Source organism: Sorghum bicolor, chromosome 8 (assembly GCF_000003195.3).
Source record: "Sorghum bicolor cultivar BTx623 chromosome 8, Sorghum_bicolor_NCBIv3, whole genome shotgun sequence".
NCBI lineage: Eukaryota > Viridiplantae > Streptophyta > Magnoliopsida > Poales > Poaceae > Sorghum > Sorghum bicolor.
In genome coordinates, this window is record NC_012877.2 from 4290227 (window position 1) to 4351174 (window position 60948).

Here is a 60948-nt window from a genome sequence, read left to right on the forward strand (position 1 = left end):
CCTCGGTGTCCGAGACAAATGGTAGACTGACCCTATATATAGCTCGGCCCAGAAGTATGACGACGATGGCATGCACTGCCATGGCTGCTCCTGGATGTTGTGACCCTACCTGCAGGAAACACGTGGAGTCCATGGCCTGAGTGGAGCCTGGAGTGATGGTGCGAGCACAGTGGCGACAACGTTTTCGACAACTTGAGCTACCACATGGGGGCATGGTGCCTTCGGGTCTTTTCCCGACACCGCCAAGAAGGATAAAGAGAGAGAGCAGGGACTTGGGAGTGAGAAATAGAACATGGCAGGGTTTTTTAGAAGATAGCATGGCCACAACATGTTGCGACCAGTGTAGCATGTCCATGTCAGATGTGGGTGCTGACGTGGTAGGTTTTTGGACTTTTAGTGCACAGCGGTAGCAGTTCACGGACCTTGATAGTTGCTTTTGTAGTTCAAGGACTTTGATGGGAAGACCCTAAAAGCTTAAGGACCCTCGGCGCGTTTTACTCTTAATCTTTCATGATTACACCTTTCAACCAATCAATTAAGCGACTTTTGTTGTCAAACACAAATTTGGCAAGCGCCTTTTGATAAAAAGCATTTATAAAATGTAGCAGCATTATACACTTTTGTGAAGCTACATGTGAGAGAATTACAATGTTATCATTTTCAAATATCTAAATTCAATACAGTCTTATTAATAGTCTGTTCGCTTGAGCTTATGTGCCGAATCTGCCAACCATTCAGTAGTGTTTTCCTCTCATAATAATTCAGCAAACAGTACCTTGGAGAGCTTGTGAAAGCCCAAGTTTGGTTTTGGTAACTAATGACACCAAGTTGCTAATGCCTTGTGTCCAAGTGATTTGAGATAGATATAGCAACCCATGTAATGAAGGTGCAAGGTGGCATGGAAAGGTGGACACATGATTACAAAGAGATGAAGCATGAAGTGGAGATCATGATGATAGACAAGGAGTAAATTAATCGAGGTAAAGTTATAAACATAGGGTTTTGCTTTTGCTGGTCAAAGATGAGTAGAGAAGTGATTGATCGAATTTAGGATAGATAGCCAACTATCAAGAGGGGAAATCACGGTCATCTCTCAAATCAGTGCTACTAGGTCCATATCTTGAGCATATGCATTAGGATCTAGTAAAGTGCTAACCTAACTCCTTTGATGAAAATGTTTGTGAAATGCTAACACACATGCACAAAGGTGGTGGTCACTTGGTGGTGTTAGCACATTTGCAAAGGAGGTGTTAGCGCTTTTGAGAAAATGAAATGCTTATTTTCTATTGTGCCGGTGGAATGTTTGGTTAAGTCGTGGGAGTGTTTCACCGAACGCTGGCCATGGAGGCACCAAAGCTGGCCTGAGCGTCCGGTGTACTGTCGGTGTGTGGCACAAGTAAGCAGAGCACACCGAACGCTCAGCATCGGACGCAGGGCATTTCCTGTTTGTGCATCCAGTGGTTGTTGGTGTCAGCAAGCATGTTTGCGAACGTTTTCGATGAGAGCATCGGACGCATCGGAGAGCGTCCGATGTCTGCGTCAGGTGACCTAGTGTGTTTTACACCCTCTCTGGGTATGGGTCCGGTGAGTACTGGACGCGTCTGGTGCTCACTTGACCACGTCTGATAGTTTGCAGGTGACCGTTAGAGATCGACGTGCGAAAGTCAAAAGGACGACATGTGGTCATCATCATTGCACCAGACGTAGGGTTCCAGCGTCTCGTGGCTCCCTACTGAGCATCCAGTAACCCCGACTCTTGCCCAGTGAAAGAGCCAATGACTCTATTTGTTGAGGGGGCTTATAAATAGAAGGTGACCGGCTTTGGGGGGCTCTCTCTTGCACTTTGGAATACTTGAGGCATACTTTGAGCTAGAGAACACTCCCTCCACTCATCTCCTTGCTTGATTGCTAATCCTAGTGAGATTGAGTGAGATTCAACTATATTGCTTAGTGCCACTTGATTGTTGAGTTTGCTGCGGATTTATTGTTACTCTTGGGTGTTTCTCGACGCCCTAGATGGCTTGGAGCAGCGGAGGTGTTGAGCTCATGATTGGAGATTGTTTCGAGCCTCACCAAGTGATTTGTGAGGGGTTCTTGAGCCTTCCCCGCGGGAGATTGCAATTGGCTACTCTAGTGGATTGCTCGTGGCTTGGAGGATCCCCATCATGGAGTGGATGTGTGGCACCCGCTGAGAGTTTGGCTTTGAATTGGCAATTAGCTCGTGATCCATCAAGTGGGTGTATGACCACAACGAGAACTAGCTTGTCGGGAAGCAAGTGAACCTCGGTAAAAAATTGTGTGTCATCTTGTGCCGAGGATTCTCTCTTGTGATTGTGTTTGTGATTGATTAGATGTATCTCTTCTCTACAGCATCGGTACAACAATCACTCTCCACTCTCTTACATACTTGCTTACCTTGCTAGTTATTTAGCTTATGTAGCTTAGTTCTTGTTTAGAGTAGAGTCGTTGTGTAGCCTTCTCTTGTTGTTGTGGTTTAGTGTTTAGCCTTGTACTAATTTGTATAGGTGGCTTGCATAGCTTAGTTGAGCTAGTGCTAGAATTGTTTCACCATTTATTTTATTAACTCACTTGCTTAGTGAAGTTTGTAGAAATTTTAAATAGGCTATTCACCCCCCTCTAGCCATTTGGACCTTTCAGCTTGACTCCTTGGAAGAAGATCACTTTCGGTATGAATAGAATTATGAGTTCTTCCGAGTTCATTCTCTCAATATTCAATTATAGTCATATTTATGAACTATAGTATGGTTGTAATGTTATAATCTTGATGTATGAACTAGTGTATAGTTTATGTGTCATGGGAGTATCATCATTAACATTGTGCTTAATAAAACATATAACATATATTATAAATATTAGAGCTAAGTTGGGTGTGGTGGTTCATCATACCGCAAGGTGTGCCCAGTTCATAACTTGTCGATCCGTAGGTTCAAGTCCTGGGATGAGTTGGGTAGTCTCTCTATATGTAGGCATGGTGCCTGGGTATGGAGAGACAAGTGTCTGCATGGCCCTTGCTTCAGTCGAGGGGACAATAGTAGGTGGTGACAACCCTATCCGTCCTTAGCATTTCCCCATGTTCGTTTGGGATGTAGGAGTCTAAATTGCCATGGTGGTTGCTGGTAGGCCAGTACAGAGCTACCGGCCGTGGTCTGGAGTCTGAGAACCTCCCGAAGCCGAGCCACAGGCTTCACCCCGTTCTTCATGGTCTATGGGTCGGAAGCCGTCCTCCCCACTGATCTGGAGTACGGGTCCCCGAGGGTACAATCTTACGACGAAAATAATGGCAAAACATTCCAAGAAGACGCGCTGGACCAGCTGGATGAAGCCAGGGATGTGGCCCTCCTACACTCTGCCAAATACCAGCAGGCCCTACGCCGATACCACGCACGACGAATCCGAGGCCAAGCCTTTCAAGTCGGCGACTTGGTGCTAAGGCTTAGACAGAGCAACAAGGGTCGTCACAAGTTCACACCCCTCTGGGAAGGACCCTTCGTCATCGCTGAGGTTCTCCGACCCGGCACCTACAAGCTCGCCAAAGAAGCAGGAGAGGTCTTCAAAAACGCGTGGAACATAGAACAGCTACGTCGCTTTTACCCTTAGAACTTTGTAAAAATTTCTTCGTTTGTTCATCACCTTGGAGGAATAAATAAAAGTTTAAGTTATATGGCCCTTTTTTATCAGGGAGCCTCGGACCTGCCCAGCAGAGTCCGAGCCTCCCTCGGGGGCTACATGGGGGGGAACCCCCCGTGTCAACTCCAAATATTTTTCCTTATTTCGTGCAAGTTAAAAGAACTCCGACCCAAGGTCTTCCCCCTTTCTCTTAAAAAGATTTAAGAAACCGGAAACTCGCCCCACAAATCTTAAGGCATGAGCTCTAGGAAAGGTCAGCGCTCACGAGCAAAGACCGCTCCTACTCACCTTAGATTCGGGGGACGGATTCAGACTTCTAAAAACTACTAAGGGAAAAAGGAAAAGGACTTAGGCTCGGGGTCTCTGGCTATCGCAAGTAGCTTACCCGACCTCGCGCTGCCGAGGTCGAATCGGCATGAGGAAAAAGAAAACAAGACATTTAGGAAAAAAGCTTAAAAAGAGCAATTACACAAATATCTACATTCAACATTAACATTGTATAATACAAGGCCTACTGGCCTCAACACCCACAAAAAAAAAGAAAACTAAGAGTCCTACTACTCTGTCCGCCCAGGTCCTTGAGCTCCGAGGGGAGGAAGCTCCACCTCATCATCGAAGAAGGCGGCCAAGGCGTCTCCAGGGACAGTCGCGGTGTCCTCAAGCCTCTGCACCTCCTCCTGGGCCTCAGTCTCATCATCCGGGAGAACGTAGCCCTCACAGACTGCCGGCAAGTCAATGTTGGCATAGTGAGAGCTCACCACCGCGAGGGCTTTCTTCACCTCGGCATGGAGCGCTTCCCTCATCCTCTCCCCGGCCTGGGAGTAAAGGGCCTCGACCCGGCTCCGCAGCGACGATCCCAACGCCGACACCCCAAGCCCCTCACACGCCGAGGTGTCCACGGCCTCAAGAGCCGAACGGTCCGAAGCCTCGGCGTCAAGGGTCTTTTGTAGGGCCTCGGTAGTAGAGGTTGCCTCGACAGCCTTCCTCTCTAACTCTGTCGAAAAACAGAGTAAGAAACAAAAAGTCAGGAAAGGCTAATTCAAAAGTATAAAGGAGTCCAAGGTAAAGGGCGCAAGTCTTATCCTCGGCACGCTTCTCGTGCTCCGCCGAGCTCTGATGCCAGCGGGCCACCTGGCTCAGAGCCCCGGCTAGGTCGGTCTAAGCTTGGTTCAAGGCAAGGTCTTTTTCGGCGAGCAAAGCTTCAAGCCGAGCAACCTCACCCTTGTACCCCTCAGCCGCCGCCTTCTGCACCTCGGATTCCTGGGCAAGGACCCCAATCCTCTCCTCCAGGGGGGCGACCCTGTCACGGGCCTCCCGAGCCTCGGTGGCCAGTGCCGAGCACTTCTGCCGAAGCTCGGCAGAAATCTCGCACTCCTTCGCGAGCTCCCCCTCAGCCGCCTCCCTGGCGGCCCTCTCGTTCTCAAAGGACGCCCAAGCATCCCTTTCCCGATGGAGAAATACTGACTTCTCCAGGGAGGTGGCCTTGAGCGCCTACAAGCTCGGAGGTCACACAGGGAGTTAGTATCGCAAAGTAAGGACAAAACTACTTCAAAACACGGGTAAAAATCTTACCTGAGCCAGATTGTACATGTCACGGGCCACGAGCTGAGAAGCTCGGTTGATGGCCTCGACACTGGCACACCCACACGCGTCCAGACCCTGCCAGAGGTAATTCTCTGACGGGTCATCCAGAACGAATCTGGCTCCCCCCTCGGCATCGCCGAGGTTGGGCCAGATTACGGCGCTATTGCCCCATCCGGCATCTTCCTCCCTTCCCACCGTGGGGGCCTCGGGCGCCGCGCTGGACGCCACGATGGCTCGGCCTTCCTCGGTATGCGCAGGTCGGACCGCGCCCCCAGATCAGCATCTCCTGAAGGAGGCGCAGCCCCGGGGGCAAGGGCCGTCTCCTCCGGTCCTTGGGGCTTCGGCGCCCCCGTGTCTTGCTCCTGGTGGCGCCCTCCCTCCTCGTAGCCCGGAGGCGGCGGCGACACGGGCCTAGCCGACCCGGCAGTCGACTGAGCCCCCCTCTTCACAGCCTTCAGGGAGGCCAGCGCCACCGAAGGCGCCTTTTGCTTACGGCTGGGGGAATAACACTAGGTTAGAAGAAAGAGAAAAACAAAAAATCAGCAGAAGGATCAGAAATCCTATATATACCTCGCTCGGGGAGCAGACTTCTTATGGGAGCTCGGAGCTCCTTAGGGGTCTCCCGCGGCGCTAGGGGCCGTCGGTCGGACCCCCGCCTCGCCTGCCGACGGCGCAGGGGGCACCATGGTGGTCTCGACCTGCGACGCCCCCAACAGGGCACTGGTACCCGCCCCGGACGATGGGGAGGGCTCGGCCAGACTCTCCGGCGCTACCGGATGAGGTGGCTCCTCGGGCTCGGCCCCGACGCCTTCTCCCCCCTCTTGAGGGCCCACGGGGGCTGAATCCTCACGAGGGGCGCTGTCCTCGTCATCCACAATGATGTGGGGGACGGACTGTCCGCCCCCCGGCGCCTGGGTCCCCTCGGGGGCCTCCGACCCACCTCGGGCCTTTGACCCCTCCGGGGCCTCGATCCCCCCGGCAGGAGGGACTGCGTCGTCCTCCTCCATCAGCTCGTCAAGCCAGTCGACGTCGCCGCCCCCGCCCTCTATCTCCGAGACCGAAGTCTCGGGAGAGGGGCGCGGGGCGACCCCCGCCTTCTCGGCTTCACGATGATTCTTGGCGGAGATCTCCCGCCGCTGCGCTTTCCGCGCTGCTTTGGCCTTCTTGTCCTCCTTGGCCTTCTTTTGCTCCTCGTTCCGAGCCCGATTCTTGGCCCGGATCTCCTTGTCCTCCGGGACAGGGGGCGGGGAATCCTTGACGACTCCCATCCTCTGCAAACAATCAGGGATCAAGAAAAACGCAGAAAGAAAAAGAGAAGAAAGCGCGAATATCCACACTTACCACAGAAATATAACCCTTCTCAGGGCGCATCGGAACCACCCAGGAATTCTTCATGTCCGAGTGAGTCGTCCTCTCCACCCGGGCGGTGATGTCCGAAGCCGATATCGGCTCGGCTAACATCCTCGTCCCTGCCCAGGGGACGCCCCGGGTCATCTCGAACATGGACACTCGCCGCTGCGCCAGCGGAAGCAAACTCCTCTTGTGGAAGGCGATTGCCACCGTGGCCGCGGTGACTTCGGCATCTCGCAACTTCTGAAGCCCCGCGAGAAGTGGGGCGAGCCTCTTCTGCTCCTCGGCCGGAGCGCCCCACGCCCACTTCATGGGAACCTCCGTCACCATCTTCCCGGTGTACTTCGGCAGCAAACTGCCGTCATTCCGGAGGTAGAACCACCCGCCCTGCCACCCTCGGTTTGACGAGGGCATCGAGCTCCAGATGTACAACCCGGCCCGCTGCTGACGAAGCTGCAGCGTGCAGCCGCCGGCTCGCAGGGGGAACTTCTCCTTCCCCACGTAGCGGGCCGACATCTCCGCCTTGAAGAGGTGAAGCCAGAGATTCCAATTGACTGGAACCCCCAGGAATCCCTCGCAAACCGTGACAAAGACGGCGGCCTGCATCACCGAGTTGGGATTCAGGTTGTGTAGCTCCACCTCGTAGTAGTGGAGGATCGCCCTGATCAAGCGACCGGCCGGAATCCCGAACCCCCGGTCTAGGAACGACAGGAAGCAAACAACATAGCCCGGTGGCGGGTTTGGCTCCCTGTCGTTCGCCGAGGGAACGATCCACTCCGGGAACTCAACATCCTTGAGAGGACGGAGAATCCCGGCCCTCACGCGCGCCTCCATCGCGGACTTGGTCACGTTGCAGGGCGGCCACGCCTCAACGCCGGCCATGGCTTTGGGAGGAAGAGGAGTGTCTGCGCGGCGGAAGTGGGGGAGATGGCGGCAGAAGAAAGGACAGGAGGCAAGGGCTTTGTAGCGCAGGAGCGAGAGGAAAGAAACCAAGCCCCCAGCGGCCGCTTTTATAGAAGGGGCGAGCCATGACCACGCCCCTGCGAGGAAGGCCAAAGCGGGAGAGAGAGCAACCGTCGCCCACTCAGGTGAAAAATTCGAAGCGCCAACTCCCTCCGATTCCCGCGCCCGCCGCATGCGTGCATTAATTTCGCAGGCGAAACGTCCCATCCAGCCGGGGCGAGACGGCACGGCCGTTTCGAGTCCCCACGCACCGCGCCTCAAAAGAAGTGCCCTGAAAAGTTATGTCAGGATGGTTTCTTCCAGGGGATGCGGCGCCCGACCCCCCGCTGACCAAGCGTCGCAGGAAGGTCTCCGTCGGGCGCAAGATTCCGTCTCGCCCGACCTCATCAAGACCCCGAGCTAAAGTTGCAAGGCGGTTTCCCGTCGGGCGCAGATTCCGTCTCGCCCAAACCCCGACACTACAGAACGAGTCTGAAGAAAGCCTTTCAAGGCCCAAAATCCCCAGGCCATGGCCACCTACGTTCCAGAGGTTGCGAGACTGACCTGCGACACAGGTTCAAACAGTCGCCTCAGGATGACTGAGCGAGGGATGACTGAAGATGAGCACAATAGAGGCCAAGGTCCGAACCCCACAGGGAGTCGGCGCATCTTTACAAGTCATATCCGAGACCCATGCGGGTGTCACGTGAGTGGGATCCCATCGAGGGAGGCATCGAGCCCTCGGAACCTAACGAACGGTTCCGACATCCACCGTGACTGCCCTCGGGTACTTTTTGAGATGTGCCCATAAGGCCACTAGCCGACCCCTATCGAATGGGACTCGGACATCCACTTGGATCTACCCGCCTGTAGCTCCCGGGAAGCGTCGTCACTCGCCCATCGAGGGTAGTACGGCACGACCCACCCCTCCTCCGAGTGAAAGGAAGAATGAGGGACGAAATTACAAGACGAGAAAGAACCTGATCGACCCTTGCGGGGAAAGGGCTCGGGGGCTTCCTCGCACCATGGGAACAGGCACTACGTGTAAAGAACACGCAACCTATCCCTTAGAACACTCTAGACTATAGCTGTCAAGGGGTAAAAGCCTTTGAAGGAATAACACCATTCCTCCAAAAGGCTCGGGGGCTACACCCGGCGGGTGCGCTCGCGCGCACTCTCCGAAGAATAGTAAAAAGCTCCCAATTAACAAAGCAGTCCCCGGGGAAAGAACCTCTAAAAGAGGTGAACCGACCCCTTCAGAGGCTCGGGGGCTACTGTTGGGTACCATAATAAGGGATACCCAAATCAGAGCAATAAAAAACGCAAAAACATACTAACCACAATCACCGGGGTACGGGCCCCAGCTCCTTCAACTCGCCTCGGGGCCTCGGACGCGAGTTCCGACTCGCCCGACCCCTCAGGGCCTCGGACGCGAGTTCCGACTCGCCCGACCCCTCAGGGCCTCGGACGCGAGTTCCGACTCGCCCGACCCCTCAGGGCCTCGGACGCGAGTTCCGACTCGCCCGACCCCTCAGGGCCTCGGACGCAAGTTCCGACTCGCCCGACCCCTCAGGGTCTCGGACACAAGCTCTGTCTCGCCCGACCCCTCAGGGTCTCGGACACAAGCTCCGTCTCGCCCGACCCCGTCCAGGCTCGGGCGCCGGACCTCACTCCACCTGGGCAGCAAGACTTCCACCGCACGGCGCCCGTACCCACGACATGACAGACGCGATGACTCCCATACCGCGGCAGGGCAGGGCAACGACTGTTCCAACCACTCTGGACACTGCAGCACCACCTTTTTCACTGTGTGCCCTTACCTCTTTCACTGTGGCGTACCACCTCACAGTAGAAAGGAAATGGGGGAGGTTAATCAGCACCACTATTTGACGTCTCTTCCCACTATAGACGCGATATGCAGCAGCACCGGCGATCCGACCCCCATGACTCCTACAGGGCTCGGTAAACCTCCACAGGAGCGACCATCCCTCAAGGACAAGACGGACAGGCTTCAACAGGGTCGGGGCTGTAACTCTTCTACTGAGGGAAATCTACCCATGTAAATCCCTGTCTCCCCTTGAGGCTATAAAAGGGGAGCCAGGGCTCACAACTAGGATCGGGTTCACACACACGCACACAACACTCTTTCACAGAGCAGCAACCCGCACTCTGTCCACCACCAAGTCGAGACCTGGGACTTAGCCCTCTCTCGCAACCTGCTTGTACCCCCTACCACAAGCACCTTTGGGTGCAAGGTTATACAGAGCCCCCAATCACACTGGACGTAGGACATTCTTGGCCCGAACCAGCATAAATCCTCTGTGTCTCACTTGCATCACCATCCAAGTTTGGTAGTCACGCAGACTTATACTCGTTAGTGCCTAGACCACGAGTCTAGACGCCGACACTACGGGACAACTAATTTTTTATATAAAAACAAACAGTTCACATGATAAAATAACAGTACTATAAAATTAAACACCAATGTTAAAATGATATTTAAACTAAAAGAAAAAGTTCATTAAATTTTCAGTCACATAGACCTTTCGGTGTAACTTCAATTTCATCATCAGCATGCCCCTAATACAGAGTTCTAAAATCAGCGCGTAAGAAAATTTTCTTGAGTGGGAAACTTTCAGTGCACAGAACATTCATTGCAATGCACACAACTGCAAGTGCAGATGCAGTAAAGGACATTAGTGTGCACATGTACGCATGATAATCTATTAATCTTTAGAAGGGAACGAAGTTAGCGGGCATAAATACATGTCTGACCATCGTCATATGGGCCGAAATCATGCTGCAAGGATGATACATTTATGTGATGTTATCAAAGAATCATCTTAACCATTCTCTACATTTATGTGTGTTGCCTGCTGGAAGAAGGGGATCATCATCGACACCACCAGCTATGACCAGCTCTGCTGAGTGTGGCCACTATACACTTTGTTCCCATCATTACTGCATCAAAGACACTTTTATCAGCAAACCAAGAGGTACGGTGGAACTAATATGCTTACTGTTAAGCTACCAAGGCAGCCAGGAAACATCAATATAGTTAGCGTCTTTGTTTGATACAACAATTTGCATAGCATTTTAGTTGGAGACAGGGTACAACTCATTATCTCATTCATATTATTCCAAACCAATCATTGAAGTGAGGCAACGGTTTGCATGTTGTGCTAATTGTAGACAGGGTACTGCTTACCTGCATTTGCAACACCATTGTACCTCCACTAATCACCCATCTTCAACAAGTTGGAATAATCAAAATGCATTAAAATGGAGCAGCTCAAACAAAAGAGCTAACAAATTTTTTAGGCATATCCAATTCCGAATAAAAGGTTCAGTTAACACATAAGAGACAAACATCACCACAAGCAAGATCTTAAATGTACGCAAGTAATTTATTCATATTACTACAGTAATAACTTAGTTTACATAACATCTTCAGCTATGAGTAAACTGAAAGTAATATCAAGAAAGGATAACTGAACTCATTTACGTCATCAAGGTACTATAAAGATCCAATTGCCCAATAAAAGCTTAGAATTATATAGAACTCGCAGGGTCCAAAGCTAGTTGATTTACCTGGATCTTTTGCCCAATAAAAGAATTTTCAAGATACTTATAATACTACATTACATAGAACTTGCAAGAACCCTCACATAAATGGTGTCCACATTTTAGCCTTTCTAGTTGAGAGAGTACATTACCTCTGAAACATATTAACTGAATCTTCCTCCAAAGAATAGATTTAGGCAGTAATTTCCAACCTGTTTCTAAAGTGTTGCTGTTGTAAGATTTTGAGAGGACCTGCAAGCCTACAATGCATACTCAAAATAATTCATTTGGTTTTCATAGAAAAATCTGTAGCCCAAACAAATAATGACCTATATAGGATGCTAATGCAACTTTTTAAGCTAATCTGATCAGCTAATACTCCCATATGCCTATAACGACAGAGGCAATTACTCATCTCCATAGTGGTTGAAGAGGTTCCGTGAGATTGAAATTGGCAGAAAGTGAACGGTTTTCCTGCATAAGAGCATGGTTAAATCAAACATATCAACAGGGAATAGTAATAACTATTTTTTCATCAAACGGGGAGGGCAAGCATGTGATCTGTGAACTGATAGTTACTGGCTTGCTGCTAGTGATTTTTAACCCAAATATGTTTATACACACCTCGCAGGCATCACAATCGCTCAGACTCATTGACTGTTGTAATCTTCCTCATGGTCATCGACAGAGAGGGGACCAGGAACAGGGAAAGATTTAGTATCTGACGCTGATAGTTGGCAAGTACTAATTGTTTGTAGTTATCAATTGCATTGTTCGTATATACGTACTTCTACTGCAATTCTTCGTTTTGTTCCTTTAGTTTCTGAACTTCAGCTTCCAACTCCATTGTATAAGCCTACAGATCATAACAGAAATAAGCAACAAGTCATGTGCTGAAGTTGCAAATGTGATAGGATAGGCTAGATGTGCCTCTACCTTACAACCTTATCAAATATCCGTCATTTTTGACAGGGCATACAAGTCAATGTGCTGATTTACCAGAATTGTGTACTACAGAATCTTAGAGCAGCAACTTGCAATAAGAAACTACTACTACTTATACCACACATGCAAGAATTGAGGACAAGGGTGTGACCTGCTTCCGGGCACGGGATCTGGCTGCAGACTCCCTGTTCTTGATCATCCTCCTCTGCCGCCGCTCCACAACCATCTCCACACCAGCACCGCTCCTCCTTCCCCTTATCACTCCCTCAAAGGGGTATGGCACTAGAGCCATGGGCGATGACAGATCCCCATTCCCCTTGCCCATAGAATCCAGCTGTGCCACCGACGTATCCACCGGACTCACAACAGTGACCGCACCACCTGCCATCCCAGGCACCCCAGGCATGAGCCCGTTGCCCATGGCCTGATCCCCGATCCCCACCGGCGCGAACCCCATCGCTCCAGCCCCGGCGTCATTGGCGCCCCCAAAGTTGCCTAAGAAGATGGAGGCGCCATTATTGACCGCCTGAATCGGCCGCGGAGCAACCGGCTGCGCGGAGACAGCAGCAGCTGCTGCTGCTGCCGCCGCGGCAGGGTTGTCACGGACGACCCCGGCCCTGACGAGGAACTCCTCCAGCGTCATCTCCCCGAGGGTCGGCTGTCGGTTGGGCTGCGGCTCCGCGCCGCCAGCCGTCGGCCCCGGCGGCCCCTCCCGCGCGAAGTCCCGCCAGACCTCGTCCACCGTCTTGACGCTGAGCGTGCGCGGCAGGGTGAGAGACCCCTGCCTCTGCAGCGCTGCCCCGCCGTCGCCGACCGGCCCCGCCCCCGCCGCGGACGCCGACGCCGATGCTATGGCCTGGCTCTCCTCGGCGGTCCAGATGCTCCGCAGCAGCTCATCCATGTTCATGGAGCCGAAGTCCTTGCCGAGCCCTCCCCCCCATCCCACCGAGCGTGTTCTGGAACTCGTCGAACGTGAGCGAGTAGATCGACCCCTGCCTCGACAGCGGCCCCGGCCCCGGCCTCGCCGCCCCCCTCCTCTCGCCGTCCTTGGGATCCATCACCCCCCTGACCTCCTCCTCCTCCTCCTCTCACAGCGGCGCGACGACGAGGAAGGCGGGCGGAATTCGCGGCAATCTTAGAGTTATCGCAGGTAGCTAGGGTTGAAAATTTTATATCAGGAATCCTTTATTTTTCCTTATTTCATTTCGCATCCTTTCACATCCTGATTATATATTATTCTCTATCGTAAATTTGCAACAGAAATTATTTCCTGTTTTTTATTTCAATTTTCACCCTTCCACCTCTTAGAGATATCGCAGGTACGGGAGGGGGAGCGACCCAAAAAAAAGTCGCACCATGTGGTGGTCTTACTTTTGTTCTTTTTAGTTGTAGGAGATAGTAGAAGTATCACGTACATTAGTTAGATATCATGCTACTCCTACAATGTTTTACTTATGTGTCAAAATAATTAGAAGAGGGAGTGAGGATAAAGTTGTATATCTATGAATATACAACAAATTGATACTATGAAACTAATTAATATTTTGATAATATTAGATTTCCCTATCCGCAGTATCATATTCTGATACAGTGATATCCAAAAGTTGACTTATCATATGGAAGCTATTAATATTTAAGAAAAAAACAACATCGAATGTAGAGTACTTGCTCTGCCTTGAAATATAAGATATCTAAGCATTTAAAGTTGTCCTAAGTTATAAATAATTCTAGATGAAGTAACTCCAACTCAATTTTAAAATTCAACATAGGAGTATTACTAACCTACAAAAGGAATCAATGTGTTGTTTATTTCGCCACATAATATATCTTAAAATTCTTAGATACCTTATATAAGAGGACGAATGGAGTAGTATCATATCACTGTGTCCAACCGTCAAAGCAATTAATAATTGTGGGTTTGATATATTGAATTTAATGCCAAAATACTGGATTTCCTTCTCTATCAATGTTTAGCTATATGTTGACACATGAAGAAAAACACCCTATATATCATCTAATAACTGCATGCAGTGCTTTCCATTACATAACCATTCATACATTAGGTTCTTGTTCCCATATGTCTTTATAGTGTATATTAATATCTATCCCATTGTATACCTTTACACAAATATAAAAAAAATTGCTATCTCAACAAAAACATGGACAATATGTCTCTTCATGGACGCATACATGCGATGCTCTTTGACTCGGCAATTTGACGTGCTAATAGGTGGACCCGTTGTACCACACCCACCTCCCTGGCTCGCAACTGTCAAGTGTTGGCTCTCCGGCTTTTTGCATGTTCGCACTTTCATGCCCCCTGCTACTCGCTCTGTTCGCTTGGATGATAAGATATGGCTGAAAGTACTGTTTGTTGATTTGTTGTGAGAGAAAAACACTGCTAAATGGGTAGCAGATTCAGCAAATAAGCTCAACTAGTGGCGGCAGCGCACAAGTCATCATGACTCTACTGGCGACGTGTACGTCCACAATGCCTATCGGCTCTACCTCTCCAGCCACCCACATGTCGGCGTTAGAGACGGCATCAAGTACTACAATTCTAAGGACATCCTCGTTATCCTCTCCATCGATGGACCACTGGTCGGTGGTGGCGACTCGCCACTATTACTTTCCCTTGCCGCTTACCTATGCGATGCCTTGAACTGGCAACCTAATGTCTCAATATGATAACTCGACTCCTAGATTTGGTAGATAAGCACCTTAATCCCATCTAGTGGTTGAGCCATGTCTTTAATTATTATTGAGAGACGCGAGTTGTTGGTCCATCTCTGATGTAGTGTATTCTTTGTATATTTCTAAAACAGTGTTTCATCCATCAGTCTCATTTATATGCAGACAAAGAACCATCCATTAATTTAAGCAGAGTTATTCCTTGATCATTTTTTCATGTTGAATCAGGCTTTGGGGCTTATTTTGAACAAGTCGAGCCAAGCTCAATTAAATCCAATAACGATATAGCTACGTCATTGTATTTGGTTGAGACATGGTAAGAAAACCATGCATCAAGTTGTACATTCTATTGCCATGCACTAGCATGTTTACCAATAAAATTTATATAAATATATTATCTTATAAATAAATAGTTATTATAAATTATATACAAAATTTTAGATGTGGATAGCTAATCCTAAACGAATTTCTTACCCGAGGAGGAAGTATCTAAGCCAAGGCATGGGAAGGTGGTGGAAAGCTGCTCAAGGATAAGTAAAAACTTGTCCCATTTTGCAATTTTGCAATGCAAATATAGCTGTCAAACCTGTGGTCCCCTAGTCACCAAACAGATTAAGGGGCATTCCTAACGTGGAACGACCCAAAATCATTCCAACGGTATATAAATTAATGAAAAAAGGGTGCTCCTTGTTCGTTTGAGGAAAAACAATGCTGAATGTTTGGCTGATTCGGCTGATAAGTTCAAGCGAACAAACTATTCAACATAAGCGAACAAAGCCTTAACAGAGGTCAAGATCGCCTGATGATTGGTGTGGATGCATTGCAGTTGCACGCAAATTCGCATATCCCTCAGTCCCGCTCACGCAAACACGAGCACGAATGCACGATGCACTCGCGACGGCCGCCTGTCTTGCAAGGTTGCAATTGCAGATCCGTGGTCCAGCAGGTTGGAGTTGGACGATTGGGCTTCAAGCGTGGCTGTGTTGTGCACTTGTGCTGCGTGAGAGCTTATGGGCTGAGAGTGGTTGAGACCGATGGCGTGTGCACATGTTTGGGCCCAACAGTGCACAAAGAGATGGACTATGACATGTTTTGGCCTATGTCTGCATACCACGACACAAGTTAGAAGCCTTATTGCTGGAAGGTCCATAACTTCGCAAGGGTCCATTAAAGGCCCTTTGGGCAAGCATGGTCACAACTTCACAAGGGTCCATTAAACTAAATTTATAATAATATAACGATATATAGTATGAAAAATTAATTTTTGCAGCGTGTGTTTTGTTTCAACAAAGGTAACTATTGTGAATATCTCAAATAAAACAATAATGCATCGGTGCTTTTGTAATAACCTGTCTTCAATCATCGTGATGCAAAATCTACAAGAATAGTATCCATCGAAAATAGGATGCCTGCGAAGCTCTCATGGAATGTTGTCGAATCTACCAATCATTTCAGCAGTGTTTTTCTCTCAGACAATAGTACTTTCTGTCATGGCTTATCAGCCAAACGATCTGCACACCCTACAGCCTTCCATCGGACACAACTGATGAACGACGCCTCAGCTAGCACGCGCGTGCCGTGCCAAATCATTTTGTTAAGATGTGTAACGAGTACCAAAAGGATTGGGGAACATGGAAATTAGAATGATTAAAATCAAACAAACAAAAAACTATTTGTAGAGGTTTTATTTTTTTTAAGTATGAAAGATTAATATTTGCAATAAAAGTTAGCTACTATGCTATTTGTGTGGTCCAGCTAGTAATATTACAATGTTATTTCGAGGTATCATATTACAATGTAAATATATCAACATGTAAAATTCACAAAATTTAAAGCTATACTTACGTTCGCTCCAATGAAATAATCAAAATTCACATTTATATATTACAATAGTTCTAACAAAGAAATTATAAACTGTGCAATAATCTTCGCAAAAGAAAACTGTGCAATAAAACAAACCATGCACATTTGATCTTCTCGGAATTTATTGGAGACTCGTTTCTGTTGAAGAGCGCACGCAGTGCATCCCGTTTTCTAACGATCACGCCCCTGGCCGTTCCCCGGGCAAGTGCAGCATGAGCGACGACGCACGGCCTCTAAATGCTGTAAGCCTCCAAATACATATAATACTTTATATAGATAAGCACATCATTAGCTACGGTCTTTGGCCCATTAGCAAGCCAAATTATACAGCATGCAGCACTACAGCCCTGCCGGCAGCTAGCGCTAGTTTGTCTCGACGGTGGGCACTAGCATCAATTTGTTTTGACGATCCAAATTCACAGCGCGTAGTTTGGTCTCGCCTCTCGTCTGTCGTCTCTATCACTGCCAGTTTTGCCACCGGGCGCCGGGCGCGATCATTAACCACGAGGAACTGACAACAACAGCTAACGCATAGCGAGGTGCCCCCGCTGAGGCTCAGCCTGGACATTCGGTTTAAACCGACAAATCGGTTCGGTTTGTTCGGTGCCTGCAAATTTCGGTTTTCAGAAATCAACCACTGATCGGTTTCCTAAATAACTCAAAACCGACGAATTCGGGTGTCGGTTTGTCGGTTCGGTTATTCGGTTTCAACCGAACAAGCCGAAGCTACCACAGACAAGGAAAAATCGAGAGGAGAAGAACGAATTGCGCCAAATCAGAGAACGAAATTGCACTACTGCAGCGCGGCTGGCGACTCGCCGGAGCACCCTGCTCACCTCCACCGCGCCCGCCCTCTGCTCGTGAGGTTGGGACACGCACCGTTGCCGCTGCCGCCGCCGCTCACCGACGTCGCAGCGCCCGGTCCCTGCTCGCTGCACGCGTGGTGGGGGCGCGCGGGGCCACCGCCGCTCGTGGCTCGCCGGCGCTCCCTGCTCGCCGTAGCTCATCCTCCCTCTGCTTGGCGGCGCTCCTGCTCGCGCTAGGGTTGGACGAGGAAATCGCAACTCACGGGGATGTGTTCGATGCAGGAAAGGGACGCGAGGTGCGTGCGTGAGTTGAGGCCATGTGGGCTTGCGACTTGATTTTGCTTATTTGCTACGTGGGCCAAATACGTTGGTGAGATGGGCCATGTGGTAACGTGTGTGGCTCGGCAACAGCAACAACTCTGTGTAATGAAGATCGGTTCCTTCGGTTATTCGGTTTCTGGAGACTCGAAACCGACGATACAGCCGAACACCGAAGTTCGTAAAATCAGAAACCGAACCCGAAACCGAAAACCGAAAAAATCGATATTTTGGTTCGGTTCGGTTTACGGTATTCAGTTAAAAAGTGCCCAGGGTGAGCTGAGGCCCTAAGGTAATGTTAATTATTCTTTTTTTTAATTCATTCACAATCGCAGCGCAAAGCATCGAACTATGAGTGATGCCTGGTGGGTCGATCACTAAATTTTATTTTTTGATTTCTTTCATCTAGAGACTAGACACCTACTGGAGTTGTGTTCAAAGATTAAAGCTATGTCTTCCGCAAATCGTTCTAGAAAATTTGAATCGGGTTAGGAAAAGCGTAAGAAAAAACAGAGAAAATGCAAGGCCTTATTTCTTTCTTCAAGAGATATAGGGAAACTAGATTCTTAGAAGCTTTGAAGTCAGCCAAAGAAATTGCACTTGAGATGTATATTGGTATAGCGTTTTCTAAAAAAAGACCAATTAAAAGAAAGAGGCATTATGATGAAAACCCAGAAGACACAAATATTGCCACAATGTCTCTAGAGGAGTTATTTAAAATAGAGTATTTTTTACCTCTTGTTGATCAAGCTATTGTCTCTCTTACAACCAGATTTGAGCAGTACAAAGAGTACCAAAAAAATTTTGGTTTCTTATTTACTTCGAAAACATTGTAGTCGTTGGATGACCAAGGCTTGAAGTCTTCTTGTGATAATCTTGAGGCTGTCCTTAAAAAGGGTGGAAAATCTGATATTGATGCCAAAGAACTATATATGGAGTTAAAGTTTGTACGAGAATTCATTCCAAAAGAAAGAATGGGGGCCATTGAAATTCTACGGGTTTTAAAGGAGCATGGTTGTTTTCCTAATGCAACTATTGCATATAGAGTTCTATTGACTATTCCTGTGTCTATTGCATCAGCAGAGCGAAGCTTTTCTAAATTGAAGCTATTGAAGACTTATTTGCGTTCTACAGTGACACAGGAAAAGGCTTAATGACTTGGCCATAATAGCAATTGAAGGCGAAATGTTGGACAAGATTGATTATGAGCGTATAATTGAAGACTTTATTTCAAAGAACACTAAAAGGATGATGCTATTCAAGTAAAGATTATATAATATAGGTACCATTTTTTATATATTGTATTATTACAACGCACTACATACTATGTCATATTATACAGTTGGCTATATTTTTTTTCTAAGCTAATAGGCCACATTTTTTCAGTTTTGTACAAAGCCTCTATTTTTCCGGAACAGCCCTGTCACGCCACAAGAGTGAGGGAGACTGTAGGTTTTTCTATCTCCGCTCCTATCTTGATTCTCGATGGACTTGTTTGTTGGCTTGGCTTTAACGTTGCTCGAATAAACTTTGGCCAAATTTGCTTGTACTCAAGCGCTGAATATGGACTCTACTGTGCACGTACTTTTCTTTGTTTTTATCTTGTGACAGGAATTCGATCCATAAGGTACCTTTTTTGTCCTATAATAATGATGATGGCCAGGGAAGTAGGGGACGATGCTTTGGAATGTGGAAACAGTATCAGCGATGGTGCAGCACTGTAGCTGTAGATGCAGAATGCAGCAGCTCATGGGCCAGTTGATAGTGTAGTAGTAGTGGAGGCCTGCTGCTCCCTCCGTTCGGCCAGGCAGTGGTGGTGCTGCCAAATGTGGGCTCAACCAACGTGGGCCTCACGGCCTGTTGACTGTTCCCGGTGTGGCTGCAGATTAAAAAGAAGAAACTGGAATTGCAGAAGCTATGGGAGGGACAGGGAGAGACATGAACCCAAAGCGAAATCATTTTTTTTGCATTTTTCTCCCCATCATATTAAAAAACACATCAATTCCATCATTAAAATCCAATTCGTGGCTGGTCTACGACAAGTAACCATCAAATTTGTTTGAGATTATCAACCGAATCTATAAGTAATTTAGAAATATTTTTTTTCTCGCAACAAATCAATCGTATGTTTTTAGCCCTCATCACCATGGAGTGACCCGTGGACCGCACATTTGTCTCTCTCGCTCGCTGCTCCATTCCGCTTCACGCACGCACTCATGGCCTCATGGGAGGCCGCCGTAGGCCGTAGCCGCGGCGCTGCGGCCCTGCGGGTGGGAGTGACGACGCATCATCAGTGATGGCCGCAGGCCGCAGCACTGCCGGCCGACCGGCCGCGGAAGTGACGGGCCGCCGCAGCAGCGTAGAATGGAGCGCGGAAACGGCCAATGGCAACGGACATTCTTGCGTCGCGCTGGCCGCCTACCCCCCCCTCCCTACCTACGGCTACGGGCTACGGGCACCATCACCACCACAAATGGCTGGCTACTTGTTTACTACTGCTGCAACGACCGACAAATGGGGTGGCGAGTGATCTCCTTTTTCCAGGCGCCAGATCCATCTGTCCTCCGCCGCACTTTTGCTCTTTAAAATCCACTGCTCTGCTGCTTTGCTCATCAGGGCGCCCGCCCGGCCGATGGGATCCTGTAGTTCTCCGTTTCTCGCTACTCTACGGGTTCCAAAGCCAGTTTGCAAAATTTTTGCGTTTTGGCTACCGTAGCACTTTTGTTTTTATTTGACAAACATTATTCAATCACGGAGTAACTAGTCTCAAAAGATTCATCTTACAAATTACAGGTAAACTGTACAATTAGTTTTTATTTTCGTCTATATTTAATGCTTCATACATACGGAGTATGATCAAAGATTCGATGTGACAGAGAATCTTGAAAAATTTTTGCGAACTAAACAAGTCCAAAATATTTTACAAAATTTTTCATATTTTTTATCACATCAAATCTTGCGACACGTACATAAAGCATTAAATATAGATAAAAGAAATAACTAATTACATACCTGTAATTTGCGAGATGAATCTTTTAAACCTATAGTTAGTCTATTATTGCAAAACTACTACTATTTATATTTTGCAAAATATTTTGGAAGTAACCAGGCCTACGTGCCATGTGTCTGTGTTTTTGTTTTTCTTCCCTATAGTATAAAACTGTGTGTTATGTAATAATAATACACTGCTTGGTTTCTAGAGTCCTTACCAGGAAATTAATTAAAACTAAAAACTGTTTGTGATTGCGTGGGAGTAACGAACTGACAAAAGATCCGCGACTGAATCGTCGCGACGTGACACGTACAATACTTTCGGTATTATTATACTAGTATAAGGCCTTGTTTAGTTCGCAAAAATTTTCAAGATTCTCCGTCACATCGAATCTTGCGACATATGCATAGAGCATTAAATATACATGAAAACAAAAACTATTTGCACAGTTCATCTGTAAACCGCGAGATGAATCTTTTGAGCCTAGTTACTCTATAATTGGATAATGTTTGTCAAATAAAAACGAAAGTGCTACAGTGCCGTTTTTCACCAGTTTTTGCGAACTGAACAAGGCCTAAGTAGTGGCGAGTGGTCATGGCCAAAGTTTTCAAAGGTTGATTGCGTGCGTGCGGCTCTTATGACGAAATCTGCTTTGCATTGGAGCTACTACTAGTATATATATCTTGGTCGTGTATACTTTCAGGGTTTGGAAAGTTGGGGATTCCGAAAGGAAAAAAAAAAGAAGAAGAATCGTCTGCTTAATGAAAGAAGAAAAAACTAGTGGGTGTGCTCGCTGTGGATTTTCGAGGATGCAACGCTGCAGTTGTGGTACACTATACTCTCGTGATACTAATTTGATGTGATAAATCCTAACGGAATTTTCTATAAATTCAGTTAAAGTTTAAAAAATTTAACTTTAAGATAACTAGAAAACCTATACATTCAGAGACAAAGCTACGTAGTATATATATGTAGTTAATAACATGTCTTTTTCGAAAGATCGTAGTTAATAACATGTCAAGCAGCTAAAAAAGCAAACAAGATTACTGGAAAAAAGTTTCATAGTTTTCTACTACTCTAGCATATGCTATTAGACCTGAACGAAAAACTTATAACTCGCTAGCTCGCTCGATTCACTCATTGATGGCTCGATTCGAATTTGGCTTATTTGAATTTTTAAAGGAGCTGAGCCAGCACTTTTAGCTTAGTTAATTAACAAGCTAGCTTGATCGAACTCGTGAGCCGCTCACGAGCCAAAACGAGCAAAAGTAAATCAAAAGACAACAACTTGAATCAACCCATATATGGCATTGCCCCGTTGGCCTAATATGATAAAACCTAGCCCCCAACTCCCACGCGCTCCCATCCCTAGGCCTTAGACTCCCCCATCAGCCGTTTCGTAAGCTTGATCCAACTCGTGAGCCGCTTAGGAACCAAAATGAGCCAAAGTAAATTGAAAGACAATAACTTGAATCAGTCCATATATGTCATGGCCCATTGTCCCAATATGATAAAACCTAGCCCCCAACTCTCACGCGCTCCCACCCCTAGGCCTTAGACTCCCCCCATCAGTCGTTTCGTACAGGCTTAGCCATAAACGCATGTACGCTCGTTTGTTCCCCTCCTAAACTGCCACATGAGGCACACATGTAAGTCGCTCGTCGCCTGCTGCTCGCTAGGCCTTGCAATCGCTGCTTCGCTTACTCCCTTGCAAGCCAATGCATGGTAGCAAGCATTAGTTTTTGTTTCTTTCTTGATTTTCTCAAACCATCATTAAATCTTCGCCTTCTTATTTATTTTGCTTTTCCAAAATCATCTCTATCTTTTGCTGGACGAAATAACCTCAATAGGAAGAAAAAAATTAAGTTAACTCGTGAGCCAAACGAGTTAGCTTGAGCTACCAAGCGAGCCGAGCAGAGCCAAACTATGCTTCTATCTCATTAGTATAACGAGCCGAACCGAGCCAGCCTAATACCGAGCCATAACTAGTCGCTCGATATCCTGCCCTACATGCTGAAAGGATCAAGATGCCCAAGAGGGGGGGGGGGGTGAATTGGGCTTCTCTAAAAATTTAAGCAACCTATAAGCTCCAATTCAACCCTTTGTGCCTAGTGTGACTTAGAGAGCTACCGGATAAAAAGTTTTGCAACCTAGTTCCAATCCTATTCTAGCATGGCAATTCTAAAAAGGTAAAAGCACAAAGTAAATGCTAGAAAGTAAAGGAGTAGTGGAAGAAAGTGCTCGGCGATGTTTTGCCGAGGTATCGGAGAGTCGCCACTCTCCACTAGTCCTCGTTGGAGCACCCGCGCAAGGGTCTTGCTCCCCCTTGGTCCGCGCAAGGACCAAGTGCTCTCTACGGGCTGATTCTTCGACACTCCGTCGCGGTGAAACGCCCAAAACCGCTCACAAGCTTGACACGAGCCACCCACAAGAACTCCGGGCGGTCTTCGTGCCTCCAATCACCACCGAACCGTCTAGGTGATGGCGATCACCAAGAGTAACAAGCAAAGAACTCTCACTTGACCCAAAACAAGGCTCTAGAGAGTGGTGGATGCACACTTGACTCCTAGAACTCACTAGAGAAGGATTCTCTCAAGAAATCACTCAAATCTCAATCCTCTCTAGGCTCTTGCAACTCTCTTGCTCCACAACAAGTTTCTCTGATGTTCAAATGGGCAAGAGACCTCTCATGGACGAGGTGGAGGAGTATAAATACTATCCACGAAGTCCAAAGGTCGGCCAACCGTTTTCCACTGAAAACGGGGTCACCGGACGCACATTATGTTGCACCGGACGCACTGCACCGAGCGTCCGGTGCTTCATAACGGCTAACTGTACTTCTCTCTGATAGGTCACCGGACGCTAACTTCCAGCGTCTGGTGCACCGTCCGGTGCTCGGGGAAACTTTACACGCTCCCTGCGCATGGGACCGGACGCTACCCGGTGCGTCCGGTGCTAGCGCCCGGTGCTCAGGGGAACTTTACAAGCTCCCTGGGTATGGGACCGGACGCTGCCCGGTGAGTCCGGTGCCAGCATCCGGTGCTTAACCCTAAGCACAGCACTGTCCCAACGGCTAAGGACCTCACCGGACGCACTCACAGAGCGTCCGGTGCAGCGTCCGGTGCCCCTTTGGGCACCCAAACTTCGTCGAAACGCGATCGCTCCAAAACGAAGTTGGTTCCTCTCGAACTAAGGACTAACTCTGAGCTGCCTAGTGCTAGGTTTACCAAGTGTGTACCACACCTAAACCTAAAGCCTTGCCTAAGTCAAGCTACTAGATCAAAGCCCCTCTTAATAGTACGGTCAAAGGAAAACAAAGTCCTAAACTACTCTAAGTGCCCTTCTTCACCATATGGCACTTAGACCTAGTCTAGTCTTGACGATGTCCATCCATCCTTTGAAAACCGAAAACGATTTCCACTATTAAGTAGGCATGTACGTCCCTGTCCGTCGAGTACCTATTTACCATGACCTTACCTATGACTTTGCCTCTGCAAAACACACGTTAGTCATAGTAACCAACAATGTCATTAATCACCAAAATCACTAGGGGCCTAGATGCTCTTTCACATGCTATCTATCAATTTGCATTCATCCATATATACTCTTATACATCGACATTCAAGGGACTAAAATAGATATATTTCTATATGAAAATAGTAAAATGCATCCTAAACTTATCTAGAAATTAAATGTCATATAGCAGGTAACTGAAGTAATGATGTATAGTTTTATGCTAATAACCTTAACTACTTCGATCATCTGAAGTCCAAACACCATGTTAATCCTTTGGCTGATAGTTCATCTGGACATACTGTCGACGAAAGCTGGTCGGCAGTCTACCTTGGGGTATACCCACGGTAGTAGTTTATCGGTAGACGGTGCGCAAACTACGAACTCGATGGTGACGCAAGACACGGACAAGCTTTTTATCCAGGTTCGGCCGCCGAGTTGGCGTAATACCTACGTCCTGCGTCTGGTTGTATTGATTTGTGTTGAGAGAATATCCTGTCCTAGGGGGTCCCTTGCCCCTCCTTATATAGTCTGGAGGGCAGGGTTACAGATCTGGAAACTAATCCTAGTCGGTTACAATTGCCATGGATAATTCGATATCAATTCCTATTCTAACCGACTAGAATCCTGCTTGATCTCCACATCTTGTTTCCTTGCGCGAAACTCCAGGTTGTCGGATCAAGCCTTGAACTCGTCTCGTAATGGGCCAAGCCTCCTGGCCGAAGTCTAGCCGTAAGGGTATAGGGGTTTATACCCCCACAGCTAGTCCCCGAGCACCATGTATTGTGATGTAACATGCTGTCTTGAGTTTCTTCGATCAGTGAGACTTGACGTCTTCAATAAGTGGGAAAGTCGCTCAAACAGTTGCAACGGTTCTTTGACCAACTCAAAAGACAGTTGATCAACATTGACATCGAAGAAGCGAGTTGTTCGAAGAATGCATGGTGCTCTAAATTAAAAAAGATTTCTTTCCTGGTGAAGTGTGCCCACTTTACTTTTTTGAAAGGTATAAACATCAAAAAAGCAAGCATATTCACCGCAAGGTGAAGTGTGCCCACTTAGTCCCCGAGCCTGGTAGTAGGTGACGTAGGCACGTGGTGCCAGGGTCAAAATAAAAGTCCTCAAAGAAATTCTGTAACTGAGATGCATCGCCAGATGCATCGTACCGATGTAGTCCCCGAGCTTGCTGGAAGGCGAAGTATGAGCCTTGTAGCAAGGTCTAAAAAATTGAATTTACCAGTCCGTCTGCAATTGAATAGACTAATCGACCAGTCCCCGGGTGTATAATAGTATGACGACCTGTCCCCAAGCACCAAGTGCGCTCCTTAGAATTCTGCGTTGCTATACTGTACGACCAGTCCCCGAGCATCGAGTGCTCGGTGGGCGGTGCAGTCTTTGAAGTTCCGAGCTGATAGACTGGGCGACCAGTCCCCGAGCGTCAAGTGCTTGGTGGTCGGTGCAGTCCTTGAAGTTCCGAGCTAATAGACTGGGCGACCAGTCCCCGAGCGTCGAGTGCTCGGTGGTCGGTGCAGTCCTTGAAGTTCCGAGATGATAGACTGGGCGACCAGTCCCCGAGCGTCGAGTGCTCGGTGGTCGGTGCAGTCCCTGGATTGTTGACTCACTGGCGTATGTGTCTTCTTACTTTTGAAAAGATCTTTCCAGTTAAAGTTGACGTGACGAGGTCTCCTGACGATATGTCAGATGGATGCATGAAAAGTTGCACCTGGCAACTGTACAACCGCTCTTTGCATGGTTTGAGAAAAGGAAACCATCAATTGGTACGAAAACTCCGCCGCATTAATTGTCTATAATCATTGTAAACCGAAACGCCGCGTCCGCCGCATGGCCTGCCCACTTCCCGAGAATACAGGAAGTGGGAGAGGTGGAGTCGCGGGTTTATAAGGGCCTAATAGGTCCGCCTGTACCGCTTCGCCTGCCATTGCCTTCAAACCTTCCGCTCTCATCTTCTCCAATCTCCTGCATCTTCCTAACTCCAGCCCACATTCGCACCTCTGATGGCGAAGAGCGACTCCAGGAAGAGGGCCGAACTGATGGCCAAGGAGTGGAAGAAGTCTCGCAGCACCACAAAATCTCTTGGTGACCTCGTCGATATGGGGCTTCTGCACGGCGCAGAGCTCGGCGGCTGGAGGGCACCGGAGGGGGAGAGCTACCCCGACCCTCGCGCCGGTGAGATCGTCGTTTTTGAAGATTTCGTTAAGAGAGGCTTTGGTGTTCCTGTTCATCCTTTTCTTCAAGGTCTTCTTTTGTACTATGAGATCGGGATTTGCAATCTGCACCCGAACTCAATTCTCCTTATTTCCACCTTCATCCACCTGTGCGAGGCCTATGTTGGCATAGAGCCGCACTTCGATCTTTTCCGGTATCTTTTCTGCTTGAGGAAGAAGGGAGCAGTTGGAGGCTCCAAGGTTGCAGGTGGAGTATACCTCAACCTTCGTGATGGGATGAAGAATCGCTACCTGCACTGTCCATGGAACACTTCCTTGACCGAATGGTACAGGAAGTGGTTCTACATCAGGGAGGAACCGGGCAGCTCCACGTTCTGCGACGTGGGGTACATTCCTGAGAAGAGGACGAGCTGGACCGACCGCCCGGAGTTCGACGGTCCAGTGGCGGATCTCATGAAGCTGATCGACTGGTCGCGCCTGGACGGGCTTGGCGTGGTCGGCAACTTCATTTGCCGCCGGGTGATGCCCTGCCAGAAGAGGGTGCACTCGGCGTACGAGTATGCCGGAAGCGCAGACCCGACCAGGATGCGGTCGGAGGTCTTGGAGAAAGCGGAGGTACAACACCTGTTGAACGAGCTGTTTAACTTCGCTGACGGAGGCTTCATCCGTGGCAGTGACCGGGTGCAAGCCTTCAAGTTAGGACGACCAGCACCAAAGGTATGTAGCAGATTCTGTTTTAGCATTCGTATATCGTCGGCAGTTGACTCATCTCTGTTGCTTTTGCAGATCGGCGGTGTCGACCGGTGCACAGTGTATGTATCACTGGCACCGGGGATGGAAAATCCTGCGGGAGAAGACCCGCCAGAGGAGGACGCTGCTCGGTGTACTCATTACACTAGCAGTGAAGAGGACCAAGCCCGTCCCATCCCGACCTCCGAGGAGAGGGTAGCGGGGAAGAGGCCATTGCCGGCAGATCCTTTGCCGGCGGATCTTCCGGCGGAGAGCAGCCAAGCACCGAAGCGTCGTCGGCTCGTGCGGATCGTTGACGACGACGACGACGACGAGGAGGCTGCGCCGTCGTTGGTCCGACGGCCCCGGGGTCGCCCAGATAATGCGCCGGCCGCTACTGATCGAGTGGCCAGTGACGCCCCGGCACCGCAAGTTGTCGAGACGGGGGCGCAGGTGCCGACCGACCGGGCGAGGAGGAGGTTCACCACCACCCACCGTCGATCAGACCTGTAAGTGTTCGACTTACGTATTTTTGGACTCCTCTTTGATTTTTCTTTTTCTTTTTTTTGAAATTTGACTGTTGTTCCTGTAGTGCGGCGTCGGATGTCGACCCCGGCCAGGTTGCCAGCCAAGGAACGGGCGAGCCTGCCCGCGGTTCTGGGGATGCGGCCCCCCAGACCACAGAGCAGCCAACAGCTGCAGTCGCGCCTGGGAGCACCGAGGGGCTCCCGAGCGCGGCACCGACCACGACAAGCAGCCCGACCAGGGCTGGAGAGGCTCCCCCAACTGACTCCTCAGAGAAGGGAAGATCTCCGACCGCTCCTCCTGCCGGGGGGAGTGAAGTCCCCACGCCGCCCCAAGCAGGAGCCTCCTCTGCTGCGGGCTCCCCAGGTCTGGTCCAAGGGCCAGTAATACCTGGGACCACCACCGGGGGTGACGCAACACAGGAGGAGGAAACCCGGGCGGCCTCCGATGATGAGGTGGAAGAGATCGAGGGTCGTCCCCGTGATGGCCGCCAACACGTGTATGTGTGGCGCCAACGCGGGGATCACTTTATCGGGCACGAGGAGCTCGCCGAGACCGAAGAGGCCGCCAGGGTGGAGCGCGCGGCCAAGCGCCTCGTCGACGAAGTCAAGGTAAGCGGCTTTTTGCACTGCTGCACATTCTTTTGCCTTGTCTTGCATGGTCGTTATATGCTTGCTTTGTAGGACGCAATGAAAACGGCGAAGTACCGGAAACGGTGCTTTGACCAGATAGAAGGCGTCATGGCCGAGAACAAAGCCCTTGCCGCGGAGGTAGACCGGTTGCGGGCGGAGGTCGGGGAGAAGGTGGTCGAGATGAGTGCCGAAAAGGAGCGTCGTCTCGACCTCGCTCGTCGTTTGGCCGACCAGTACCGGCTGCAAGAAGGTTAGTCACACGCTCCGAGCAGCTTCGCGTACTTGTATAGTTTGCTTTGCTGACCAGTTTAGGATTCACGCAGACTTGGAGGAGGAGGTGGCGAGCCTCCAACAAGAGAAGGAGCAGCTCAGCCAACAGCTCGCCGGTGCGCTGGAGTCCGGGCGGCGAGCAGGAGAGGAGTTGGGTCGAAAAGACCGGGAGCTATCTGGTAATGGTTGCTGCCTTGTTGGTTAATGCCTGCCCCTTTTTTATGCCGAAAATAACGCTTCGTTTCGTTTGCAGTGCTCAAGGTAAACGCCAAAAATCACCTGGACGATCTGATCAAGGACCGGGACTCCTGGAAGGTCAACTGTTGCAGGATCTGGAAAGGAGTGTCCCCGGTCCTAGACCTGATCAGTCCCGAGCTCCCGGAGAGCCAGCCCCGCGCGCCGCAGTTGACCCCGGTCGAGAAGGCGCAACGGGCGTGGGACTGGCTCCAGCAGTTTGTGAAGGACGCCGGGGAGTTTGCCGGCGCGCACGTCCTCAGCATGATGCGCGCCCACTACCCCCTGGTCGACTTGAGCAGGCTGGAGAAGGGGTACCCGAAGGAAGTCGGCCCGCAGGACGCGGACGAGCTTCGGAGTAGTCTGCTGGACTTGTCGTCGACAGTGATCGGCGACATCAATCTGTGCGGAACGGCCACTCCTCCAGACCAGCCGAGCTCAGATAGGTCGGCCAGGGAGTTGTCGGGCGCGTCCGTTGCTGGAGATGGGCGGTCGACGCCTGCGGTCTCGACCAGCCAGGCGCCGGTGGCCCCGACCCCTTCGTCCGGGCAGCAGGGCCAGGCGGGTGATCAGCCCGAGCAGCTAGGCCAATAAAGTAGTCTGTAGGAATAGACTAGTATCTGCCCGTCAGGGTATTTATTGTAAACTTTGTATGTAAAGTTTGTAATAAAGTTTACTTTTTGTCATGACTGTTGTTTTGAGCGCTGTAAAAGTATCTGAGTGACGTGTCACCGTATTTGTCTTGGTTGTCGCTAAGAGCATCCATTGCGGGAGTTTGCCGAGTGCTGTGTGTGACAAGGTATAGGCAAAAAATAGAGAATTTCATTATCAAAAATTATAAGATACTTACAAGAGAAAGTCATTAAAACTTTATGGATAGAAACGTCGCAGTTTGTCGATGTGCCAAGAGTTAGGCACTCGTGTTCCATCTGGGTATGCCAATCTGTAGGACGTAGGTCGTGTGACCTCGGTCACCACGAAGGGTCCTTCCCAGGGAGTGGATAGCTTGTGCATTCCCTCCTGGCTTGTTTTCCATCGAAGCACCAGCTCGCCGACCACGAAGGAACGGTCCTTGACGTTCCTGTTGTAGTATCGCCTGACTGCCGCGAGATATTTTGTTGTTCGGAGACATGAAACTAAACGCTTTTCCTCCATGCAATTGATTTCGAGTTCTCTGGCGTTGTCGGCGGTCGCCTGGTCGAAGTGCTCGATTCTAGGGGATCCGAAGTGTATGTCAGACGGCAGGACCACCTCTGCACCGTATACCATGAAGTAGGGAGACACCCCTGTGTTTCGACTGGTCTGAGTTCGGAGGCCCCAGACCACTGCCGGCAATTCTTTCATCCATCGACCGGGTGCTCTGTCGTTTTCGGTGTACAGCCTTTTCTTTAGGGCATCAACGATCATTCCGTTAGCACGTTCGACTTGACCGTTGGCACGTGGATGTGCCACTGACACATATTTTATGACTATGCCTCTGTCATCGCAGAAATCCCAAAAAGTGGTGCCAGTAAACTGAGTGCCCAGGTCGGTGATTATGCTGTTCGGGATGCCGAATCTGTGTATGATTTGATTGAGGAACTCCACAGCCTTCTCGGAGGTTGCCTTGACCAGGGGCATGTATTCAATCCACTTGGAGAACTTGTCGATTAACACGAAGACAAACTTGAAATTGCCCGGGGCTGGTTTAAATGGTCCGATCATGTCAAGCCCCCAGCAAGCAAAGGGCCAAGACGACGGGATGGTTTGAATTTCATGGGCAGGTACGTGGGTCCTCTTAGCGAAAAACTGACATCCTTCGCAATGCCGAACCAGTTTTTCTGCGTCGCCGACCGCGGTTGGCCAATAAAAACCTGCTCGGAAAGCCTTTCCGACCAGCGTTCTGGATGCGGCGTGATTGCCGCAGGATCCGGCGTGTATGTCCTCCAAGAGCTTGATACCATCATCTTGGGGTATGCACTTGAGCAGTACTTCGGAGCTTGCGTTTTTCCGCATGAGTTTTCCGTCGACCAGGATGTAGTTCTTTGATCGTCGGATGAGGCGCTCGTTCTCTGTTTTGTCCTGAAAGCCTGTCCCGTCTGATATGTATTTGATGAACGGGGTACGCCAGTCACGCCCACCGGTTGTCGGAGTGGCGTCATCTATGAGCATTGCCTCGGTGTGTTGCTTGTCGACCAGGGGGGAGCTTACGCTTGGCTCATGGATATCCTGGACGAAAATACCCCGCGGGATTTGGGCCCGAGATGAGCCTAACTTTGACAACGCATCTGCTGCTTGGTTCTTATCCCGGACCACGTGGATGTACTCTATGCCATAGAAGTTAGTTTCCCATTTGCGAATTTCTTTGCAGTAGAGATCCATCTTCTCGTGGGTTGCGTCCCACTCCTTGTTGAGCTGGTTGATGACCAAAGCGGAGTCGCCGTAGACATAGAGGCGCTTGACCCCCAGTTCAACGGCTAGTCGTATGCCATGTAAGCATGCTTCGTATTCGGCGACGTTGTTTGACGCCGGAAAAAGGATCCGAAGGACGTAACGGAGTTTGTCCTTGTTGGGTGATACGAACAATATCCCAGCGCCTGCACCGTTGATGTTCAAGGACCCATCAAAGAACATTGACCAGTGGTCTGAGACATCTGGAACGGAAGGCTCGTTGAGATCCGTCCATTCGGCAATGAAATCGACCAGGGCTTGAGACTTGACAGTGGTGCGACTCTGGAACTCTAGGGAAAATGGACATAATTCCATTGCCCATTTCACGATTCTGCCATTGGCGTCTTTATTGCGCAGGATGTCCCCGAGAGGAAAGCTGGTTGTCACCAGGACTCGATGGCCGTCGAAGTAGTGCTTCAGCTTTCTTGACGTTATCAGGATGGCGTATATAAGCTTCTGTATTTGTGGGTACCTGGCCTTGGACTCGTTTAAGACTTCGCTTATGAAGTAGACGCGTCTCTGGACCTTGAAGACGTGACCTGGTTCATCTCGCTCGACCACTATTGCCGTGGAAACAACCCTGTCGGTTGCAGCAATGTAAAGGAGTAGGTCTTCGTTGGGCTGGGGCGCTGTGAGGACAGGCGGTGAAGTGAGGAAGGTCTTAAGCTGAGTGAACGCAGCGTCGGCTTCCTCTGTCCAAGAGAATTTTTCTGACGCTTTCAATAGTTTGAAGAAAGGGAGGCCCTTTTCTCCCAGCCTTGAGATGAAACGACTGAGGGCGGCCATGCATCCGGTTAGCTTCTGAATATCCTTGACGTTCTTCGGTGGTCGCATGTCGAGTACGGCTTTGACTTTTGAAGGGTTTGGTCGTATGCCGTCGCGACTGACGACGTTGCCGAGCAGTAGACAGGAAGGAACGCCGAAAATGCATTTCTTGGGGTTGAGCTTCCACTTATACCTATTGAGTGCCTTGAAGGTTCGGTCTAAGTTGTCGATTAGAGTGCTCGCGTCCCTTGTTTTTACGACCACGTCGTCCACATAGGCCTCGACGAGGTCATCGCGAATCTCGTCGTGGAGGCATTGCTGGATGGCCCTTTGATAAGTGGCCCCGGCGTTTTTAAGTCCGAAAGACATGGTAGTGTAACAGTATGCGCCGAAGGGTGTGATGAAGGATGTTTTGATCTGATCTTCTTCCTTTAACGAGATCTGGTGATAACCAGAGTAGCAATCTAGAAAGGAGAGGAGTTCACATCCGGCCGTTGAGTCGACCACCTCGTCGATGCGAGGAAGACCAAAAGGATCTTTAGGACAGTGTTTGTTGAGATCGGTGTAATCAACGCACATTCTCCATTCATTATTCTTTTTGCGTACAAGAACCGGATTGGCGAGCCAATCGGGGTGATACACTTCTTTTATGAATCCGGCTGCTAGAAGCCGTGTTATTTCTGTCCTAATAGCCTCCTTTTTGTCACGAGTGAACCGTCGCAGTTTTTGCTTGATTGGTCTTGCGGTCTTCGAGACATTTAAGGAGTGCTCGATCAGGTTTCGTGGGACACCGGGCATGTCTGCGGGTTTCCATGCGAAAACGCTCACGTTGTCCCTTAGAAACCTGACGAGCGCGTCTTCCTATTTTGGATCCAGGTTAGCCCCGATGAGGGCTGTCTTCTCGGGGTTGCCTTCGACCAGCTGCACTTCTTTGTATTCCTTGGATTTTGAGTTCTTTCTGGCTGTCTCCTGCTCAGGTAATCGGAGCTGGTCGGGAGGCAGCTGTGCGGCTTGGTTTGCTGTTTCCGCCATGCGGATTGAGAGGTCAATTGCCTCGGTGATCTTGAAGCTTTCTTCTTCGCAGGTGTACGCAGTGTAGACGTTGCCTCTGACGGTTAGGACACCCTTCTCCGTGGGCATCTTAAGGACTAGGTATGAGTAGTGCGGGACTGCCATGAACTTTGTCAGCGATGGGCGGCCCAGTATGGCGTGGTAGGTCCCGTCGAAGTCCGCGACTACGAAGTTGATGAACTCCGTCCGGAAGTGATCGGGTGTGCCGAATTGGACAGGCAATGTTATCTGTCCGAGGGGCACCGAACTTTGACCTGGCAAAACCCCCCAGAATTGGGCGTCGTAAGGTTTTAGTTGCGCCGGTGATATCTTGAGGGCGGGCAGGCTGTTGCGGAAGAGGATGTCGATGGAGCTTCCCCCGTCCACGAGCACGCGCTCGAATCTGATGCTATTGATGCAGGGATCAAGAATCAGTGGGAAACGACCCGGCTCTGGGATAGCGGCCCACTGGTCCTTCCTGCTGAACGAGATCTCCCTGTGGGACCACGCGGGAAATTTCGGATCTGCGATCAGCCCGTCCGTGCTGTCTATGTTGAGGCAGGCTCTCTTTAACAGCTTTCTTTCTCGCTTGGACTCAGTGGAGACCTTGCCCCCGAAAATGGAGTGGACCACGTCGGTGGGGCTGACGTATTGGTGTCGGGGGTCCCTGTCTTGGTCCTCATCCTCATCTTCGTGGTTGTGCCCGTCGCGCTTGTTATTTTTCTTGGCGGAGTCCTCTTGGGCGGCCCGCCGTGTATAGATACTTTTGAGGACGCGGCACTCTTCCATGGTATGGTTAGACTTTGGGTGTAGCTGGCACGGTCCCTTCAACGTTTTGTTGTAGTCGTCTTGGTAGTCCCGTCGTCCATTGGGACGTTTGACCGTATTTACTTCGTGGTCGTATTCGCGAGGGCGCTTTCCTCTGAAGTCGTCGCGGCTGTCGCGCCGCCGATCCCAACCCTCTCGGTGATCGCGGTTGTCAGAGCGGCGGTGATTTCTGTTGTCGTAGCGACCACGACCGTCATCTCGCCGGGAAGGCTGGTCGGGGCCTCTCGCATCGTCTCGGATTAGTTTTTCTGCGTCATCAACATCGGCGTAATTTTTAGCCGTGGCGAGGAGCTCTGCTACCGTTGATGGGCGCTTACGCAACAGCTTGTTCCTCAGCGCTTCATGGAAACGCAAGCCCTTGATAAAGGCTGATATGGCCTCGTCATGAGAAATCTTCGGGATTTTGAGGCGCATATCCGAGAATCGTCGGATGTAATCGCGCAGAGGTTCATTCTTCCTGTCTCTTATCCTTTCAAGGTCATACTTGTTTCCGGGCTGCTCGCATGTGGCGATGAAGTTGTCGATGAAAGCCTGGCGTAGCTCTTCCCAAGAGTCGAAGGAGTCCTCGGGCAAGCCGAGAAGCCACTGATGACCAGCCTGGTCGAGGACTACGGGGAAGTAGTTAGCCATGACGTGCTCATCTCCTGCCGCTGATCGGACGGCGATTTCATAGAGAGTGATCCAGTTCTCTGGATTTTCCTTGCCGTCGTATTTTTTAAGTTTTTCGAGCTTGAAATTGCGGGGCCACACGACCTGGCGGAGGTGTGAGGAGAACTGTCTTAGGCCTGGAGGACCGTGGGTCGCATCGTACTCGATGCGGCGCAGGTTTTCGTGGACTGCTCTCTCTGCGGCGCGCCTGTTGATGCGGTCCCGGGCATCTTTGGGAGGGATGTTGTGGCGGAGATCCCTGTGTTGATCTTCTTCTTGGCCGCGTATGCCATGAATTTGCTTGCGGCGGCCATCGGCGTCCCGACCACCATCGTCGCGCCGCGAGTCCCCTCGACGGTTGTCGGGGGAGCGGCTGCGGTGACGCCTGCTGGGTGAGACCTGGCTACGATTAGTCTGGTCGGAGGCGGCTTCCGTATAAGAGACGTCCTGGACTCTCTTGAGCAGAGTGGCTGTCTGTCCCATTGCGGCGATCAGGTGTGCTCGGATGCTGGTCCGGACTCCCTGGCATTCGGGGGTGTCAGGAAGCCGATCCAGGTTGGCCATGGCGACAGCCACGTTGGCGCTTGGCGTTTTGTAGACTGGCTGGTCCCCGACCATGTCAAAGGCATCGTTGAGGTTACTTGGTGGCATCTGTTGTTGCTCGTCCGCACGCCGTCGGGCGCGATCGGCGTTACGCTGTTCGCGGAGTTGCCTCTGGTCGTCTGTTTCTCCGTCAACAGCCGGTTCGTCGGCGCTGACATTGAACACAATATCCCCTCGCCGGGGGGGGGGGGAATATCGGGAATCGGTCGAAACCCGGAGGGTGTGAAGGAAAATCCAGGTCGTAGCCCTCGTCTTCGGTATTTATAACCTCGGTGGGGACGGAGCCGGTGCTTGAGTTGGTGCTGGAAACCTGGCCGTCCCGTAGCTCTCGGATTGTCACCATGTTGACATGGTGACGATTGTTCCTTGTCGGCGACCAACCCGCCTTGCTGAAAACGGATTGGACATGCTGTGAGTAAACAGAGGCCGAGTTGTTCAGGCCGCGAGGATAGTCTTCCTTTTTGAGCTCGACGGATCGTCCTGAGGGGGTTGAGGTTATCGTCAGGGACGTTCCCAGCCGTTCGTGTGTGGCGACACGAGTTGGCCGGCGGGATTTCGAAAAATCCGCTCGAGCAGCTTGGTCGGGCCGGCGCAGAACTCCATCTATTAGTTGGGAGACTTCGAGTAGCTTGGAGTCAGTGCGATCGAGCGCTTGGAGGAGGTCCGAGCAGTCGATCTCCTTTCCCTTGTAGAGTGGGAACGGTGGTCGGGCACTTGGTGCCGTCATGCGTGTGGTCGGAGACGGCGTGATCTCAGATTGGATCTGGATCTCCTTCGGAACCGTGGTCGCGAAGCCGCCGCTGCACGTCGTCCACGTGATCTGGCCGACGGTGAACGTGAGGCCTTCGGGCACGGTCGCGGAAGCTGGGATCATGACCATCTTGTTCGTCGGAAAAGTTGCACGCACACCCCCTACCTGGCGCGCCACTGTCGACGAAAGCTGGTCGGCAGTCTACCTTGGGGTATACCCACGGTAGTAGTTTATCGGTAGACGGTGCGCAAACTACGAACTCGATGGTGACGCAAGACACGGACAAGCTTTTTATCCAGGTTCGGCCGCCGAGTTGGCGTAATACCTACGTCCTGCGTCTGGTTGTATTGATTTGTGTTGAGAGAATATCCTGTCCTAGGGGGTCCCTTGCCCCTCCTTATATAGTCTGGAGGGCAGGGTTACAGATCTGGAAACTAATCCTAGTCGGTTACAATTGCCATGGATAATTCGATATCAATTCCTATTCTAACCGACTAGAATCCTGCTTGATCTCCACATCTTGTTTCCTTGCGCGAAACTCCAGGTTGTCGGATCAAGCCTTGAACTCGTCTCGTAATGGGCCAAGCCTCCTGGCCGAAGTCTAGCCGTAAGGGTATAGGGGTTTATACCCCCACACATACAGTATGTGCTGGTGCCTGATAAGCTGTGAACTGAAGAAAGAGAATATGGAGGAGGAAGATAGTACTGAAGGATGACTCCTAGGTACGTAGCTAGATGAACGCATTGATTAGGGAGGTTAATTTGGACCTCCGTGCATGAACCACCAAGATGCGTATTACAATACAGTAATAACTTTTTTTTCGAAAGGCGGCAAAAAACTTTTGCCGGATTTTTATTAGACGAGTAAGAAAACAAAAAAGAGTATAAAAATTACATACAAACAGCCTATAGGCTCCACTCCACAAACCCCACCAAAAAACTACAGTAATAACTTAATTAACTATAGCCTAGATGATATTTCTGGACAAATATGAGTCTCATAAGGCTCATAAGTACATGACACTAAGATATCACATTAAGAACGAGTCATGTCTCACAACCATAATATCTCACACAAGTGCAATGCATGAAAGTAAACATGATGCATGATAAAGTAGCACACATAAAAAGTATCTCAAAAGAATAAACTCCTAAACACCCTCACCCTCTCTAGCTCCCCCTAACTCCTAACTCTCATACGCACTCTCTCCCCCTTTGGCATCAAGCGCCAAAAACCTAAGAAGTCGGTGGAGGAGGCGGAGCAGCGGAGTCCCTCGGCACGGCCACGAAGCGAGCTGCATCATCTGAACTGTCGGCCGTCGAGGCAGAGGAGGTGGAGTGGCCCTCTGAAGCTGCAGGAGCTGGTGAGGCTGTCCGAGTCTGCTCTGGAGCTGTCACAGTCTGTGCTGGCTGCTCGAGTCCGGCTGGCGAAGCAGGCACGGGCTCGGTCGCGGTAGTTGTCGTCTCTGGCACGGTAGAAGACGGTGCAAGCTGCTCGGACGACGCTACAGACAATGACAGAAGCTCTGTAGTGGTAACTGGCACCGTAAAGACTGCAGGGGCCTGCAGAGGAGGAGGCGTAGGGTCACCAGTCAGAGCACTGTAGGTGAAGCTGAGGTGAGGATCTGTCTGCGAGTCTCACACAAGCTGTGACGCTGACGCTGACTGAGGAGTGAAGCCTGAGCGGAGAGGAGTAAACTGAGGTACCTGCTCAAAGCCTAAAGAGATAGCACCCTGAGAGACCTGGTGCTGTGGCGTCAAAAACGGCTGACTCTGAGCTGGTAGCTGGAGAGGCTGCTGAGACTGGCTCGTCGCTGGAGTAGGTGGCCTGACAGTGGATGTGCCTGGGAGATGAATCTGCGGTAGCTGAATCCCGGAGGCGGCCATGAGAGCGGCCATCATCGCTGTCTGCTGGGCCTGGAAAGCAAGCTGCTGCTCCTGAAAGGTGAGAAGCTGACGCTGGAGCTCATCCTGCCTGGCCTGCATGGCTGCATTGATGGCAGCCTGATCCCTGTCTCGCCTCGCCTGCTCCTCAGCTGCACGGCGCTAATCTGCCCTCATCCCCTCTAAGATAGCAAGCAGAGCGGGGTCTGAAGCACTCGAATAACCGCCTGCCTCATGGTCGTGTGCTCTGGGAGGGAGATCTGTCACTGGCGGCTGATAGTCATCATCTGAGCTGTCTGACGCAAAATCAAACTCTCCCTCAGCCTCTGCATCGGCGAAAGCTCCAATCGCTATGTCCTGCTGCTCCTCTATCTCTGCAACTGCTGCTGTACTGCGGGTGCCTCTAGGAGAAGGTGGGGGCACCGGTCCACGTGGAGCACGAGGAGTAGGTGCAGCGCGAAGGTCGTGGTGCGCTCTCAACATCTGCCTGGGGTCGTAGTGGGGGAAGACGGTGTCTGACTCTGTCAACTCCCTCTGCAAGTGAGCTGGCAGGGGCAGTGGCCTAGCACGAAGTATAAGCAAGGTGATCCAATGTGCGTAGGGCAACTGACGCCGGCCCCTGAAGCTCTCTGAGATGGTGTCCTCTATCTCTGAGACAATCAGATCCCATAGGTCAAACTGTGTCTGAGTAATGAGGTGAGCAACGAGCCACTGCTGAATACGAGTGAATCCGTCTCTGTAGCCTGTCCTAGGGAGAAGAGTCTTCCTCAACACAAAGTCGAGGATCCTAGCTGGGCGTGTCAAATCTTCCACTGTCCTGCTGGAACCCTCCCCAAAAGGTGGACGGAAACAGGGAGCCACGAAGTCAACTGGTGGTATCTCACCACCGTGAGGACGACGAGGGGGCTCGACGTTCCCGTAGCACAACCGGTGAATCCTGGTGGGAGAGGCTCGCAGCCCAAGCACCTCTCTAGCCCTCTGAGCTGTCACTCTACAGTCTGTGCCTGCTAGTGCGTAGTGGATGTAACTGTGATCAAGAGAAACCCACACTGACGCATAGAACTCTCTGACCCACTGCTCACAGTAAGTACCAGGGAGAGCTAGTAACTCTGGAAGTCCGTGGAGGTAGGTGAAATACTGACGAATGTCTGCTCCAACCACGTTCTCCAGTATCTCTAGGTCTATCACTCTGTGCTCCCTGAACTGTGCCTGAGAGCGAACCAGTGCCTCGTGGATGTCCTCCTGGACTACTGTGTAGAACCTGGCACCGGCTCTGGGATCCCTCGTAGCTGGAAACCAGGTGGGAAACGGAACGAACCTCAGCTGCTGGATCTCTCTGGCTGACACAAGAGTGAGATCCCTGTGGATCCTGACTGGCCTCGGTCAAGAAGCTGGAGTGCCTCTAGCTGGTGTAGCACGAGCAGTAGAGGTAGACTGACCCTGCGTACCAGTCCGAGGAGTGGCCTGGGTACGAGCGCGAGTCGATCTACGAAGGGGCTGCTCCTGCTCCTGTGCTGGACCCTCTGCCTGGGTCTCTGTCTCAGTGTCTGTGTCTGGATCCTCCTGAGCTGACTCTCGGACGTCGATCCTGACACGCTACCCTCCTAGCATGATGGTGCCTGGTGGTGATCCATGTCGAGCCTCGGCCTCAAGTACAGCACGCCTCTGACGAGACGTGAGATCTGCCCCAATCCTCAAACCACCTGCACGACCACCTCTCTCAGCGGCCTCTGCTGCTGCTGCCACTGCCTCGGCCACTTCTGCCTCTCTGTCACTGGCCTTGCGCTTCTTGGTGGCCAACTTCTTTCCTTTGCCCTTTTCTGCTGCTGATAGGCGACGGGAAGGATCACCTCCACCATCACCTCCTGGGGAACCCCTGTGCTGGCTGCCGGTCCACTGACATTCTTGCAACGTGCCATTGCAAGAACTGCTGACTAATCGAACGATCCACAAGCAACCTAACTGACAATGGAGAACAACGCGCTGCAAAGAAGGGACAAGATAGGGTATAAGAAATTCATAATGACTAGAGATGAGACAATCCTATAGATCGCAAGAATAGATAAGATACGGGCGCGAACGGCTTACGATCCACGGACGAGACGCGTTCCAGATGAAATCTCTCGATCGACAATCACCGAAGTACGCAAATCTTCTCCTCAAGGTGCTGCAGCGAGAAGACAATCGTGATCGGAATCAAAACCTAAATCGAATGCCTTTGACTCAAAAGATCAAACACCCTGAAGGCAAAGTCCAAGGATCTTACCCAAACCCTAACACTTTGCAGAGAAGAGAGCTCTGGCAAGGAGAGGGAAGGGAGAGAGCCTTGGAATAGATCTGGCGCGAGGGGGGAAAGCCGAGGGCGCCGCGGATTCGATTGGCTTGATGGCGGCGGCGGAAATCGACACGCTTAGGGCACGGGCGGCTTGGCGAAAACGGCGGAAGAAAGAGATCCGGCCGCGCGAAGCCCCTGGGCGCGGGCTTTATGCGCCCGCCGCGGGGTCACCGGACGCTCTTAATGTGGCACCGGATGCGTCCGGTGACCACCGGACTCATGCGCAGAGAAGGATGCAATTCGGCATCGCACCGGACGATGGGCACCGGACGCTGGCTTTAGCGTCCGGTGCTTCAGGTCACACCAGGTGAGCACCGGACGCACCTCACCGGACGCTGCAGGGACACTGTTCCTTCGTCCGGTGAGTGCAGTTTGGCACACTCACCGCACCGGACGCACAGAGGGAGCGTCCGGTGCATCTTCCGGTGCTCCTCTGAGCACTTTTTCAACTTAGCACCTCGTCCGACTTTGACCCAACCAAGTTCCATCCTTAAGAACACACAAATAAACACTAAATGGAACTGGTATGAGTGACTTCTCTCAAACCCTCAAATTTTCACAAATATTTAGCCATAGGCTTAGTAGTTTTTATGAAAATAGTTCGAGAAAATCACCAAGGAGCATCGTATGGCCATAAAGCTAGGGGTTTGAAACATAATGAGCTTTGAATGCTCCCCCTATCTATGGACGAACACAGCGGATGCTCAACAAATAACCGAAAAGAAACGGTCAACTAACAATCATGCACATGAAATGAGTTGAAATGCAATACTTGAGAGTAAACTAATGCTTGTCAAGTTTGATCCAAGGTTAAGCTTTTTCACACACACAAGGGGGTTATCTTAACCATGTTAGATAAGCCCTACATGCAAGTTGTATTTTAGATTTAGTATGCATGATATGCAAAGCAAAAGATATTTACAAGTTTCAACACACAACCTTTATCTTTTAGTGAAGTTGGATAGGTCAAGCACATTAAGTTCATTTCTCAACATACAAAACCTAGCTTCATCTAGAGGTTTTGTGAAGATATCCGCCAATTGATTTTCCGTTCCCACATTCTCTAGAGATATATCACCTTTAGCAACATGATCCCTAAGGAAGTGGTGGCGGATGTCAATATGTTTTGTGCGGGTGTGTTGAACCGGGTTGTTTGCAAGTTTTACAGCACTTTCGTTGTCACACAACAAATGTACTTTGTCTAGTACTACTTCATAGTTTAGCAAAGTTTGTTTCATGTAGAGTATTTGTGCACAACAAGCACCGGCGGCAATGTATTCCGCCTCGGCCGTTGACAAGGCAACACTATTTTGTTTCTTTGACATCCAAGAGACAAGTGATCTACCTAGGAAGTGGCACCCTCCGGATGTGCTTTTTCTATCAATCCGGCACCCGGCATAATCCGAATCGGAATAGCCTACAAGTTGGAATCTTGCTCCTTTGGGATACCACAAGCCTAGGCAAGGTGTGTATTTTAGATACCTAAAAATTCTCTTGACCGCAATCAAGTGAGATTCCATAGGCATTGCTTGATATCTTGCACACATACACACACTAAACATTATATCGGGCCTAGATGCGGTGAGGTAGAGTAGACTTCCTATCATGGAGCGATAGAGAGTCTTGTCAATAGGGTTACCTCCCTCATCCAAGTCGAGATGCCAGTTTGATGCCATGGGAGTCTTGATTGGCTTGCAATCCATCATCTTGAACCTCTTGAGAAGATCTTTAGTGTACTTCTCTTGAGAGATGAAGACCCCTTCTTTCATTTGCTTGACTTGAAATCCTAGGAAGAAGGATAACTCGCCAATCATGGACATCTCAAACTCCTTGGACATCAAATCACCAAATTCCTTGCAAAAATCTTCATTAGTAGAGCCAAAAATAATATCATCAACGTAAACTTGGCAAATGAAGATTTCCCCATTCATTTTCTTGGTGAAGAGTGTTGTGTCAACTTTCCCAATCTTGAAGCCCTTCTCAATGAGGAAGTCCCTAAGTCTTTCATACCAAGCTCTAGGAGCTTCCTTGAGACCATAGAGAGCCTTGGACAACCGGTAGACATGCTTGGGGTACCTAGGGTCTTCAAAACCGGGGGGTTGCTCAACATAGACAAGCTCATTAATATAACCATTTAAAAAGGCACTTTTCACATCCATTTGAAATAACTTGATATCATGACTAGATGCATATGCAAGTAGGATACGGATTGCTTCAAGTCTTGCCACCGGTGCAAAGGTTTCACCGAAGTCAAGACCTTCCACTTGTGAAAAGCCTTTTGCCACAAGTCTTGCCTTGTTGCGCACCACTTTGCCTTGATCATCCTTCTTGTTCCGGAAGACCCATTTTGTTCCAATCACTCTTGCATCTTTGGGTCGCTCTTCAAGTGTCCACACTTTGTTGCGAGAGAAGTTGTTCAACTCCTCTTGCATGGCCATGATCCAATCTGCATCACGAAGAGCTTCCTCTATAGTCTTTGGTTCATCTTCAAGAGACACAAAAGCATGATGTTCAATAAATAAAGCATGTCTAGAACGAGTAGTTACACCACGTGATGGACTCCCGATGATGAGATCTTGAGAGTGATCTTGGAGGAGATGTGATGTTCTTCTTGGTGCCACTTGAGGGGTTGGTTGGGGAGCATCAACATCTTGTGCTTGTGCCACCGCTTGCTCATGAGTGACTTGAGTGTCTTCATGAGCATCTCTCACATCCTTGTCTTCATCTTGTGGACTTTGTGAGGTGGATGGTGGCTCAATGAGTTGCACTTCATCATCATCTTCTTTAGGCTTGATGTCTCCCACCGGCATGTTCTTCATGGCATCCCTCAATGGTTCACCACCTACATCATCAAGATTATCACTTGCTCCTTGGGAGCCATTAGTTTCATCAAATTCAACATCAAATGTTTCTTCAACCATGTTTGTGGCATGGTTAAAGACTCTATATGCCTTGGACTTTGATGAATAGCCAACCAAGTAGCCAATGTCACATCTTCTTTGGAACTTTCCCAAGTGTTGGCGCTTCTTGTAGATGTAGCATTTGCATCCAAACACTCTAAAGAATGAGACATCGGACTTCTTCCCATTTAGCAACTCATATGGTGTCTTCTCTAGGAACTTGTGAGGAAAGAGCTGGTTTGAAGCATAGCATGCGGTGTTGATTGCCTCGATCCACATCTTCTCCGAAGTATTGTACTCATCTAGCATTGTTCTTGCCAAGGTGATCAATGTCCGGTTCTTTCTTTCTACAACCCCATTTTGTTGTGGTGTGTATGTTGAGGAGAACTCATGCTTGATTCCCACTTCATCACAATACTCTTCAATGTTGGTGTTGTCAAACTCTTTGCCATTGTCACTTCTAATTTTCTTGATCTTCACATCAAATTGATTTTGGGCATTCTTTGCAAACTTCTTGAATATTGATGCAACTTCGGCCTTGTCTTGCAAGAAGAATGTCCAAGTGTACCGGGAGAAATCATCAACTATGACCAAGCAATATTTGTTGCCTCCAAGACTAGCATATGTGGTTGGTCCAAACAAATCCATGTGAAGTAGCTCAAGCACTCTTGAAGTAGAGAGATAGGCTTTGGTTGGATGTGTTTGCAACTTGTTTGCCCGCTTGACACGCACTACAAAGCTTGTCCTTCTCAAATGTCACATCCTTCAAGCCTCTAATCAATTCTTTCTTCATTAACTTCTTGAGTGTGCCCATTCCAACATGTGCTAACCTTCTATGCCACAACCATCCAAGTGAGGTCTTGGTGAATAGGCAAGTCTTGACATCAACTTCATCGGATGAGAAATCAACTACATATAAGTTGTTGTGCCGGAAGCCTTTGAATATCACTTCATTGTCATCTTCCTTGGTCACAATTACTTCCTTCTTCTTGAATAGGCATTCAAATCCAAGATCACAAAGTTGTCCAACCGAGAGCAAGTTGAAACTCAATGATTGCACATAGAGCACATTGGTGATAGAGTTGTCATTTGATATAGCAACCTTTCCTAGTCCCTTGACCTTGCCTTTTGAATTGTCACCAAATGTGATCTTCTCTTGGTTGTCAACATCTTCATCAAGAGAGGTGAACATCCGGGGATCTCCAGTCATATGTTGAGTGCAACCACTATCAATTACCCAATGTGATCCACCGGTCTTGTAGTTCACCTACACACAAGAGATCAAGCTTGAGATTTAGGAACCCACATTTGCTTAGGGCCCTTGACCTTCTCTACTAGTTGCTTTGGCACCCAAATCTTCTTTGGCCTTTGCTTGTTGGGTGGTCCCATGAAGCTAACCTTGACCTTGCCACTCTTGTCTTTCCTTACAATGTAGTGAGCATTGAAAGCAAATGGTCTTGCATGCTTGGGCAAGGGTGGTGGTAGTGGTGCCTTACACTCATGAGCAAAGTGTCCTTCTAGACCACACTCAAAGCATCTCTTGGGCCTTGGTTGATCATGAGTGGCTAGAGACTTGATGAGCTTTGTTTGATGAGCCTTGTAGCCAATCCCACTCTTGTCCATCTTCATGACGGTGTTCATGAAGAGCTCACTTTGAAGGTCCTTCCCCTTTGTGAACTTTGCTAACCCCATGGTTAAGTGTTCCTTCTCTTTCTTGAGCTTGTTGTTCTCTTGAGTTAACTTCTTGATGATTGGGTCATTGTTGCTAGCTAACTCATCCAAGATGAATGTCTCATCCTCTTCTTGCTTGTCATACATCAAACCAAGCTTGAGATATTGATTTTCTTCCTTGAGCAACTTGTTCTCATATGCAAGCTTCTTGTCTTGATCAAGTGACTCAATCACAACGGTCTTGTGCTTGGCTTGTTCTTGCAACTCTTTCTTGAGCATAACAATTTCATCCTTGAGCTTGATAGTGTCCTAATAGCTCTCGGTCACTACCACTTTCTTGCCCTTGCAATCAACACATTTGCTTGTGCTCTCCACAAGTAAGTCATCACAAGATGTGGCTACATCAAGCTTAGCAACATTGTTAGTAGCAACATGTGTTTCAATTGCAAGTTCATAGGCAATCTCAAGGTTGTCATAGTTTGCTTTTAGAGTTGTTAACTCTTCTTTCATTGCTCTATATCTAGTGATAAGCTCATCATGAACACTCTCAAGTTTATCATGTTTTTCTTTGAGCTCTTTTAGAGAGAGTTTGAGCTCCTTGAGCTTAGTGGTCATGATCTCATTTTGATCTCTAAGCTCATCACTAGACTTAAGCTTTGCTAGAAGTGTGTCATTTTCAAGTTCAAGCTTTTCATTTTCACTTCTAGTTTTTCTTATGACTTTTGTGTACTTGTTAAGCAATTTTACAAGTTCATCATACGAAGATGATTCATATTCACTATCACTTTCACTACTCTCATCCTCACTTTGTACCTTCCGGTCACCCTTAGCCATGAGACATAGGTGTGTAGAGGATGTAGATGGTGGTGAAGATGATGGTGATGGAGCATCGATGGCAATGGCGACAACCTTCTCATCATCACTTTCATTGCCGGAGGAGTCACCACTTGAGCTTTCAATGTCGGTGAGCCAATCACCAACAATGTAGGCCTTGCCATTCCTCTTCTTGTAGTGCTCCTTCTTCTTGCCACCCTTCTTCTTGTATTGCTTCTTCTCATTCTTGTCATCATCACTTGAGTCATCTTGCTCTTTGTTCTTCTTTTTGTACTTGTCCTTCTTGGGCTTTGGACATTGATGAGCAAGATGACCAAGCTCACCACAATTGTAGCAATCCATCTCGGAGATGGGCTTCCTCTTGCTACTTGTGAATAACTTCTTCTTCTTGGAGTCAAAGTTGACTCCATTTTTGTTGAGCTTCTTCAACATCTTTGTGGTTCTTCTCACCATGAGGGCAATAGATGCATCATTATCACTTGAAGTTGATGACTCAACTTCATTCTTCTTAGCCTTGCCCTTGTGAGAAGCCTTGAGAGCCAAGTCCTTCTTCTCTTTCTTGGCCGATGAGGAGCCATCTTGGGGGTTCATGTGCATGTACATCTCATGAGCATTGATCTTTCCTAATATGGCGGTTGGTGTAGCGGTGGAAAGATCGCCTTGATGAAGCACCTTTACTATGTGCCCATATTTTTTAATGGGAAGCACACATAGTATTTTTCTTGCTACATCCGCCGCACTCATTTGAGTGAGTCCAAGTCCATTTAGCTCCTCTACAATGACATTCAAGCAAGAATACATTTCATTAGCATTTTCTTTGGGAAGCATTTCAAATGTATTAAGCTTGTTCATCACTAAGTGATAGCGTTCCTCGCGTTCACTCTTTGATCCCTCATGGAGCGCACAAAGTTCCTTCCAAAGAGCATTGGCGGTTTTGTGGCTCTGAACGCGGTTGAACACCTCCTTGCAAATGCCTCTAAAGATGTGGTTTTTGGCCTTCGCATTCCACTTCTCGTTTTCTTGCTCTTGTGGAGTAAGAGCGGTGGCTCTTTCCGGAGGGGCAAACCCTTCGGTCGCGGCTTTTAGGCACTTTACATCGCATGCCTCAAGGTATGACTCCATTCGTATTTTCCAATACGGAAAGTCATCCCCATCGAACATGGGTGGCGGTCCATCCCTGTTAGACATCTTTCTCTAGGCGGTGAAGCCTAAATAATGAACACTAGGCTCCGATACCAATTGAAAGGATCAAGATGCCCAAAAGGAGGGGTGAATTGGGCTTCTCTAAAAATTTAAGCAACCTATAAGCTCCAATTCAACCCTTTGTGCCTAGTGTGACTTAGAGAGCTACCGGATAAAAAGTTTTGCAACCTAGTTCCAATCCTATTCTAGCATGGCAATTCTAAAAAGGTAAAAGCACAAAGTAAATGCTAGAAAGTAAAGGAGTAGTGGAAGAAAGTGCTCGGCGATGTTTTGCCGAGGTATCGGAGAGTCGCCACTCTCCACTAGTCCTCGTTGGAGCACCCGCGCAAGGGTCTTGCTCCCCCTTGGTCCGCGCAAGGACCAAGTGCTCTCTACGGGCTGATTCTTCGACACTCCGTCGCGGTGAATCGCCCAAAACCGCTCACAAGCTTGACACGAGCCACCCACAAGAACTCCGAGCGGTCTTCGTGCCTCCAATCACCACCGAACCGTCTAGGTGATGGCGATCACCAAGAGTAACAAGCAAAGAACTCTCACTTGACCCAAAACAAGGCTCTAGAGAGTGGTGGATGCACACTTGACTCTTGGAACTCACTAGAGAAGGATTCTCTCAAGAAATCACTCAAATCTCAATCCTCTCTAGGCTCTTGCAACTCTCTTGCTCCACAACAAGTTTCTCTGATGTTCAAATGGGAAAGAGACCTCTCATGGACGAGGTGGAGGAGTATAAATACTATCCACGAAGTCCAAAGGTCGGCCAACCGTTTTCCACTGAAAACGGGGTCACCGGACGCACATTATGTTGCACCGGACGCACTGCACCGAGCGTCCGGTGCTTCATAACGGCTAACTGTACTTCTCTCTGACAGGTCACTGGACGCTAACTTCCAGCGTCCGGTGCACCGTCCGGTGCTCGGGAAAACTTTACACGCTCCCTGCGCATGGGACCGGACGCTACCCGGTGCGTCCGGTGCTAGCGTCCGGTGCTCAGGGGAACTTTACAAGCTCCCTGGGTATGGGACCGGACGCTGCCCGGTGAGTCTGGTGCCAGCGTCCGGTGCTTAACCCTAAGCACAGCACTGTCCCAACGGCTAAGGACCTCACCGGACGCACTCACAGAGCGTCCGGTGCAGCGTCCGGTGCCCCTTTGGGCACCCAAACTTCGTCGAAACGCGATCGCTCCAAAACGAAGTTGGTTCCTCTCGAACTAAGGACTAACTCTGAGCTGCCTAGTGCTAGGTTTACCAAGTGTGTACCACACCTAAACCTAAAGCCTTGCCTAAGTCAAGCTACTAGATCAAAGCCCCTCTTAATAGTACGGTCAAAGGAAAACAAAGTCCTAAACTACTCTAAGTGCCCTTCTTCACCATATGGCACTTAGACCTAGTCTAGTCTTGACGATGTCCATCCATCCTTTGAAAACCGAAAACGATTTCCACTATTAAGTAGGCATGTACGTCCCTGTCCATCGAGTACCTATTTACCATGACCTTACCTATGACTTTGCCTCTGCAAAACACACGTTAGTCATAGTAACCAACAATGTCATTAATCACCAAAATCACTAGGGGCCTAGATGCTCTTTCACATGCTATCTATCAATTTGCATTCATCCATATATACTCTTATACATCTACATTCAAGGGACTAAAATAGATATATTTCTATATGAAAATAGTAAAATGCATCCTAAACTTATCTAGAAATTAAATGTCATATAGCAGGTAACTGAAGTAATGATGTATAGTTTTATGCTAATAACCTTAACTACTTCGATCATCTGAAGTCCAAACACCATGGTAATCCTTTGGCTGACAGTTCATCTGGACATACAGTATGTGCTGGTGCCTGATAAGGTGTGAACTGAAGAAAGAGAATATGGAGGAGGAAGATAGTACTGAAGGATGACAAATAGGTACGTAGCTAGATGAACGCATTGATTAGGGAGGTTAATTTGGACCTCCATGCATGAACCACCAAGATGCGTATTACAGTACAGTAATAACTTTTTTTTCGAAAGGCGGCAAAAAACTTTTGCCGGATTTTTATTAGACGAGTAAGAAAACAAAAAAGAGTATAAAAATTACATACAAACAGCCTATAGGCTCCACTCCACAAACCCCACCAAAAAACTACAGTAATAACTTAATTAACTATAGCTTAGATGATATTTCTGGACAAATTATGGAACGTATGGTGCATCTCACTCATTTGAAAAATATGATAGATGAGAGGAAAAGTCGTAGAGGAGCAAAACTATAGAGCTGTGTTGATTGGGGACGTTTGCCTGGTACCTACCATCGGCTGGCCTCACTCTTATACGTCTGTCACCCTGCCATGGCGCCTTTGTTGTCATGGCCACCTTTCTTGCCGCCCATGATTAGGGATTAAAACGATATGGGGGCAGCAAACAAGAACAAAGAGGAGAAGCCAACGTCACAATCGTCACCATGGAGCACCACAGAGACCACACCGGCTAGGTGGGCACACATGCCACATGGATCCCCCCTGCCACCATGACCAGCAACTGTGTATACTATGCTCCTGCATGCTTGCTTTCCCCTACTCTTCTTGCTCCATCTTTAACATTTCGTTTCTACCCTAGAGCTTAGCTAGGGTTTTGTGGTTATCATTTGCTAAAGCCTTATCATGGTTCACTGTTCATATAAAAAACCCTCATATATGATAAGGCAGTCTTTTTGGGAGTAGGATAATCATATCACTACCCATTATCACAATCTGGGTGGAAATTATCACTTTAAGACTCAACCAGAGTAAAAGTAAAATTTTGGTTAGAGCAAACCTGCGATGAAAATGCGCACAACTTTCCACAAGAATACCCAACCTTAGTGAATTGATATCACCACGCACTATATAATCAAGATCATAAAAATCTCATATATCATTAGGCATTTTTTTTGGTGATCAGGAATCATATATATCACTACACACCATGATCAAGCCGAGTGGAAATTCTCTCTTTGAAGTCTGAATGATAGAGTAAATACAACACAAACCTACAACGAAGGAATTGATATATCACTGATAATAGACAAAATGGTACTAAGTAGAAAATGAGAGACAACAGAGGGACCCAATTTCCCTGATACCACTGGTGATCCATGTGTTCCCCTTTCTTGAGGCCAATACACATGGTAATAGCAGCATCAGATTTCAGTGTGGGGCAAACCAAAACAAAGGCAGGCTTCAAATCAAAGAAACTGTTGCCCTCTTGCCTAGGGCTCTTGCAGCTGGTATTATTTGCAAGACGCCAAGGTCAAGATTCTCATACAGATTGCGTCCTGTAGTGGGTTGGTGCCTTTTTCTGTTTTTCATATCCGGCACAGTTCTGCCCTTCCAAACAAAATTCTGATATTTAGGCACAATTTGTTTTCTCACTGGGAGGGGTATTTGTGCTAAATTAGCTGTCAAAAAGGAGAATTATCTTATTTTCTATATCTTTTTTGGTGATACATTTACAGCTCTTCTGTGATGTTGTTAAAATCATTCAAATATGTATCTCTAAAAGAAAATCCAAATATGCACTACTCCCGTGTTTTCTACCCTTTTTCCTGAGCTGATGTCACTCTTTTTCTTGATTGTGTGATCTCATCTCACCATCCAAATATGTGACCTTTTAGGTATTTGTCCGATTGATGATCTCATCTCATTCGTTCTCACCTAAACGAGTCGCTGATTATCCAACTTCCGGTACCCAACTTCATGACGCCAAAGAACGAAGGTGACCGTCTAATTTGGGCTCTACCTTGGATCCAACTGAATGATAAGCTGACACGTATGAAACTGAGCCATTCATTCCAGCCAAAGCAGCTTTGGCTTGTTCTTGTTCCATGATGTGACTAAACTCAAATAAACGTCCTTGTTTGTGCTCTAGTGGAGCACTTCTAGAAGCGACACCTTCTTCATCCATATATCCACATCAACAAGAGGAGTAGGATTAGTCTGCAAGCCTCCACTAATGAGTCAGCACAAATCTTCAGATTAATGCTTCGTTTATCTCTTGGATTGGATTTGGCCACCACCTCCCATCTCAATAAACAAATGCAGTCGAAATACCACACGTTCAAGGACGATGGAAATGTTTTTGTTTCAGGTCCGTTGCAGAAGACGGATGGATGGGTTAAAGCTTGAAAAGGCTTTGGTTTTGATGCTTCCAAACTGTTAAAAAAAACAAAGCTGGTTAATTTTTGTGCTGAGGCTTTTGGCTTTCTGACTGGAAATGGAGAAGCAACAAACTTGGACCGGGGCTCGAGTAACACTGTTGTAGCTGTGAACTCCAGCACAGACTGCCCTCTGGTCTCTGGATGGAACTTTTTCTTGTGTTTTCCAGACCCTGTGTTCAGTCTTCAGTCTGAAAAACTCTGAATGGATATATACTGTAGTGTGTACTAGTGTAGATAGTGATGATTGTAGAATGCAGAAATGTTCACATGCATGCAGATTTTATGGAAGTACTAGTACTCTTGCGGTTGCTGTTTATTATCCATAAACATAGGGGATCAATAACAAATAAATAAAGAAAGCCTTGATTTATCATAATGGGTGAACAGCTGCAAGATCTGAAAACCAAACAGCTAAGGCCAAATCCTTCTTTCAGAATGAAAGGCCAAGATCAAACTATGTGATATAATAGCATATCTTTCTAACAAAAAGCAGGGTCAGTCAGACTTCCATTCAAAAAACAACTAAGATCTCACAAAGCACCTCATTATGAAATGTCCCCTGCAAAAAGATAGCAACTAAAAAAAAGAGAGGTGTTAGGTGTACACTTCTGATGCGGCTATGCCAGCTGACAATGGGTCCCAATGCAGCAATATTTCCAGGCCCACCCACCAGTGCCTGTGGGGATCAGGACATGTCCAACCATGACAGTGAGAGAAGGTAGCAGGATCATTTTAATATAATAACTATTGTTACAGACAGTACTAGCTAACACAGCCTTTGGAAAATGTTTCAATTAGGCTAAGAGAAGACAGGCTCTGCCATCTGATTGTTTACTTCTCTGCCTTTTGCCCCCTCAGTAAAAAAATATTTAATATGCCTGTTAATTTAGAATTACCCCACCACTTCCCTCAAAAGAATACACGACCACATAATTGTACTCCATGCCCACCTTTTGAAGGCCCATATTGGCACGGGCTGCAATTGTCCAGCGACCTCGAGGGCATATCTGTAATTCACGTATAAATCTGGTACACGACATTCCATTTGTTGGATTAGCTTACATTATCCTATTTGTCTTCTTTAGAAGGGTTCTCAATATAGTATGTAAAGCTTTTTAAAAAGGAAATGCTACTTGGCGTGATTTTAAAAAGGATTGCTACTTGGCAAATGTGACGAAAGCTTTTAGCATAGGAAGAAGAACTAGAAAAAGAGTTCTTGAAAAGAAAAGAATTAGAAGAACAGAGCCTATCGTTTTCTCATCATGATAGTACAATATAGTACACCTTCGTACAACTCGCATTTATATAAATAGTTCCATCTCTGTTAGGATCTTCCTCCTATCTACTATTTGTTTTCACTCTTACATTATTTTTGTTTTACATGGAAAGATACTTGAATTCTAAACTTTTCATTAGTTCATTTTGTCTAATGTCCATCTTATTATCATTCCTTAAATAGAAATTATGGCAAACTAATTGATCTTGACATCAGTTGATGAAAGAGACTGGTGTCTAGTTATTCTAAGTTTTTTCTAGGTGAAGAATGTGTCATTTTGAAATATTAAATTAAAAAAAGGAGTATGTTTTTTCAATCATTCTGGCCTTTTTGGCCATAGCGCTTCTGAATTATTTCTATACAATGGATTTTTTCTCTTTAGATTAGTGAATCTTTTTTAAAGGATAAAAAGGTGGAGTAAACCTATTTTATTTTCTTTGAAACGACTTCCCTCTTAAGATTTTGGTAAACAAAGTGATCTTGCATGCATCATGATCTGGCTCATGCCTTGGCCCTACTAGCAAACATGTTCATTTGTGCAGCAGCAGCCAGTAGTCTTGGAATTAGATTTCTTACTATCACTGCACACAAGTCATTCTAACTTGTTAAAGCACGGGCCATAAATTGAGGCTACATACAGGACAACGAGACTATAAGAATATTTTAGAAAGTAAAAAAGATGGTTGAAAGAATCTCTTCGATCTTTAATATTAGATATATAGATTTTTTTTATGTTGCACATATTAGCCCATCATGTCTAAACTAGATGTGACTATGTGAGCGTAGGGTCGTGCCACATAGTTCAAAACTCACTTTGGCGAGTGAGTGTGGAGCTTAGACGTGTAGTGGACATCAAGCATTTTGGGTGTTTTTTTTGTCTATGGCTTAAAAATAAAGTGATAAAATAGACCTTTTGTTTCTTTTTTATTGCTACTCCCTCAATTCCAAAAAGAATGGAAATCTTATTTTTGAAGAAAGAAATAATTTTAATTTTAATTAGATTTATAGAAAACAGTATCAACATTTCTCTCTCTATACATGTTTATATTATAAAAAATAGCTTTTATACTTAGCTCTATTTGGAACGAGAGGATTATTACAATAGAATCCCAATTGAGAGGCAACTAAGGGCCGAATTGGATGGCCTAGAGCTAGTTACCCTAGACTTAGCTCAAATTTGTCAAAGTTGGCTAGCTAGACTAATAACTAGTTGAAGACTTCTAAAAAATTATCTCACCTATTAGCCCTGATTAACCCTTGTATCTAAACAGGGGCTAAATCATGCAAATGTAAGGGGGTGTTTAGTTCTCCTTTTATCAAAAAAATATGGGTTCCATCATTTTACATAATGGAACTAAATACCATGCAAAATTTTTGGCAAAATAGTTGCCATTCTCCATTTTAGATTTTGGCTTCAAGAGGCCAAAAAAGCCCAAAAGAGCCTCAAGAGGCTATAATGAAGACAATAAATTCTACACTTTGGATAGAATTAGATATAACCCTAAAAATTTTGGTTTATTATATTTTATCATTCCAAAATAGCTGGTATTTTATATTTTGCATTCCATGTTTAGATCTTTTTTTTTGGATTTTGTCACTGTAGCAATTTCGTTTTTATTTGGCAAACATTTTCTAATCATGGAGTAAATAGGCTTAAAAGATTCGTCTCACAATTTACAAACAAACTATGTAATTAATTTTTATTTTCATCTATATTTAATGCTTCATACATGTGTCGCAAGATTTGATGTGACGGAAAATCTTGAAAAGTTTTTGGTTTTGGGGATGAACTAAACAAAGCCTAAATAGACCCTAAGGCCTTGTTTAGTTCCCAAAAAAATTTGCAAAATTTTTTAGATTCCCCGTCACATCAAATCTTTAGACGCATGCATGAAGTATTAAATATAGACGAAAATAAAAACTAGTTGCACAGTTTAGTCGAAATTGACGAGACGAATCTTTTGAACCTAGTTAGTTCATGATTGGACAATATTTGTCAAATACAAACGAAAGTACTACTATGCCTATTTTGCAATTTTTTAGAACTAAACAATAAGGCCTTGTTTAGTTCCCCAAAAATTTTGCAAAATTTTTCAGATTCCCCGTCACATCGAATCTTTAGACGTATGCATAGAGTATTAAATATAGATGAAAATAAAAACTAATTGCACAGTTTGGTTGGAATTGACGAGACGAATCTTTTGAGCTTAGTTAGTCTATAATTAGACAATATTTGTCAAATACAAACAAAAGTGCTACTATTCCTATTTTGCAAAATTTTTTGGAAGTAAACAAGGCCTAAATGGAGATGCCAAAGTAAAAAAAAAAAAAGTAAAAACATCCTCAGAATCATGGTGAATAGCACCACAAGTGAAATGATGTGGCTAAAACATAGGGTAGCATGAGCATCCCGATTTTGCCCCTCGTGGAGGGAATGATACCTGCCTCGGGAGCAGGGAAGGAGGTAAAAAAAAAAAGAAAGAGAAAACGCAAAAGGGCGAGCACAGCAAAGCAACGAGAAAGAGAAAGCCAAAACACACTAGACACCCAAACCCGAGAAGAGAAGAGAAGAGAAGAGAAGTGAGAACCCAAACAAGCCAAAGCCAGCAAAGCCAAAGCGAGTGAGGGAGAGCCAGCCAGCGCGAGGAGGAAGACGCACCAGGACATTGACGAGCCGCAGGCCGCCGCAGCAGCCCCCCAGCACTGGGGGTAGGCAGCAGGCTCGCTCGCTCGCCGCCGCCGCCGCCGCGTGAAGCGAAACGCGGACGCTGACGCTCGCTTGCTGGGTGGGAGGCTGGGAGTGGGCCCGCCGCCCCCCTGATGGGCGCCTGCGCGCCGGCGGCCGCGAGGGGAAGCGTGAGGACGAGGAGAGCCGGCGGGCTCCGCGCGAAGCAGGCCGGGCGAGCCAGCCGCCGCGCCGCCTAGAGGAGGGGCGCCCGCGCCGCCCGTCTTTGCTTGCTTGTTTGCTCGCACGTCCTGTTCCAGTCCAGTTCCAGGCCAGGCTAGTAGAGAGAAAGGGACTGCAGGCGGCGGGCCTGCGGAGGAGCTAGGGTTCTCTCTCTCTCCCTGCGTCGCTGGGATGGCGGTGGGGGACGCGCTGCGCCGGCTCTGCGAGGAGGTCGGTTGGTCCTACGCCGTCTTCTGGAAGGCCATCGGCGCCGCCGACCCTGTGTAAGCTCCACTCCACCCCTCCTTCCTCCTCCTGTTTATTTTTTCCCCCTTCCTGGTTTTTCTTCGGATCTTAAGCTTCTCCCACAGCTCGATTTGCGAAGAAATCCCATCCCATTCTTTTCGTAACGTTCGTATGCAACTTTTCGCTCCCCGGGATTTGGTGTTTTGCTGCGCATTCCGTTTCAGCTAGATTTGCCTGCTAGACAAACGAAGCGCCGCGTGGGGAACATTTCGGATGGGCATATTCCTCGGCATCCTTCCCGATATGGGAGCTCTTTACTTCGAAAAATAGACTAACCAGTGTATGCAGCTTTTGGCGCCGCTGCAAATTTACTAGAACGTGTACCCACTGAGTTCGCGCTAATGTGTGTGAGTTCTTGGGGGGTGTACAAGGGCGGGAATGCGTGAAATGCGCTTGTGTTTCAGTGCAACTGCTAATGTGCTCCGCATTTAGCTTCATGGTGTGCTTAGTGCACGAATTCAGCGGTTCTTTTGCTGATTTGTTGTCTCTTGCCTTGGTGACGTGCAGGCATTTGGTGTGGGAGGACGGTTGCTGCGGCCACGCGTCATGCTCCGCCGGATCTGAGGCTCCTGAAGAAGCTGGGTGTGAGCCGGGCACCAGTGTGTGCACGCTTGTTAAAAAGGTTATGGCCTCGCAAATTCATGTCGTTGGTGAAGGGTAAGCAGGAATTTTGTTTTGCTTGTTACAATGTTCTTGCTAACAAGTGCTTCGGTGTTGTTGGAGGATGTTGAAGCTTTACTGATGTATGTATGCTGTGTTTGTACTCTTCAGTGCCATTGGCCGCGCTGCTTTCACTGGAAATCATCAATGGATTGTCCATGATCCTGCTGCCAATGATCACAATCTCAGACCCGAGGTACGATTACTTCTCCTTCCCTTGTGAACCGATATAAATGTAGCCCGATTTCAGTTTTTCTCGTGGTCCATTTTGCTGTCACCTTATTTAAAGCGTGAGGCCAAGGGATTTATGCCACTGCACAAGTCCTTGTGGGGTTATTTTGTCCTCGAGTATTTGTTCTACGTCTTGAAATTTTGGCATGTAGTGAGTTTGGTCTATTATTCTGTGAACAAGTTGCCATTGTGATAAGCTAAGCTGCGAAAGCACACAAATAGACACGCGAAATAAGTGGAGACATCTTTCAAGGTTCTTGTTTGTATGGTTTGCCCTAGAGCTGAAGTCAACCATGATGGGATTTCCCTTTCTTCATGCGCGCACCATAAGGATTTCCTCAATATCTTCGGGGTCTTTCTTATTTAAGCAGAGAAATGTTTGGTTTTTTGGGGGCTTTTAAATTGTAATATGAGCATCTGTGATGGAACACCAAGCTGATTATGTTCTTCTCACGACGATAGGTTGCTGCTGAGATGAATCATCAGTTTGCAGCTGGCATTCAGGTTAGTACGAATTTTTTTCCTTGCATGCTGGATTATTCACTAACGCAGTGTTTGCTTCTGAGCTCTCAATAAGTTATTGTATGCAGACTATTGCAATTATTCCTGTGTTACCACGAGGTGTACTGCAGCTAGGCTCTACAAGTGTGGTAAGATATCCATGCTTTAGCAACTGGGATTACTATATAGTATATATCGTTCTACATGTCTTGAAGTTGTTCTCTGTCATTATTATATGGCCATGATGTACTACTTTATGACTGTATTACATTGTTGACTGGTCAAATGTTCTGTTCCCTTGATCTCTGTATATAAACTATATTGTCATGAGATCCGAGGAGACAAAACCTTCTTGTGGGCAGTAGCGGAACCCTGAAAAGAAAAACAACTTGTGATAATTGTGCTCTATTTTTGCACTTAGGATTGCTGTGAAAGAAATAAGAAAAAAAAAGATTCTCAGATATCTCTATATGCTAACTCTACTAACCATGCTTATGACATGTTAGAACTTATATGAATGCTTATTTTCTGGCAGGTAGTGGAAAATACCAACCTTGTGCTCCAGTATAAGAAGCTGTGTTCTCAGCTGAACAATCGGTCGAGTATGGCTTCATCGTCATCTGTTAAAAATGATTCAAACCAGAAAGTTCAGTCACGCCCTTTGAATGGCCCCGCAAGTATATACCCTGCAGATACACGCTCAAAGTTTTTAAGTGGATCCCCAATGACATATCAACAATGTTATGGTCCTGATGGCACAACTGTGTCTAGTAGTACATTGGCAAACATGGGCAGTAATGCTTCAATGCTTATGGTTGCACAAAGAAATGGTCAAGTGGGTAGAGAACACATTCTATATGCTCCTGACATGAGGTTCAGACCGCAAAACCCTTACTGTGACAGGAGAGTTCAGAGTAACACCCAAAGTAGTGTTGTGAGCTCTGGTTTTATCTCGTCTATCTCAGCATCAATGGAAAGGCATCCATTGATGACCCACAGTCAACAGTTAGAACAAGGAAACACTGGAGAACCATCAGATCCCAGAAATGTTCTCTTGAAATCTCTTGCACGTAACCCTTTAGTCCATGAAAACACAAACATGACTTTGTTGCATGGCAGAGGCCAGGTGCCAGGTTTTGTTAATGGTCATGGGGGTTTTGATTTTCTCCCTGAAGGTACTAGGGTAGTCAAGGGTAACCTGTATGGCAGCACAGCAAATCAAATTTTAGACCAAAGATGCAGTTCTACTTCTGGGATGACAGGGCACAGGCCAACTATTTCATATAAAATGCCCCAATCTACCCAATTTGTTAGGAAAACGGAGAGTCCCAAGAGAGAGACATGCCAAGCTTCTGCTGCTCTGTCGTCTGGCTCTGATATTCAGGTTTCTGGTGGCTTGAAAACAGCCATTTCTCAAGAGAATCAGATGAGTAGCTCGGATCTTATTGGCCCAAAAAAGGCTAATGAAGTGCATGACCCTACTGATGCAATTGTTCAAGCTGTCAAGAATATGGATCGCCGCAGGCTTCTGGACATATCTAATGAGAGACCACCGCCGCTCCTTATGGATCCTGCTGCAGAAAGTGATTTGTTTGACATGTTTGGTTCGGAATTTCATCATTTGTGCCACAATGTGGATAATGATCTTACCTGGAAAGCTGCAAAACCTGAGAGTTCAAATAGAGATGTACCTGAATCCTCTGTTCATCTTGGTTCCTCTCCAGCCTTCAATTCAGTGGATGACGAGTTCCCTTATTCCGGGATCTTCTCACTGACTGATACCGACCAACTGTTGGATGCAGTTGTCTCCAATGCCAATCCTGGTGGCAAGCAGATCTCTGGTGACAGTGCTTCTTGCAAGACTTCAGTGACAGATATTCCTAGCACTTCGTATTGTCGCTTAAAAGAGCCAAAGCAGTCTGAATCGTCTGGTGCTCCTCTGCTAATCAAGAATGAGTTAGCCGTTTCAAATTTTGTTAAACAGACATCTTTCCCAGAAAAGGCAGAGGATGGCTGTCTTTCTCAAAATAATGCAATACAGAAGTCTCAGATACGCCTCTGGATTGAGAGTGGACAGAACATGAAATGTGAAAGTGCCTCAGCCTCAAACAGCAAGGGTGTTGACACATCAAGCAAGGCAAGTCGAAAGAGGTCTCGACCAGGAGAGAATCCTAAGCCACGACCAAAGGACCGCCAGCTTATTCAGGATCGTATAAAGGAGCTCCGGGAACTCGTACCTAATGGGGCAAAGGTATCCTCTTCTTCTACTCGTGCATTTCAAATGTGCATAGGAATTTAGATTATTTAAGGTTCAATTGCACTTGTTTCAAACTTCATACGCTTATGCAATGACTGTTAGTCTCACAGCATTTTTTGTCAACAGTGTAGCATTGATGCATTGTTGGAGAAGACCATTAAGCACATGCTTTTCTTGCAAAGCGTGACAAAGCATGCAGACAACCTCAAGGACACAAATGAATCTAAGGTATGCACATACTTATTAACTTTTTCATCTAATTTGCAGCCTTTTTGAGAAGGTAATAGTTATTAACTTTATGCAATGCTTTGTGTGGCTATGGGTAAACTCCGAACAGATTCTTGGTGGTGAGAATGGTCCACTTAAAGACTACTTCGAAGGTGGTGCAACTTGGGCCTTTGATGTTGGTAGTCAATCTATGACATGTCCAATCATTGTTGAGGATCTTGAGCGGCCTCGTCAGATGCTTGTGGAGGTAAATGATTATGCTATTGCTGGTTCTTTCAACTCTTATTTTTGTCAATGCTTGCATATTGCTGATGGTGTTGCCTCTGTAGATGCTCTGTGAGGATAGAGGTATCTTCTTGGAGATAGCTGACTTTATTAAAGGACTAGGATTAACCATCTTAAGGGGCGTTATGGAAGCACGCAAAAATAAAATCTGGGCACGGTTCACTGTTGAGGTAAGCAGTTCAATGCATTATGAAAGTTCTCTAGGTTGGCTGAGAACTCAGAAGGCTAGAATAGCTTCCCCTCAGAGCATGTTATAATATGTCCCATGACTTAAGATTTCTTTTGCTTCCTCCACTTTCTGTTTTATGGAAGTTCTTATTTTGCTTTGTTTATGCAGGCCAACAGGGATGTGACTAGAATGGAAATCTTCCTTTCCCTAATGCGCTTGCTGGAACCGAGTTGTGACGGCAGTGGAGCAGGAGAGAATCCTAATAACAACACAAAAATGCCGCTTGGGATTGTGCGTTATCCTGTAATCCCTGCAACAGGTCATCTTAGGTGAGCCAGCAAGCGCAAAGATCACAGGAGCCATCTTTGAAATGCTAAGAGCGGGGGTCGACCCACTTCTGCCATGACTAGCATTGTCAACCCAGGACGAGCTGGAATCTCGTGACGGCATCCAGTGCATCGTCCCTGCAGTGTGCATTCAGAAAGCCTAACAGTAGACGGGAATGGAGACATGGATAGTTGGTTCGGCGGATGATCATTAGAAGATCGATGTTTTGACTGTATAATCTTAGTTTCTGTTTGTTGCTGATGCCTTTGCCTTTTGTTCTTCTGCATATTAGTGAATTTTGTTATGTTCTGCTGCTGAATGGAAATTCTGAGTTGAATTGTAGGCCTTGTTCTGGTACTGACTCGAAGTCGGAGCTCTCTTTTTTACCAAGTGTTCCTGTGTGATTACTAATGAGAAACTAGTTTTACTGTTTACCAAGTAATAAGACTCTCTTTCTTTGTTCTCCCAAATTCTCGTGTGCCTATCCATCAAGAGGTTTCATGGGTTAAGGCCTTGTTTAGATGACTTCAAAATTCCAAAAGTTTATAAGATTTTTCATCACATCGAATTTTTAAATGTATGCATGAAACATTAAATATAGATTAAAAAATAATTAATTGCACAATTTGTCTGTAAATCGTGAGATGAATCTTTTAAGTCTAGTTAGTCTATGATTGGATATTAATTGTTAAAAACTAAATTAAAAAAATTTTGGATCTAAACAAGGTATAAGATGGATGCAATTCATTGTCAGCGCTATAATATGACATGGTTAACGTCCATACCATCAAAAAATAATGAAAGAAAAGCATATATAATACCAGTTGGTAAAAGGAGAGGTTCATCTTTTATGGCTACAGATTAGATGTGCATCTATTCTCCAGTGACAGGGTGAAGCTATAGAGGCATAGAACCCAAAGCTGCCATTACTGAAAAAAGGGGT

General features: G+C 47.7%; 1 protein-coding gene and 1 pseudogene across 2 annotated transcripts; one reads left to right on the plus strand and one right to left on the minus strand.

Annotated features, from left to right (window-relative positions):
- Nucleotides 10217-13091, minus strand: LOC8073467 (annotated as a pseudogene).
- Nucleotides 54641-60450, plus strand: LOC8073468 (transcription factor LHW). 2 transcript variants are annotated; one of them, XR_002446731.1, is made up of 10 exons: nt 54641-55325; nt 55855-56004; nt 56119-56203; nt 56701-56742; nt 56829-56888; nt 57275-58990; nt 59128-59224; nt 59334-59471; nt 59554-59679; nt 59847-60450. XR_002446731.1 is itself a non-coding variant. In XM_002441818.2 (10 exons), the coding sequence occupies exons 1-10, from the start codon at nt 55234-55236 to the stop codon at nt 60009-60011; spliced, it is 2676 nt and encodes an 891-aa protein (XP_002441863.1). In that variant the 5' UTR covers nt 54641-55233; the 3' UTR covers nt 60012-60450. The 2 variants fall into 2 exon arrangements, 1 of the variants encoding a protein (XP_002441863.1); XM_002441818.2 differs by having other exon boundaries at nt 59123-59224.

Bases quoted from the DNA above. Each gene is read 5' to 3' on its own strand.
- LOC8073468 (XM_002441818.2), top strand. From the start codon at position 55,234: ATGGCGGTGGGGGACGCGCTGCGCCGGCTCTGCGAGGAGGTCGGTTGG. The intron at 56,743-56,828 runs GTTAGTACGAAT...TATTGTATGCAG, and splicing joins AGTTTGCAGCTGGCATTCAG to ACTATTGCAATTATTCCTGT. The intron at 59,472-59,553 runs GTAAATGATTAT...TTGCCTCTGTAG, and splicing joins CTCGTCAGATGCTTGTGGAG to ATGCTCTGTGAGGATAGAGG.